We start from the raw sequence: 72,089 nt of genomic DNA, 5'->3' as shown, positions 1-72,089 counted from the left end.
AAATACCCTGCATAAGAAAATACCCTTGCATTCATTATACTGGCATACAATGACTTTTGTGAAAGCAGTTAAATATATTTCTGGGTTTTGGGCACTGATTTTTATTTTCAGAGTCATGTTTTAATTCTCAGTTTCCAGAGGACAGATATTTTCTTTACAATCAATGCTTACTGTTGAAGGCTACATAGGCTGTAGCACGCACAATACAAAGTTCATATGTTCTGTAACAGCCATTGAGGAAAAAAACCTAATCAAAAAAAACCCCATAAAAACTAGTTTTATATCAGAAGTCCTGAATTATAGGGCATCTTCTAATAAAAATCATTTTCAGTAAAAGACCTCTAAAAGTCAAAATGTGCTGAACAGCAGTGGAGGTTGGAGAAGGGAGATGAGAGCAAACCTATCAGTAAGGTAGCTCCCTATGTTATCTCACAGCTCATGAGAGCTTCCTGGACAAAGCAAAACTTACCTAAAACCACAAAAAAAAAACCAAAACAACAACAAACCCTTTTATTATTGTATGGGACAATGAAAGAAATTAACGATAGTGGCATATCTATCTGTTTCCTGTTTTCTTTCACTTTTGCTAACAATTTTCTGCTTTTTTCTATGAATAGTTTTTCACATTCTGTTACCTCTCATGACATTTGTCCACTATTTACAAGCCCTGGGCAAGAATCTATAAAAGAACCCAAACCACCTGGAAAGATAGGAGATAGCTGGCATGACACAAAACGTAAATCTAGCAATAAAGTCTGATAGCATGATGAGCAGTGGAATTCCACCCAGGGAGAAATATAGGTGTCAGTCTGCTTTTTGAATTAAATGTGGAGGTGAAACTTTCAGGTTCAACACCCAGCTGAAAGCTGGCACTAGAATTAAAATGCAAGAAAAGAATGAAATAAAGCAACATAAAATACAATGAAACTGCAATGACAATTCCCATCTGGGCTGGTTTTTTCAAACTCGCAGGATTAAAATGAATAACTGATGTACTCGGGAATCTCATGAAAAAGAGCTATGGAATTCATTAATCTAGGGAATTAAATTATATAGAATTGGTTCTCTAAGACATTGAAGTTATAGCTATATTCAATGATTAAAATGTCCTGATCCATTTACTAGTGCAAAATTCCCAAAGAATGTTTATGATATTTATAATATTTACCAATGCTATTTAGGAAAGTTGTAGTGCAGCAGGCCTGGTTTACGATTTTAATCTGCCCAATTGCTAAGTGTTGCATAAAGCAGAAGGTACAGGGAAGGAGGGCAAAATTAAGCAAACAGAAAAAGAAAACTGTTATTGTTCTCAGAGTTTGTGGTTGATCTCAAATCAATTCAAAACAAAAGATTTTCAGTTCTTGATCACGAAGATGAGAAGCAGGGAATTGTCTGAACTAAGCAAATATATAAATATTTTTTATTACTTAATTTTGTCACATCTATCTTGATACCACCAGCATAAGAGTTGACCATGCCACACTCTTATTTTAAGCCAACGGAAAGCAGTGCCCCTAAATGTGCCCAAGTCACAGAAGGCAAAAACAGGGGCTCTATGAATGAAGAACTGCCCACAGTAGAAGATCAGGTTTGAGACCTCTTAAGGAACATGAAGGTGCGTAAGTCCCTGGGACCTGACGAAATCCATCCACAGGTCCTGAGGGAGCTGGTGGATGAAGTTGCTAAGCCGCTTTCCATCATATTTGAGAAATCGTGGTAATATGGCGAAGTCCCTGATGACTGGAAAAAGGGGAACATAACCCTGATATTCAAAAAAGGGAAAAAAGAAGACCCAGGGAACTATAGGCCAGTCAGCCTCACCTCTGTGCCTGGCCAGATCATGGGGCAGATCCTCCTGGAATCTCTGCTAAGGCACATTCAAAATAAGGAGGTGATTGGAGACAGCCAACATGGCTTCACCAAGGGCAAATCTTGCCTGACAAATTTGGTGGCCTTTTACGATACTGCCACAGACTTGGTGGACAAGGGCAGAGCAACAGACGTCATCTACCTGGACTTATGCAAAGCGTTTGACACTGTCCTTCATGACATCCTGGTCTCCAAATTGGAAAGTCATGGGTTCGATGGATGGATCACTCAGTGGATAAGGAACTGGCTGAATGGCTGCACTCAAAGGTTTGTGGTCAATGGTTCAATGTCCAATTGGCGGCCAGTGACGAGTGGTGCTCCTCAGGGGTCGGTACAGGGATCAGTGCTGTTCAACATCTTTGTCGGAGACATGGACAGTGGGATAGAGTGCACCCTCAGCAAGTTTGCAGACGACACCAAGCTCGGTGCCATGGTCGAAGGGAAGGATGGAGGGAAGGGATGCCATCCAGAGGGACCTGGACAGGCTTGAGAGGTGGGCCCATGCAAACCTCATGAAGTTCAACCAGGCCAATGCAGGGTCCTGCACCTGGGACGTGGCAATCCCAGGCACAAATACAGGTTGGGCAGAGAATGGCTAGAGAGCAGCTCTGAGGAGAAGGACTTGTGAGTGTTGGTGGATGAGAAGCTCAACATGTGCCGGCAATATGCACTGGCAGCCCAGAAAGCCAACTGCATCCTGGGCTGCATCAAGAGAAGTGTGGCCAGCAGGTCGCGGGAGGTGATTCTACCCCTATACTCTGCGCTTGTGAGACCCCACCTGGAATACTGTGTCCAGCTTTGGAGTCCTCAACACAGGAAGGATATGGATCTGTTGGAATGGGTCCAGCAGAGGGCCACAAAGATGATCAGAGGGATGGAGCACCTCCCCTATGAAGACAGGCTGAGAGATCTGGGGTTGTTCAGCCTGGAGAAGAGAAGGCTCCGGGGAGACCCCATAGTAGCCTTCCAATATCTGAAGGGAACCTACAGGAGAGCCAGAGAGGGACTCTTTGTCAGGAAGTGTAGTGACAGGACAAGGGGTAATGGTTTTAAATTGGAAGAGGGGAGATTTAGATTAGATATTAAGAAGAAATGCTTTACTGTGAGGGTGGTGAAGCACTGGAACAGGTTGCCCAGGGAAGTTGTGGCTGCCCCATCCGTGGAAGTGTTCAAGGCCAGGCTGGATGGGGCTTTGAGCAACCTGCTCTAGTGGAGGTGTCCCTGCCCATGGCAGGGTGGTTGAAACTCGATGATCTTTAAGGTCCCTTCCAACTCTAACCATTCTATGATTCTAAATAAATCATGCTGCCCATGAGAAAACTGTGTTTCATAACACATTGTTCAAGAGACATCTCCTTCAGTCTTCTCTTCCACATCTTACTTGTGTGCTGAACAACATCGCTGCAAATTGTATCTGTGGACTGGGAACAGTAAAAATTGACTGCAGTCCCATTGGTTTTACTAGATTGCAAAATTCAAAGTGTGCTGTCCTCTGTTACTTTTAAGTCCACCCAGCTTTTACGGAATTTAACAACTTAGTTTGGGGAAATTTTTCAAAACAAACTCTTAATAAATAGATAACGTAACTTATATCTTTCTTATGGAAAGCACTACCACACCCTGGTTTCTTGTTCCTTTTCATTCCCCTTGACTTTTTGATTGTCTCACTATCCAACATGCAACTACCTTTGAGATATCATGGGGCAATCAAATACCATTTTTCACTTACTAAGGAACTGACACCTATTTATGAAATATATATATAATCCATTAACAGTGAACTTTATAGACCTAAATAATTTAAGACCATTACTATCTGCAGGATATGAGTTCTGGCTTATATAAACTAGTGAATTAAGTCTTTGTCCATTCAGTTACTATGGCAACTTTATGGACTTCCCAGTTTCAGTTGGCTTGCAATGAATTAAACAGTCAGAAACTGACAGACTCCTGAAAGAAAGGGAATTATGTGGATGAAACCAGCTTTAAAGAAGTGAGATATCCATAGAAACCTATTTTAGCAATTTCTTTTGTAAGAACTTATTTTGGTGGCAAATTTAAACAATCTGACTTAGTGAATTATGGCATCTTTTAGAGCTCATGCATATTCATATGTTTATATGCATTGAAGTTATCCACTCAGCTGCATAGGAGTCAGAGAATGCTCTCACGCCTGATGAAGGAAAGGAAATGTCTACAAAGCAGGCTTACTCATGGCCAGGTCCAAGACCAAGAAGTGGATTGAAAAGTATCCACTCTTTTCAATGGAACTTAAAGTGCTATTTCTTCACCAGAAATTTTCATTAGTCACTGTCAAGGGATGAAGTTTGAAAAAAGTACCCAGTCTTACACATCAGTGTCACAAAAAATATGCCTATCTCCATGAAGAGGTCTTCTATCTCCTATCGTGGGATTTTCTTAAAATGTTACTTCCTAGAGGAAACTCCCCCACTCTTCTCACAAATATAGTAATTAATGCAGTGGGAGATGGGAAATACAATCCGTACTTGTTTTTCCTGCTCTTCTCCGTGAGTTGCTAGCTGAATTTACAGAGACACATAAAAGTTACCAACATAAATAGTAATAAAATTTAATGAAATTATCATGACAGAAATAGTCCTGGTCATATTTTTCCAAATAAACACTCTAAGTCTCTAATTTTTATAGGTTAATTTACAAGGTGTCATAGTTTCACCCCAGCCGGCAACTAAGCACCACATAGCCACTTGCTCACTCCCCTACCCCAGTGAAATGGGGGAGAGGATCAGGAGGGTAAAAGTGAGAAAACTCGTGGATTGAGATAAAGACAGTTTAATAGGTAAAGCAAAAGCTGTGCACACAAGCAAAGCTAAACAAGGAATTCATTCACTACTTCCCATTGGCAGGCTGGTGTTCAGCCATCTCCAGGGAAGCAGGGCTCCATCACGTGTAACAGTTACTTGGGAAGACAAATGCCATTAGTCTGAATGTCCTGCCCCTTCCTTCTTCCTCCTCCAGTTTTATACACTGAGCATGATGTCATATGGTATGGAATATCCCTTTGGTCAGTTGGGGTCAGCTGTCCTTGCTGTGTCTCCTCCCAACTTTTCGTGCACCACCAGCCTACTCATTGCTGGGATGGTGTGAGAAGCAGAAAAGGCCTTGACTCTGTGTAAGCACTGCTTGTCAATAGCTAAAACATCCCTGTATTAGCAACACTATTTCCAGCACAAATCCAAAACATAGCCCCATACAGGCTATTATGAAGAAAATGAACTCTATCCCAGCCAAAATCAGCACACAAGGTCAAACACTGATTATTATATAGTTGCTTCTATTTAAGAAAATTAAAATGGGTAATGGTATGAAATTAGTTGTAGAAAGTAAATTTTACCCATAATATACTTTCAAGTTTCATTTAGTTTGGTGTTGGTTGGGTTTAGGTTTGGAATTTTTGTTTGTTTGTTTTAAACTTTACCTTGTTACTTTGTTTCTGAATAAATAAATAAAATTTGATAAATAAAAAATAAATAAAATTTATTCAGGAAATTAATATTTCACCATTACACATTCTTATTTAAAAGGAACACAGAAATCCTGGAACTGTTAGCTCTTCAAGCATTCATCATCTGTGCATAAGTTTGCTATTTGCAAAGGCCTCATGTTTCTTTCCTAGTTCAAATTCCAAGTTTTCTTTTTCCTGCTTTTCAACACAGTTCTTCATGGATGTTTGAATTCTTCTCAGAATACTTCTGTCTTCAATAAACTCAGTTCCTTTCTTGACTACAAAACTTCTTTTGGTAGCACGTGTTGTGCCACTTCATCATCAGGGTCTGATAGCACTAACTTCTATAATTTCCTTAAACCATTCTCCTTTGTTCTGGAGAAACTACTTTGACCATGCAATGCACCACACTCATGTCACAGCACCAACACCAGCCTTTGGTGTTTTTCATATTCTTTTGAAACAAATGGGAGAGTACTTAATACTTGACAGAGCGCTCCACTGCTGTCTACCAGACATGGTAGAAAGGAGTTGCTTGAATTTCTGCAACTCCTACACATTTCAATAGAAAGGACACAAAATCATACCAGAAGTAATATTTCTGAATAACTTCAATTGAGTTAAACTGGATGTATCTGCAGATTTTATCTAAGCCTGACTTTTAAAGCTGAGGAGAAAATTAAAACATGCAAACGACCTGCTTACTGTTTTCCACAGCCCTGCTCTACCGCAATGTGCACAGAACAGGAGGCAATTCAACCTGTGCATGTCTCCCATGGACTGAAAGGCCCCTGGCCCAGCACAGTTAGTGCTCCTTTCCAATGCAGGTCTGACTCCATGACTAGCTTCTTTCTTTCCTAATCACTGTGTGAAAACCAAGTCTTGCATTTTAAACACCAGGCTCTTCTAGTCTCTCACTTCTTGTCTCTGACCACTTACCATGATTCCTGTCTTGTTAAAGTCATTTTAGCCAGGATTTACTTTTAGTGTGATCTCCTCCTATTTCTGCCTCTATTCTCCACTTTTTTTCTTGGCTTAAGAAGCTTCTTTGAGTGAAAGAAAAAGTAGGTGACAAATTTTAAAAATGTTAAGTTTGATTGTGCATTTTAACACTCTAGTAATCCCTAAAGTACTGAGGATGCCTGCTCAGTTGGAGATGCAAGAGCTAAGGCTACAAAGTACATAAGCGCTCTTGAAATAGGCAAAATTACCCTCTGAATGTCTCACAGGGACTCTGGCTCAACAATATAATACAGCACAATTTATTTTTTACAATAGGTTTTTATGAAGTAAAATATCAAAAGAAATCTGTACTGAGAGGTCTGATTGAGAGATAACATTGAACAGAGAAGCAACAGAGGCTCACACAGGCAAAGACAGGATAATGACACACAAAGATTGAAGAAAAAAAACTTGGATAAAAATGAAATAAACTAACTGTTATTGTGAATGCGTTACAGTGATGGGGACAGAACTGATGGGTGAGTAGGTAATTCATCAATCTTAGGTGCAAATGGAGAAACAGTTTTTAAATGATGAATAGGAAAAAAGTGAGGAGGAACACTCATTGCCTCAGCTTCTCAGTGAGAAAGGAGAATTCAATGTAGGCTAAGAATCATATTGTAGAAAGATAAAAACTGTTTGGAAAATGAAAGAAATGAATGTAAAGTTATGAAAAACAGAACAGAAAATATGGAGAAATAATATTTTTTTTTGCCAGCTTCAAAGAGAACTGGGTGTCTGGCCTTCTTCTATCAAGAGTCCAAAAGATAAGTAATCTTATCAACTAACATCAACAATTAGCTGAAATAATATCAGCTGGGTTTACATTCAATTCTTTAGCCATATTGAATCTTTAATCCAATTTTCCAATGCTTTTACTGCCTTTTTTTTGTTTGTTTTTTTCCTCTAAAATAATGTAATACACTCAAAGACTGACCAGAATTTAAGGACCTGAGATAAAAGTGTGTTAAAAAGGCAGAATTTTACCAGAATTATGTGTGAGTGTTCAAGGAATCGAATAATATCTAGGAAATTTTCAAAGGCTATTTCCTAAATATATATAATACATTACAAAAACCACCCAACAAAACAGTATGACCTGAACAATAACTTTTAGAAAGACAAGTTTCAACACAAATTCTAGCAGGGTTCCTGACTTTCTGATTAATGGATTTTTAGTCAAAAGGGAATTTATAATTAATAAGAATGTCCCGAGTTATCTTAATTTGATTCAAGGTAAGGACTATGTAGAATAATAATGGAAGTATAAACAGGATTTTTCCCCCTTATTTTGCTGGAAGAAGTAGATAGATGATAGGAGAAAATGGAATTTTATTTATGGATAAGCATGAAAATAATGGACAAAATTTATGCTCTGAGATATCATAGGAAGAAAAGCCAACTTGATTATTAAGGGTGTCCTGAATACTATACAACATAGATTTTTTTTTTTTTTTTTTAACTGAAGCTATTATCTCATGTTATCTTAGAATATAAAAATATCAGAGGAATCCAAAGTAACTCATAGCCTTTAAAAAGAGCTTTAAAGAATTTTTGGAGGATGCACTACCAGAAGCTAGAACGGGCATTCTATTTTTAGGATTTTTTTTAAAGACTCTCATAAAATGTGACTCTTAAAAAAAAATTAAAATATGCACAGTTTGGAAATCTGATGGGGATTGTTGGACTATACCTAGAATAATTTATTCTACACCTGAAGAAACAGAACAGAAAATAAAATAAATCCTTTTTTTAAATCTTTGACATGAAATTGATAATAGAATACCCTTTATTTGGCCTGGATGATCTAATGCTATTCTGTTCTGAATACCTCAGTGCCCGGAAAGTGCTTACAAAGTTTAATGGAATCAAATGAGAACCACATTGGATTAATATATCTTTAGTATATGAGACAGATGAAAAGAAGTGAAAAAAAGGATATTAGCCTTAAAAGTGACTGATAAAATGAGTGAAGAAAGAGGATAAAGTGTGTTCCTGGTAGCAGAGCAGAACAGTGTAATATTAAAAAAAAAAAAAAAAAAAATAAGGGAGGGAAAAACCTCTGCTTATTGGGAGCTAAGAAGAACTGAAACTGATGTTACTACACTACAAGCGATAACGTAAGATTCATAAACTGAGAACTAGATTAAGGGAATAAAAAGACAAGAAAATATTATCTTTTTAACAAGTTTTTTCTGTCTCTAATTCTCACTATTCTGAAAACTAAAAATAGTCTTCAGTTTGTTGTCTCTATCAAAAAGCAGGCAAATTCTACCCTTTCCTGTCTGATATTTTTTCAGCCTTTCTAAGGGAGGTGCACTCTTTCAGCCTTTTTCCAACTGACTTCCACTGTAGTAGTGCAGAGTCCATGTACGTACGCATGCAAAAGACATTTTCTGTTCATGAATTTAAATTGTATCTTTCAACTATATTATGTGTCAGAGCAAATTGTTTAGCTTGTTATGAAAACTCTTAATACTGTTAAAATTAATTGTTCCCTGTTTTATTTACCTTAATGTGTTCTACTAATAAACAGAGAACAAAGTGAGTTAATGAAAATAAAAAAAAAATTATCTTTTTCTCTTTCCTTACTTTTTTTTATATGAAGGTATGTTTCTTTAACTGCTTTTAAAGGACTGTTTTTACAATTATATATTTATTTACAAATGAGTCCTAGTAGGTTTCCATAAATATAAGCATTTGAATTTTATTTCAATCCAGTTTCCCATTGACATAGACTGGATGATTTCATTTAAGGGTGTTTCTGGTTTATTTTGAATTTGATTTCATTCCAGTTTCCCATTGACATAGACTGGATGATTTCATTTAAGGGTGTTTCATTTAAGGGTGTTTCCTCATTTTATGTAGAAAATTGACTCTAAAGCCAAACCCACTGGTTTAACAATAAGTCGAATTATAGCAAAAAACATCCACTTAACTGAAAGGTTGAAGCTTCTTTTTTCCTTGGGCATTTCATGTTTGGAGCAATTAAATCTCCTCAAAAACCATGGGGAAGGTGAATTCATTGCACTATTAGTTTTAATGTATGCAAAGAATAATTATGAATGAAAGCAAAAAAAGGAACTTGAATCCTAAAGAGAGTTTTGGAGCATTTCATGAAGTGCCTTCCTGAAAATCATTTGGCAAACAAATTCAAGTGTGAATCACAGAATGTGGTCCTTTACATCGTAATTCTGACAAGTGGTTCTTCAGTACTGAGTGGTATCCTGCAGAGCCGAAAATGTTCCAGTAGGATTTGCCCAGTGAATCAAACATCTTGTAATTGGATTTGCTACTTCTCTACAATAAAAAGCAAATGCCAGGAGGCAAAAATTTCTGGTTTTACTGTGTACATGTGTTAGTCTTTTTAATCAGCAAAATATTTATGCTAAAAGACATGGGTTTAGTCATAATTTTCTATAGTGCAAGCTATCTTAAAAATAAGTAATAGTCACAGTTAAGGAAACCTACAATTAAAACTAAACATTTTCCTATTTTTAGTGTAGAGAGTGCAGTGTACCACAACTACTGGCATAACTGAATCTTTTAGCATCTTGGCATCTGTTTACTAAATTGATTTTTTCACCAGAATAAAATTGCTGAAGCTATTGAATGACTGCAGAAAATTAATATAATTTTTCATAAAGTTAAGTCCTAATGTAAGCATTTCAGTTTTTCTTTAGCTAGGAAGCATCTGGACTGAAGTAGAATGTAGTTGTACAGCAGAACAGTCTGTGAAAAAGAACTAAATATAATCATTAATTTACCCATGTTCAGACAAGAGACACAGACATTCTTTTATTTTTCTTCCTTACAAGAAAGTGAAGTAGGAATATCTGTGCCTCTTGTGTATGAAACAATTCACCAAATAACTTGTATTCTTCAGATAATAACATGTGGAAAAGCTATGCTTCCAAAAGAAGAGAAGATGCCACACCAACCTGGGAGAAATCCTAAAGGTTTAATTACCTCTGAGGATTCTGCTGTAGCCCTGTGTGTCTGTCAGTGTGACCTTCTTGGTGATATCTGCTGGTCTCTTTGGGGGATTTCAGTAGACTCCAAAAGAAACCTTTAATTTATCTTCTGATGTTCCAGATTTAATTTTGATATTATCTTTGTTCCAGCGGAAAAACAGTACCACAAGCTCTCACACAGAAAGCTTAAAGGAATATTGGATTACCTTTGGCTCCACCCATACACAGTGTTTACCTTAACCAGCACTCCCAAAGGTCACTGCTGCAGAACAAAAGCAGTGTGGCAGAGACCTGCCCACCAGAAATTTATCCTTCCCCACACACTATATTCTGTTGATGGGAATAGTGTGGGTGACTCTTAGTGGGGTGGGTCATGTTTACCAGGCTGTTTCTAAAGGAGCTCAAAGGAATTGCAAGGAGAGGACTTGGGTCTTCTGCCTCGGGCATAACTGAAGTGTTTGAGGCTGCACTTCCAGCTCTTTGTAATAAGATTGATAACAGTGAGTGAAATAATGATTTCAAGTTTCCAGAATCATTACAATCTTTGTCCACAGCATCACAGCATTGGTAGCAGTTACCTAAGAGAAGTAAAACAGAGGAATGCTGAACCAGACCCAGAAATATTGATCAGGACCTAGCTACATATATCTTCAGCAAACTACAGATCAGTTCTAAAAATGCTATTGGAACAGGGTTGAAATAGACAAGAGACTGGTTATCTCATCTTGTATGTTCACATCCATTAGGAAATTAGGAAAATGCAGCCAGTTTTATACGACAATATTTAAATGGAATAGAATAGCACCAATAGTCACTGGGCTTAATTAAAAAACAAAACAAAACAAACCATGTTGGTTTACTCATGTCTTTTGGTGACTAATATAACTCCACTAAGGGAGTGAGAATGACCAAAGATACTGTGGTGTGAGGTTGTAAACCATAGAATATGTCACTCCATCCTCTGCACTGTCTCCTTTGGCTTGTGGGCTGAACAAGGAACACCTCTACCACTTGTTTTGTTCAGTCAGTGCAGGAAATCTCATCCTTCACCTTTGAACCCTTTCCCCTCATTTAAAACAAAGGTCCTACTTCTCCCTACAGTTCTATAGGTTTTTAATGGGAGACATAGCATTTGAAGAAATAAATATCACAGTATGATACTGTAAAAGATGTTTTGAATCCATACAAGAGTATGGACAGAATTCTGGACACTGCTTTTCATACTTTGAAGACTCAGGGTTTTGTCATCTGAAATGGCAGCTGGGCTTTTTCTACAGTGTCACAGATATTCTACTAAAATATTGAGGTCAGATAATATGTGTTAATATACTACCTGGAAGGATAATCAGTAAACCATTATAAAACAATAGGAATGACAGGATTTCTAGTCCATCAGCTCTACACTGATTAAAATCCGCAGCCTTAAAGGCACTAATCAACTAACAAATTTATCTCTAAAGCTATTTTGTCCATGTATAACTGACAGATAATTACTGGCAGTTCTATATGATACTTTGAAGGCCTTCCCTAATGGTACAATAGCATATTTACAAAATGAAGAAAATAATGTACCAATCTGAATCAAGTGAAATTTGTATCACATTCATAACATCTTAGTAATTGCTCTCCATGTAAGTGAAGTGCTGGGTGACTAGTGGAGACACGTGCAGCTGTACTGTGTTACCAGTTGAAATAATTTGGTCAAATCTCACATCAAGGTGTGCGTTAAAGAAGACATTTCTCAAGGTTGAGTAGTAGCTTTTAAAATAGCTAGTCGTGCAATGGACTAGCAAGATTATTGTTGATATAGCTCTAATTAATTGACTGGAGACATTATTAGATTTTAGATATTAGTTCTGATAGCCAGAGTATATTTAAATTCAGCATACTTGTTAGATGTAGCAGTCAAATTTATTAAATAACAAAAAAAAAAAAGTGTGTGAAAGACCAGAAAGCCAAAAAAGGGTAAATTAAATATTTAGATTCAATACAAATAATAGCTAAAACTAAAAATAATATTAAATGTTAAACTGATCATAGAAAAAAGAAATCAGGCAGATAAACATAAGCTGAGAGGTAATATAGAAAAGGTGACTTGAGCTATAGCATGACTGTTATCAAATTTACCCATTCACAAAAATCAATCAATCAACGAATCAGTCACATACTATGTATGTGGCATACAACAACTGTGATATTCAGTAAAAAATGAAGTTCAAATAACAAAATACATTCTCAAATATTTTAGTCCTTTCTTCCCACCATTGCTTCTTATCAACTCAGTTAAACATTACTGTCACAGTAGTGATTTCTGTGCCAATCTGTGATGGTGGTTATCAACAGAACCAGAGAGCAAATACAGTATAGTTGGAGCTAAATATGCAATATTTATACCTTAGGTGTTTAGTATGCCTTTTTCTAGAGCCTCCAAATAAAATATTTGTTACATGAAGAATGGAAAAATTACATAACAAAATATCTTGGCACTGATTGCAAAAGATGAAATCACAGCTAAAAATCTATGAAAGTGGTAATGAAGAGTTTCTGACACACAAAACGTAAAAAATATCTGCCTCTGAAATTTAGCAATGGTAAGAAGCAGCAAGAATAGGATTAAGTCCAGTACTTTGCACAGTCCAGAATATTTTATCACTGTTCTATACAGCTTTAAAAAAAAAAAAAAAAAACACAGAAAACAAAACATGAAGCATACGCATTAGTTAAACTAGTTGGTACATATATTTGATTAATTCTTTGGGAATTCTAGAAGTAATATAGCCTAGGTGTCTACCATATTATGGGAAAACTAAACTGCTCAATGAAAATGAGTCCATATACAGTCTTTTCTGGAAGGAAAATAGAGCAGCTGCACCATAATGCACTAGGATTATCAGTAATCAGTCATATAAATGCAACTAGAACAAATAGCCAGTAGATATACCACAAATGAACAATAGTATAGTTGAAATTATGAAGGTTTCTATCCATTCAAGCCTTTTTTAACATACTAATCTGTGGGTGTTAGTTACAAATACCCTTTCTTCTTTATCCTATTAAGTGAAAATTATAGATAACATACAAGGCAGACAAATTTCACTATAATCATAATAACACTGATGCACAAAAGAGAACTTGCAACTGAAACAACATCATGTTAAGCCTCTCCCTGAGATAAGAAATGTGTTTCAGAAGCTGCATATTAATGAATTAGATTGGCTTACATGAATTTTTCCATTTTGTTGTTGTTATTTGCTTGGTGTTATTAAAACAAGCAAAGAAACCATCATATTCTACAAAAGGAATGTCTTTCAGTCTCGCATTTTTGGTTCTCCTCAGTACTTTCAAGGACAGAGAGATTTGTTTCTCTCAGGAGTCATTGTTTCAAAATCCTGCTGTAAAGTAATATCAAGTACACATATGAGATGGTCCAAATGGTCACTAATTAAGGAGTTAGTGTTTTGTAACCTCCTAATTAAAAGGCTTTACTTATATCAAATTATGCGGATTTTGTTGTAAAGTTAAGCTGTTCTTTCCTTATTTTTCTGCTAACAGAACTGGAACAGAATTTATCATCACCTTCACTGTAATCTGTTCTTTGGGAGGGGTTTAATGCTGTTAAGGCTGCTGTTTTGTCTGCCCTCAGTCTTATTTTTTCCAACAACAAACATAACTTCACTATATCCCAGAGGCTGTATTTTTTAAACCTCTTATTATTCTTGTTGTCATTCTTGCAATGCTAGGCAGTAGCAGGTATTATTTTGTAATGTAATGACATGATCATAGTTTAAAACAAATTACTATTATTAAAACAAAGGGAATTCAGAACCAAGTCAGACTACCAGCACACCTAAAACTAATATCCAGTTTCAGATGGTGGCAGGATGTCACTTGGTGATGGTTCTAGAACAAGCCCAAAACAAAGGACTCTGCAACTTTGTGCCAAGATGGTAAATCTGTTCCTAGTCTACAGGAAATCTGTGATTTTCTTTTGGTATAAAAGGAAGATACTACTTTAAAATCTTCAGCCTGCTTATTACAACTGCAATTGATATTTTCATTACTCTGTTCTAAGTATCAGTCTTTATTATTGCAATCCAGTGTGAGTGAGAGTGGAGATGTACTTTCTGATGAACAGGACAGGAGCAGAACAATGGTCCCCATTTCTCTTGTTCCCTTGGGAAATTATTAGTGATAGCTCATTTGCTCATCTCTGAAAATATATTTGTCTTTTTTTTTTAATGAGAGATTATTCTATTAAAAATTTATCTATTTGTGCATATTACTATAGCACCTAAAATATCTGTGCTTTTACTGATCCTCCTTTCTGCTACATATTATAATTATAGCACAGAGTACAAGGTCATTTCATTTACAAAGACCTTACAAATTAAGTGTAAAACAAGAGACAACTGACAGATAGGGAAAGACAGAGGAGTACAAGGGAATAATGAGACAATACTAGTCACTGTGATAGTCAGCAGTCTCAGCAAAGAATTACCTTAATCACTGTGAATACCTTTTTTCCTTCAAGTATGTAACACTGACATTTAGAATTTTTAAGGAAAGACTAGAAATAGAGGAGGGAATAGAAATTAGTTTCTGGATATTTTACAAGAGCTACTTTCTGTCTGTGGAACAGAAAGAAGGAGAGTGTTTCACAAGGGAACTGTTGGATTTATAAAGAATGGCAACATGTGCTGGCCAGAGGCTGGAGGCAGTGTCTCAATGCCAAATGAGTAGGAAGACATTGGAAGCAAATATGCTTTGAAAGGTCCTGAAAATAAAGGCAAATTGAGTATGTCTGATACAGCAGAGAAGAGAAAACCAGAAATTCATATAACTCTCAATTTCATTACATAGCTTTACAGATTTTTTACAATAATTTGCCTACCATCTGTATTTTCAAATGAAAGTCTTTTTATACACATAACAGTGCGCATGTCAAAATCTAAAAATGTTTATTCCCCCGAATTTGTCCAAGATGTGATGCTTGAATCCATGTATCATAGACTATTAACATAAATTAGTAAAGAGGAGACATTGAAATGGACCAAAATATTAATTATGCTCTTTAAGCTGTTCATTGCTGATGGCTAACTACTGAGTGCTTTGCTAAAATGTGGCCAACAGTAGACCAGCGTAGCCATATTCCGTACCCTCACTATGTTGATGTGTATACACTGTATCTGTCAGATGAGTTTGATAATGAGTGTCTGTTTGGCATTCACTCCGCTTGAAATACTGCCTCACAAGCCTGAAATACTTTGTTGAACAAGGTGGGCAGTGTCAGAACAAGCAGCCAAAACACCAGCTAATGGGTAGCCAGAAGCATTTGCTGTGGCCCAGACTGAACACCTGTCTCCACATTTAAATAGTGATTGAAATAATTTTCTTTATGATTCCTCGGAAACATCACTGACAATTCATCTTTCATTGTTTGAGTTGTCTGTTCTTTGCTATGTACTGAAATAAAATGAATGTTCATTTTCAAGATTAGTTTCTGTGTAAATTATTGCTTAGCTTAAATATACCTGTTGTATAGAGAGATTCTCCAAGGCTTTTAGGACTTTTAAGCCTCACTCAAGCTTTATTTGAGAGGAAAACTGACCTTCGTTGGCCTTGTCTTCTATGTCACAAATATTACTCTTGCAGCTTTAGGAAAATAAGCAGTTTTCCACAGAAAACTTAAATGAGAGAGTATGCAAGTCACACTCCTTCCATTCCAGTCTCGTCTTACGCTGTTACAGCTTTACAGGTAAAAAACAGAAAACGTTAAGGAATTGGAAATTGTACTTTAACACCTACAATTCTATATGGCTTAATATTAGAACTCCATTACCTTTTTCTCAGTAAATATATACGCACAGATTACATTTTAACAGAATAATGTTCAACGTCATGTAAAATTGCCAGAAGGAAAGAAATAGTTGTCTATATGACCTGTCTGTCATTTTAAGCAATTATGGCATTTCTCTTTGCATAAGAATGGGTATTTATAACATTATTATTTAAATCATGATCTTAAAATACATAAATTCATATTTTATGCTGGACAAGTAAAAGGCTCATGTATTTTTCAGGCCTAAAGTAAATACAGACAAATATTTTTTTCCAGTGTGTTGGAAACTGGCTGGCATGTGGTAAATTCATAAACCAGACTGCTCCTGCATAGGAAATGTTATTCTTCAAGGCTACCACCTTGAAAAATATGTCTAATGCCATCAGCAAGTAAGGTTTTAAAACTTGAAATGTGTGTGGTAAGGATTTTCAAAATTTTCCCTTTTGCATTGTAGAAGATTCCCATTCTTAACTGAACATTGCACATTATTTAAAATTCAGTTTCATTGATTGTACCAAAAATCACTGAAAAGTCAATAACAGCATATAGTTTGTGCAAAGCCATTTTCTGAATTAATACTTTATGCCAATGAAACTAGCTGCAGAAACCTACAGCTTCCAAGGTGCATTTGTCCTTTGTTTAATTGAAGACAAGAATGTCAGAGGTCATAAAATCAGTTAGACAATTTCTATTGACCAGGAAGGAGAAAGTTGCACATTTTTGCTGCCTTTTCACGGTACCCTACCACCTTCGGCATTTTTTTAGGCAATTTGCTGAGTTGGGAAAGAGGGAAAGAAAAGGTTAAAAAAATATCTGCACTCTTCTGTTTCAGCTATCAGTCATCAGGAGCGCTAAGGCTAGATGTTCACCCTTCAGGCAGTTCTGTGACTGCAGCTCAAAATGAGCTCTGTCTAAGCAGAAACATACAATTATTCCAATCAAATTATTCCTAGGCTACACAATACAATTACCCAGCTTAATTTGGAAGATGAATTAATTGAAGGATGATTTCCCTTTTTTGTATAGAGAGTCCCTGTGTAGGATATTCATAAAGGAGAGTTGAACACTTGACTTTCATGCCAGAGTCTCTAAGAGAATCTCCATTTTAATCAGAAACAGACTTTGTTTCAGCTCTTTACTTTTACAGAGGGAAGGGGGTTTTAACACTGCAAATCAGCTCTTATATTTGCACAGAATGAATATGTAAAAGTGGAAAGACAAAAGTGATGCTTTGTCAAAGTTTGTTGGGTTTTTTTTGTCCTCTCTCACAGATGAAAACCGATTGAAAGAAGGGTTCAGAATGAATTTCTCCGCATTGCTGTCTCTCACGCTGATGCTAGTGCAACTTTGGCCTTGCTCTCTGAGCACGCAGAACTGCAGTACTCAAAACACGGATCAGGCTTTCACAGCAGTTCGAAGAGTAAAACGCGGCTGGGTATGGGAACCACTTTTTGTAACTGAGGAACAGACTTCAATGTTGCCTGCGTATGTTGGACAGGTATGATAAGTAATGACTCAAAGACAGTACAAGGTTAGATTTAATGTGCTCATTAGCAGCTTACTACCTTGACTTGGAAGACCAAGCATCTCCAGTGAGCTGGAAATATCATGAAAGGTAGAAAGAGGAGCTCAGGGAGCTGTAATAAGGCAGCACAGCATCTCTCCTTTTCTGTGACCTGACTTAGGGTCAGAGAACTCCAAGAGCTGAAGGTCATGGCAGTACCAAGGACCTTCCTGCACCTAAGTCTGCTCTTAAGGAAACTTCACATTCTTTCTGTTACTAAAACTAGTTTCATACACAGCAGACAAAGGTATCAAGCTGAAAAGTTCCTTCCTGTCTTCTGAATGAAAGTTAAGAACTCATTTATCAACATCTGGCAATTTGCTTGTGCTATTTTTGGCACTGCATCAAAGCACCCATACAGAATGCAGTGTAGTTTACGAACAGTATTTAGCATGATTTTCTATTACACTAAGTAGCAGCTGATTTACCCCTCATTAATTTTTAATGAACCAGATTAATACTAAATCCTTTTACCACTGAGAAACTACAGGAATCTGCATGGTTCATTAGATTAACGTAGGTTTATCACAAAGAGCAATTATTTTTCACCCTCCTTAAAAAATGTAGTTTAAGATAATTGTCTTAATGAGACTTTATCTGCCCCTTTCTCTCTCTGCATATTATTATTATTTATTATTATTATTTGTTATTATTATTTATTATTACTATTTATTTTTGTATGCTAGAAATAATTGTAATCTTGATATCTAGTTTTCTTTTCTTTAAGGCACTTTCTAGATGAATGAACCAAAATAAGTTTAACTGCTAATTAAGTAGCACTAAAATTTAATTGGGCCCAAAGGGTGAAGTGCTCAAAATTCATTAATTACTTTTTCACAACCCCTTCAAAGGAACTACTATGGAAGTATATGATGTCTCACTTCTGAAAGAATAAGTGTAGACATACTAATTTTTTAATTATTATTACTTTTCCCATAGCTGGAAAACAGTGTCCTGTAAAAGCAACTTCATAAATGGCATGTATTTTCCTACAACTTTAGAAAAATTTCATAATCTTGCCTTTCTTTTTCTCATTGGTAAATTATGGGGAATTTTTATTGAAGAATATGGTTAATTTATTGTAGTCTAACCCTTGTCAATCAGATATATTTACTTGTGTCTTTTTATTGAGTAGAATATGCTCTGCTTTCAGTAAATGAAGACACAGTCTATGATCAACACACAAATTTTTAGTAAATAAGGCCCTGAATGAAACTGCATCAACAAAAATACAAAGGTATAAAGTCTTTGGTTTTAAGTCACAATTCCATATCAACTTCCTTTCTCAGTCAGATTCAGAGCTCAATCTTCAGGTTTTATTTAACATAGGCTCATGAATCCTTTTCCACTATCATGCTTAAGAAAAAGAAATGTGTCTATCAGCACTGCAATGGCAGATTAATATAAAGGCAAGTACATAAATTGTCAGTCATGGTTCTCATTTACAAGAGAAAGACTATTTATTCTTTTGTGTCTAGTTTAATAAAACAGGTAAGCTGAAAACCTTCGATGTGCTCGCTTTCTCAGCAAATACCACCTGTAAGATACCTCTCATTTAACACGGTCAAGCTCATGGAAATCTTTCAGGGATAAATGATTCTGAGTGAAGTGGTTTGACACTGGTTATGTCTAAACAGACAGTTCAAGGCATGCTTCCAGTCTCTAAGGATTTGATGCACTCTGTGATCACATCTGAACCTCATCTTAGGTTAAAGATCTAGATATTCATCACTTTTCCCACGGCCTTGGGTTCACGACAAGGAAACCAAGATTTATGGATGAGAAGAAATCTGTGCTGCCCCTTAGCCAGATGCCGAATTTGGACGGTGTTAAAATGAGATTGATCAGACCACTCATAAAGGGATGAACTTGCCCCATGTTTTACACACAGCTATTCATGCTGAAAACATTTGACTTTAAGTTGTTCATATTTTAAATGGCTCTAAGCTCTCTAGCCTTGAAAATTCTCTCTTTTGTACTGGCAAGGGGAGTTAACTCTTTATAATTTAGGGTTTAAATATTCTGATAGAATTCAGAGTAGGAACTCAAAACTGTTTCTTGCGTCTCAGAGTAGTGTCCCGGTCACATTCTGAATAAACTATCCATTTGATGCAGGCAGAAAAATATGCATTATGAAAATCTTCAAAAGGCATGGGTGTTGTTCCAAAGAAAAGCTAAAATGATTTTTGCAACTTCAGAAGCTATTACAAAATATGTTGAGTAGATCCAATAGGGAAATGGCCTCATATCCTACACCGAGCTGTAGGGACAATAAGCATGAAGCAAAACAGTGAGATTATTGAAGTCAACAGGTAGACAAATTATTTGCATTTAAAACCTGCTGCTTTATAGGCAAAGTAGATTGAATAAAACTATTATTTTTTTATGTTGGATTTTTCAAAGATTATCCAAGCTCTTAGAGATTTTGACATCTTTTGTTCTGAACTCAAGATATATAGAGAAAAAATTAGAGCATTAACGACACAATAGATATTACTGTTCCCATAAAATCAAACTGTGGTTGTTTGACGAATTAAGAAATTGAGTTATTGCTATTAAAAAAATACTGTTACATATTGTTAACATTAACAGAACTGTTTTGTTGGCATGAACAAATGCATCTGGACTGCAATGGTCTCCAGGGCTCAGCTTCATCAGAGGAATCATCATCATAGAGCTTATCTTAGCAAGACAACAAAGGATGCAGATCATCCTGGAAGGAAATGGAAAATATCTATCAATTTATTTTAGAATAAATAATATAGGCTTATACCACAGAATGGCTTTTAATGTCTTTAATATTTCAACAGAAGTAGAACACCACTGTCTCTCATATTTGAATTTAGTATTGCTGAGTATAAAAAATATATAAAACTTAAACAGTACACTTTGCATTTATGGTAATAAAAAGAAATAGATAAAGTTTAATGACCTTTGCATTGTTTTCAGCAGAAGTTTATGGGAGCTGATAAAGCAATGATCTAAAATAAGTACTTAGATTCATTTTCTTTACTTCAAAGTGGCTTCGAAGCACCTTTTTTTTTTTTTTTTTTTTTTTTTCCCCCAGGTTTACCATGCATTATGTCTGTTATATCAATATTTTAAAACTGAGCCATGACTGGCTGAAAATGTGACAGTACCCTCTTTTAAAGAAGGTTCAGTAGTGACAGGTTTCACTGTAAAATGAAAATAAACAATACCTAAAATGGATATTCCAAAACTTTATTCCTACCAAAACGAGGCTTATATTCTGTTTTATACTTGCAGCTGAAATCGGATTTAGACAAGCAGGATGGCAACCTCAAATACATTTTGACTGGGGAGGGAGCTGGAAGCACTTTTACCATTGATGAAAATAATGGCAAAATTTATGTGACACAAAAGCTGGATCGAGAAAAGAAATCCTTCTACACTCTAAGAGCACAAGCAATAAGCAGGAGCACTCAGCTTCCTGTTGAAACTGAATCAGAATTTATTATCAAGGTTCGAGATATCAATGATCATGAACCACAATTCTTGGATGGACCTTATGTGGCCACTGTTCCAGAGATGTCACCTGAAGGTATGACATGCTGTGAACTGAACTTTATTTCCTGATTATTTTTTAGATATCTATATTGATATAAAATTTTAATAGCATATTTTATAGACTACCTTTCAGTGAGAAGGAAGCTAACTATTTTACAAGCTAGGAAATTTGCAAAGGTATGTGCTTAAACTGAAGGTTGTGCATACCTCTACTTAACATCCTTGCCTTTAAATATTTGAGTACCTACATGTACATTTTATAGAATCTGGATACATGCTTGTATTGACTGTAGAGTTGTCTTTCCCATCAGTGATTCAGGCTTGAAATTGGTACTTGTTTAAAAATATAACAATACCATTTGAAATAGGTAGAGTACAAAATCCAGTTAACACTGCAAAGAAGATATGGGGCTGACAGATTTTGCTACTTTTTCAATCAGTATAGCACCCTAGTCTCTAGAAAATTGGCCCATGTATGATTATTGTTACAACCTGTCAGCTCTTCAGGCTTCTACCAACCTGAAAGAAAAGTAGCATACACAATTTCATCCCCAAGGATAAGGATAGTTTCCTTCCTATAAGTAGTAGGTTCAGAACAGGAATGGTATGAAGCTGATGTGGGGCTGATGTGATGAATACCCTCACCCATGTATGATGCCTACCTACTTACACTGCCAAAACCACTTTTCCATCAGTCAGCTTCTCTTTCTTTATGTTAGATGGTGTGCAGTGAAGGACTGACTTCTGATTTCCTAAGCACAGGAATTGTAATTTTCCTGTCAAGAGCAACAACTTAAGCCCTGTACCTCTTCTTCCCCACCTTCACACAGTCAAACAGATGTGTAATAGGATCTGTCATGTATCTAGAAACTTAATACAAATATCAAGCAAAGTTAACATCTGACAAATATAGGTGTATATGTACATACACATATACATACAAAATATGTATACACATACATTTAAATCCTTAAAAAAAAAAGAAGTATGAATGCAGCTGACATAAACAAGTGTGTTATAAATACTGCTCTCTCCAAATAAATATCTTCAAAATGAAAGGAATATTGCATTCTTTAAGTCTTACAGAAAGAATCCCAGTAATCTTTTAAACTCCTAACTCCATCGTTTTTGGTTATTTCTGTTGCAAATAATATTGAAAAGAAGTTCAAATATTGTGCTACTTAAAACTGTATTAATTAATTAGGTCATTAACTTAATAGTATCAGTGATCATAAAAGGTGATAAAAACTATGCATTCAGCATTACCTGTTATACTTTTAGAGCAGATTCAGTGAATCTTTTGCAGGGAGCTGTAAACTTCATACTCCTCTGCAAGCCTGGATAGCAGTTGCAAGAAAAGAATTTTCATGCCTGGGGTCTAATCAAAAGTGGGGTTAGTATCCTAATTTCTGCCAGGAAGCAATAGCTCACCATCATTACCAGCTATAGCTACAAAAGACATCAATTAAATCAACTAATTTCAGAGTCACTCTGCTTATACCATCTTCTACCAGGGGAATCAGTTTTGGGCATATGATTGTTTCCTCACTGCCACTTTCTCAAGACTTCTGCATTTGAGCTCTTGGTCAAATAATTTTTTCTAACAGAATTTCTTGCTTGTTCAGAGGGTATTTCTAGATTTCTAGCCTTTGCATCTTGCTCATTCCCTCAGGTTTGGAGACAAGCAGACAGGTATCTTGCCAACGAGCTCTGCGTCTGTTTTTTTTTGTGTGTGCTCACAGTAATAATGGTAATGGGCATAGTTCCTTTCTACAATTACACAGATTTAGGACTTTGACAATGCCCTTTTTTGATTTTCCTTTTTTTTTTTTTTTTTTCCTGTGGTAAAGCATTGTTTATGAGACACTTGGTCTCTTATAAAAATGCCTTTAAAAACAATTTAATATGTCTTGATTTATACTCATACAGACCTGTAACCATTCACAGAAGTATATAAAGAATTGACTTATGGATTCCTTCCATTTTTTTCCCTGTCTTAATGATAAGCTCCTGTCTTAATGATGGTTATATGGAAAAAAAAAAAAAACTTATGGACAAAAACAACAGTAATAATCTTTCCCCCTATACCTCTGTTTCTCACCTGAAAACATCAGCAAACAGCTGACAGATGAGAAGTTTCAATCTATATTGACTTGACTTGGCTATAAACTGACACCCTAAAAATGAGAAGCTCAGCAGTCTTTATCCAATCTACTGTGTCATCTATTATATATTTAAATTCCTAAAATACCATATCACTTCACTATAACATTAATTAAACTGCAAAGACTTAATTTATTTTGTGATATACCTGTAAGATTAAAAAGTTTCCAGTAAAATGTAGAAATATATTAAATTATTAAAAAAATCAGAAGTAACGCCACTTCCTGTTTGTCAGAATGGGTGAAAAATAAAACCAGATTCTTGTGTGCCTCGTCTCTTAGACTTTTCCTAGCTGAAGCAGTAAACTCACAGCTTTGCAATCATGCAGTGTAGGATATGGAAATCTAAGTCAGTCCTACAGGTATTGAAATATTTTTTACGTTTCTTCTTTTGTGTTTGACTTCTCTAGCACTAATACCATAGCTATTTCAGAGATCATTCTTTCACCTACTTCCCCCATGTAGACACTACTACACTAGAAGCACACTAATGTGTATGTCTGGCATATAAAATGTAGTGGAATAGTGTATAATAGTATATACCTTAACAGTAGTCAGCTCCAACATGTGAAACAGCTGAGCCACACACCATAAGGACGTCTCTGGGCTCACTTGCCCTGCTTCTCAAAGGGTAGGGACTGCACTTCTGAGGTGAAACCTGCTTCAGTGCGCATCCTAAAGCATCAATCCGTACAAGGAAATTTCTAACTTCTCAGTAGATAGAAACAGTAACCAACTAAAACAGCATTGGTACTGTAATGGCTCATTATATCAGTGTTTTTCTCCCAGTAAAATAGAACATCCTCTTGGATAATAAGGAATGTAGTCCAGAATTAGTTTAAATGATACTGTGCAATAGAGAGACTTGGCCTTAGCTCTGTTTCAGAGCTCTCTAGTAGCAGTTCATCTCACTGATGCTAGACCTGGGATCTCCTAGTAATTTCCTCACAGAAAACATGCTCAGGAAGCATAGTCAATACTTGGGAAAGCAGTTCACTGTTAGTGTACATTTTGTCTGGAAGTAAGAAAACAAGGAGAGAATAATTCACAGCTGGCCACTTGCCTCAGAGAATCGCAGAAAAACAGAAAATATGGACAGATAATTTTGCCTAAAGTTAGGTACAAATATCAATATATGCATATACTAATGTGCTAACAAATTAGAATAAATTTTACTTCTTTCTTAGCTCTTTTTTATTTTCAGTACTAAATTTTCTTAGGATTTTATATGCAAGTCTCACAGTAAATGAAAAGTGTGTCAGCAAATGGACTCTCTTCTGAGAACACAGGACTGTAGTTTTCCCTCAGGCATTTGGTATGATTTTACATTAAGTGTCTTCCATGTAGCTGTTAAACTTGTCCAAATGCAGTATATCTGATGGAATGGTTAAGAGTCAGATGCAATAATATATCACTACTTAACGTTTTTATAGATTTCAAGCTCTAGTTAGAAAAATTAATAACTATTTTCCATATGAGGGCCCTATAGTTTACCTACTAAGCTGTCACATATAAATGACACTACTTTGTTTTGCCCAAGAAGGGTAAAACCAAGGCTGTAGCAACAAAAAATACAGCAATTAGCAAAATACAGTGTGCCTTAAATAAAACTCATAAAAAGCAAAAAATGTATAAGCATGTTTACTATCCAGCTTAAGACATCTCTGTGTACATAAAATATATATTTGGAGTTAAATTGTATATCAACATCACACAGACTCCCACATACAAAAATGCATATTTGAAAGCCCACAAACATATTCATTCACTTTGTCTCTACCATGATACTCATTTTCACATAAATGTTGTGAAACTGTATCATAGTTTGATTGTCAATTATATCACATCATGGATGCAATGTCATGAGGTGGGGTTTGGGGTTTTTTGTTTGTTTGTTTGAGAGGGTTGTTCTATGTTAATTGATTTTTTAAAAAGATATTATTTGTATCTGCTCAATTATTCTCCCAATCATGGACTACAAAAAAAATGGCTTTTTGGAGTTTTTGAGTACATAATATTAACACTCTGATTTCTATCATTCAAATATAAATATCTAGGTAAACATGATTACATTCAGCACATGGCCTGCTTTTTTCTGCTGCAGGTTAAATTTATAAAGAAATACAAGCTTCATGTCAGTGAAAAATTAAAAACTGAAAAAGTATTCAAAACCCAGGATAACATTTTTCTTCTGCTTACTACATAGTACATATTTAATATAGAGGTTCATAGAGTGATTAAGAAATCTTGGTCCTAAAATAATGTGAGAAACCATAGTCCTCTTTTTACATGGTCTCCTGCCACCCCAGTTTAGAAAAAGGCTTCCTTCTGAGAGTACAGATCTGTTATTACTTCCCTTCAGGTTGGCTCCCTCTTTACCACATGCCCCTTGCTTGCTCACCTTTCCATTATATCCACCAGCTGCATCTTCCTGAACCCAGCTGGGCAAATTCCATGCTTCTGCCTTCTGCTGTACTCTGGAAGAGTCAACAGACAAGCAGAAAAGTCGGCTGGGGATAAGAGAAGCAGCAAATACTGGTTTTGATTCAATATTTCTTTCTAATGGTTAAAAACTGTGCAGAAGGAAAATCTACCTTTAAATGAGTGAGATACACAAAAGCTGAAATGATAACTTTTCAGTTCTATATATGTTGGATTTTATCCCTGATTTATTAAATGTGGTGCTGTAAACAAGTCCATTTCTAAACGTAGTTGTGGACACTTGCGTTTATTTAGTAGAAAATGGCTTTTATAACAGACTGTACCTATTGCATTATTCATAGGTTTTGATCCCTTCCTAACTAGCACTCTATTTTATTTTTATTCCAAAGTAACTACATTCTAGTTGTGCTAAATTGTCTTGGAGGATAAATTTCCTGTATTAGAACACTCTCCACAGACTGAAATTGATATGAAGTCAACAGTTGTGTAGCTGAATATTTCCTTTACTCTTTAGTCTTATTAAAACTATTGTTATTTCTGAAGCATATATGTGCCCTGATTAAATATTAATCTGGTTTTTTATCTTTAACATTTCTCAGAGCAATAGGGAGCAGTCTATATATGTATGCATCTATACATACACCTAATACATACCTAAATGTCAGAAGTTTGACATTGTACGTATGTTTTGAAAGGCATATCACTCCAAAAGTTGGAGACAATTAATATCATTTTAGTGTGCCTTCACTCTGAGAGAAGATAACATGCATTATGCAATCAGATTAAGTTCTGCTGAATAAACTGAAAGAAAATGCAAAAAAAAATCAAATTTAAATAATCAAAATATTTCATTCGTCATATCCTTATATGAGAAAGCCATCTTCATTTCTATGTAGAAATAAAACTATTAAGCTGCTAGAAAACTCAGAAATTAATATATTTGTTTAATAAGTATCAACTTAGAGTTTGTCATAAAAAAGGTGTTTCTGGTCTAACTCTTTGCACTCCATCGTTTCTTGTTCTCTTCTTCTCCAGCATAACTATACAGCTATATTGGTAAGTAGGTGCAACCATGTGAACGTATTCCAGAAAGTTTTAGAAAGTAGCTTGATTTCCTGCTGTTCCTCACAAGAAGTGATATTTCTATTCTTAAGCAGAACCTAGGTGAGGAAAAAAGACAAAAATAATTATTGCCTTACAAAATGATGCTACTGCAAATATTTTCTTTAAAGGAAAATCAGCACTAATTGTGCCATGAGATTGCTGTCAATCTTGTATCTAGGATATAACCAGCTTCAGCAAGAGGTGAAATCAAGCTCTGCAGACTGATTCTGCTGTGGTTTTGCACTGGGGAATATGCTGTCACTCTTGTACTGGGACAGGCTCATTAAAGACTCAAGAATAAAAAATGTTATCAGAGCCTTGTTATACTTCTTGGCTGCTTTGCTTGCTAACAATTAATTTCTTTATCACCAGTGGGCCTACTGGTGATAAAGTGGCTGTGTTTTCTTATTCGCATGGGAAACTTCCATAAAATACTTTGAACAATATAAAAGGGGAGGAGAAACAATTTGATTCACTCCATTCACATATCAGAAATTAGGGAAAAAGGTATGTGATGTGTAGTGTTTTAAGCAACATATACTGCTGAAAAGTCATTTATTTTTATTTTTATTCAAAAATTGAATGCAACACGAATAGTTGCCCGGGAATTATTTTCACTTTTTAATGATAAATTTTGCAAGGTGCCATTTTCTCTTGTAAATTTTCAGAACTGTTTGCTAATATAACTGGTATGTTAAAAGGTTTTAAAGAGTTTATGTTTTGTAATTATGAGATAATTTATACAAGAAGAAAATAAACATAATCTATTTTATTTTTTCCTTGAGGTACTTCAGTTATACAGGTAACAGCTACAGATGGTGATGATCCTTCTTATGGGAATAGCGCCCGTCTGCTTTACAGTCTCGTTCAGGGACAGCCTTATTTCTCTGTGGAGCCAAAGACAGGTACTACAAATGATCTTGTAACTTGAAAACATACATAAACTAACATAAAGCAGATGCAAGCAAAAATCCCTTTCTTCATTTCAACAAAAAGATCAACTGATACCACTGTACACTTGTACATCTTTGCGTAGTTCCTAGATTTTAAAAAAAAAAAACACAACTTTTTCTTTCCCATAAGAAGCTGAAATTCTTTCTCTCTAGAGAATCAACAATATATTTAGCAAATTATCTTGCTAAAGAAAAGAGTTGAATTCTCTCTACCCCACCCAACAAATAGACCTAGGAACAATTCTGGGTTAACAGCTCTATGACTCATTATGTGACGTTCCTATTTCTATGTTGGAGAAACCACCGATATGTAACATCCCTCCAAAATCCTGATTTCTGAGGAAGAAAGATAGTTATATATGGTAGAGGAGATATATGGTGTGTTCTCTCTCCAGAACTCTAAGTATGCAGAATGGATCTGTCTTACAGCGTAGATGTTGCCATGAGTACTAATTCCCAGTATTAGGACAGTTGCGCTGTGCATGGTCTAGAATGTAAATTCATAACTGTGTCCAATGATGCATTTTATGCCCTTATAATATAGTTAGATGTTAGGAAAAAAAGGGACTATTATATGTTATTATATAATGATTTTCATTTTTAGGGGTCATCAGAATGGCTTCCGAAATGGACAGAGAAACAAAAGATCAATATTTGGTCATCATCCAAGCCAAAGATATGGTTGGGCAAGCAGGGGCATTTTCAGCAACAGCTACTGTTACCATCAACCTCTCCGACATCAATGACAATCCACCTAAATTTCAACAGCGTAAGTATAAACTACTTACAGTAGTTGAAGTCTTGAAGAAATTTAGTTCCGCTGTAGCTCTGTTATGTTCGCTGGTGGGTCTTATCAGAACAGGTCTGTGACTCGGCTTCACTGTGCAGATTTAAATAAAAATAAAATTAAAAAAAAAATCCCACAGAAAAGCTCAAAAACAAAGAGGAAAAGAAAATCTATCATTCCAAAAGACCTCAGGCCTGCTGGTTTTATTGCTAGGCTTTGGAGAAAAATGGTTTACTAAACTGCTTTCCATATAGTTTGCTCTACCTAAGCCTAAAATCTGGGCAACAGACTAGTTAGTACCATTTTCACTCCCCTTACTTCTTTTTCTCCTCTCTTCATTCTTTGCTGACAGATACTGTAAACATTTTGGCAAATGGTGTGACCTACTCTGTCCAGGGAGTTTGTAGCAGACATCGGAGCTGATAGCAGGGCTGTCAGGAAAAAGTAGTGAAATGCTGCTGGGAAGTGCTGCTCCCACTGTTTTTTCACCCTGGTGGTTCTCCTTAGTTCTTTATTTACTGCTAAAGTGGGGATTAAAGAGGAGGACTCATGAGTGGAAAGGCTGTCATCCCCTGCCCCCGAGATCTATCCATTGCTGGATTAGATCTACTGCTCTAATAAAAGCTGGGGGCTTTCCCCAACTTTCTGAGACCCTCAGGCCATCATAAGTACAGCAGCTGTCAACCATGGCAGATCACTAAACTGTGCCAGTATTTGTTTCTTTAGGACTCTACCATATGAACGTCTCTGAAGAGGCTCCGGTGGGCACTACCGTAGGCAAAGTCTTCGCAGAAGACAGTGACATAGGGGAGAATGCAGCCATGAATTATTTCATTGAAGAAGATAGCACAGGTGTTTTTGACATCATTACTAACAATGAGACTCAAGAAGGAGTTATCTTATTAAAAAAGGTGAGATCTCAGAAACCTCTCAAAAAATCACAAAATACTGAAAAAAACCCTTCTCAAGCAAGCTGAATGTTAAAAAAAGGCCTATTGTTTTGGATTCTATTATTTTATTATTATATTATTTTTTCTTTCTTCAGGCTTTGTGATTTGATTGGGATATAGGGGGATAAAAAGAAAGGTGTTTTTCTTTCTGTTTACTTATTTTTTTTACTTATTCCTACCACTGCGAAATACAAGAGTGGCAGTCAAATTATCTCAATGTTATGTCTAGCTGTGCTTTCCATTGTGAGAAAATGTTGTCTCTCTTCTGTGCATCACTGTAAAATCTTTATCAATAAATTGTACACAATATTTCCTCACTTCCAACACCTCCTGTTAAACTTAGCCAGAATGTATTACAGTATTAGATAGACAGTGGAGTTTTTGTTATGACATAGCTTATACACTCAAAAAGATATCTTAATTCATAAACTGGTATTTAAGAGGCTTTGATGCTGTGTGATTTATTTTGGAATCATATAGGAAGACTTCTGGGTCATCTGTTCATCATCTGAAACGATGATAGAATTTGATAGTTCAGTGAAATCCATAAGCCTTAAGAACTGAATGCTATATATTTAGAATTTCTTTTTTTCATTACAGAAGATAATGACTATCTAAAATAGTAATGTAACTATGTGTTTATTAAACACTCTTTGTTGCTGTCTGGAATTTATTTGGTTTAGAGACTAAATGTTGACATACTCAGCTTAATGTCCACAGATTTACTGAGTCGCATTGTTTATGTACGACTGAAGAATAGTGTTCAGTAAGGTTACACTCATGTTGGAAATACAAGTACTAATAGAAGAAGCTGTTTTTCTTAGGGCTGATGTTCTACAGGAAGACTTCTTTTACAGTGTTGTTTAACTGTAACATTAAAGCCAGTTTACATGTGAAAGTAAACAATGGCACAGCACAGTTTAATTTTAAAGTGGTTTTAACATAAAAATGAAATCTTAGCAATAGCTACTTTTAAAACATTAGTGAAATAATGTTTTCACTATCTTGCCTTTAATCTCACACCACTTATTGAACTGTATTTAATTCAAATGTGAAGAAAGAAATATTCCACAGCTCGCTCTGTTTCTTTCTTAATAGAGAGTGGATTATGAGAGCAAGAGGAGATACAGTATTCGAGCAAAAGTTGTAAACAGGTACATCGATTACCGCTTTCTGAAAGAAGGACCGTTTGAAGACAAAACCGTTGTCAAAATCAATGTGCAAAATGCTGATGAACCTCCAGTTTTCACCTTGGAGAACTATGTGATGGAGATTGCTGAAGGGGCTATGAGTGGCTCACTGGTGGGCATTGTAACTGCTAGAGATCCAGATGATGATGACTGTCCAGTCAGGTACCTAACTTACAATGTGAACAGGGTTCAAATATAAAATGTAGTTGGGATTTCTGAAAGCTATTTCTGTTCCTTACCTTACAGTTAATTGTGCTTTCAGTAGGATAGCCTAGGTTATTCTAGGTGTCATGATTTAACCCCACAAGGCTGCTAAGGACCACACAGCCACTCACTCACTCCCCCACCCGTTGAGATGTGAGAGAGAATTGGAAGGGCAAAAGTGTGAAAACCCATGGGTTGGGACAAAGACAGTTTACTTAAAAAAAAAAAAAAGGAAGAAACAAAGAAAACAACCACAACCACAACAGAACCCCAAGAAAAACAAGTGATGCAAAACAAAAAACCCAAAACAATTGCTCACCACCAGCCAGCCAATATCCAGACAGTCCCCAAGCAACAGTAACCCTCCCCAGTTTTATTGCTGAGCATGATGTCATATGGTGTGGGAAATCTTTGGTCAACTGGAACGACCTGTCCCAGTTGTGTCCCCTCCCAACTTCCTGTGCACTCCCAGCCTACATGCTGACAGGACAGCGTGAGAAGAGAAAAGGCATTGACACTGTGTAAGCACTGCTCAGCAAAGACTAAAACATCTCTGTGCTATCAATACTGTTTTCATCACAAATCCAAACTATATCTTCATCTAAGCTACTATGAAGAAAAGTAACTCTGTCCCAGCCAAAACTATACAGTAGGTTAAAACCTGACCCCTAGCCCAAAATCTAAACAAATAAGTTTTGTTTGTGTATCTTTGTAATCCCCTTGAGATTGGGTGATGTTTTAAACAGTGGCCTGGAAGACGCTTTGAATAGCAGTAGAGCTAGGGTACCATAGCCAAACCTGTAATGCCTGGAGGTGTGTCACTCTGTTGCCAATAACTCCTGGAAATATGGAGAGAAGGACTCACTGCTGGGAGGGAGACACAGAACAGCTCCACTGGAATCTGCTCAGCTCAGCATGACCAAAAATTTACCAATTCCCTACATCTACCACAATTGCCCCACAGAAATATTATATAAAAGGAGCCCCCCCCCCCCTAGCTTTTAATTTTTGCAAAATAATTTTGCTGTCTCTTAAGCGAGAAAACAGGCAACTAATCTTTAATATGGGGTTTATAATAAAAATAGCATCTTCAGTTACTTGGTGTCATTGCGTACAGTGCAATTTGGACAATCTAGGGTACAGGGATGAGACACAATTTATGGTGTGTAGATTACTAATATCTGAAATATATATATGTATATATAGCTACCTGCAGTTACAACTTCATACATTTAATCAATTCAAGGCCATTTGTTATGTTTTCACATTAATTTACTGTTATTTAGTGAGCTAGTCAGGTTAAATTAAATAAAAATAAATAAAAATAGACATGTACTCCCCCCCCCCCCCAAAAAAAGGCTTTGTCTTGTGGTTTATTTAGATGACTGAAAAATCCCCTGTGAAACACTTAAATTTAATGCATATCCATGACTTCTTAGTTTGAAGTATTTTGGTGAAACTTGCTACAAAGTGAATATGTCTGCATAGTCCCAAAACAGTGACACATGTATTGCATCACTGAGTATCTTTAAAATAGAGCATGCCACTTCTAATGTAAAGATATGTTTATTGGGCTGTTCCATGCATATGAATCTAATTTTGAAAACGTTGTCATAAAGGACAGCAGTTGCTCATAATATAGAAAAACAGCTGTGTTACCTTGTGGACCCCAGTTTTCAAACAAACAAAGAGTAAAAAAAAGACATGTATCAAAACCTCACTACATCAATAATAAAAAATAACTAAAAATATCCAACATAGATTTTTCTGAAAATTATATATCAAGAATCAGGTTACCAAAAAAAACCCCAAACAAAGCAAAATACCGATGTCAGAAGCTCAAATGATAAGAACTTTCACTGTGTTATGTTCCTTGATTTGTCGATTTGTCCTCTTACTGATTTTCAAAACCAAAAAAAATGTAACTATAAATAACAAGTTAGAGAGTCATCCAACCACTGGCACATAATCTGAGCTGGAGTCCTAAGTGCCAACAGGATATAGAAAGACTTTGTTAAGAAGTATTACAGGTACAATCAAAGAGGGAATAGTTGCATGTGAGAATTCCAAACTGGAATGGTAAGAACCTTTCAACTCTTCAAACAGGTTTATTTCCATGAAATAGACTCTATTAGGAATTGACATATAAGGTCTCTTTCTATATGTGATCAAAAAAATTGGTAAATATCCTTTCCATTTGAACCAATACCTTCGGTATCTTTTTCAGTCCATCTCTGGCCTGTGACCAATCGTTAGACTTTAACAGTTTGAATGGTATGTATGTATGTATGTGCACATGCGCATGTCCATATACAGACATAGCATCCTGAGCCTTTTCTGTGAAGACTCAGGAACACTGGACTCATTTGCAATCATCTCTTGCATTAGGATTTTTTACCCTGCCTAGGTGTCACCTCATTACAGGTAGTTGTCTGTCTGTCTTTATAATGCCCGTTCCCTTGGCATCAGAGCATGTCAGCAACGATAAAACAGATTTGCCATTATACCTCCGCTTAGCTGTTAGTGTTATCCATTTCACAAGTGGCACTTTTGCTGTTTCTTTGCAATGAAGTCATTCACCTGCTGTGATCCTGACTTAGAAGTAAGAATGAATAATGTATTTCAGATTCAGTTCATATTAATAGAGATCTGAGACATATTTAGTTTTATAAAAAGATGAGCTTTGATCTTGGCAGCAGTGAATTTTAAATGTTTATAAGTGTACATTTTTCATGATTTCTGAGTTGCAGCACACATTTATATGTATATATGCACAGCTCTGTTTTCTCAACTGACAATAGCTTTCTATGTCCTTGCCTCTGATGGAACATTTCAGTATTAGGGAATCTCTTTACTTTTTTTGGTGCAGGTACTCTATTGTCCACGGCATGCATTTAAAGAGATTGTTCAGCATCAATGAACACAATGGAACAATCATTACAACTAAACCTCTGGACCGAGAGATAGCTTCTTGGCACAACATAACTGTTACAGCCACAGAAACAAGTGAGTAAGAAATTTAAGGAACGCCGTGTTTTATATACTGTGAACTGCAATTATCCTCTGAATACGCCTTCTTTTAAGTGGAGAATACATGCTTCTTTCTCATTATATTACTGTTGCTTGCTACATTAAGGAGCATTATTAAAATGATTAGTTAAATAGAAGTGGAAGGTATTTGAGCTCCAAGGTCCTGTGCTCTTTCATAAAAGATGACCTTATAAAAAAAGAAAGGAAATTGTAATAGGATCTAGACTGTAATGCTTTCAAGTTACACTGAAGCATATGAATTGCTCCTGCAGTGCAAGATCTTATGTTAAATTAGACCCTGGTTAATTTCACACCAGATTTTTGACTAGTGTGAAATTAGCCAGGGTCTAATTTAACACCAGTCAGAAACCTGTGGCTCAAATTAATTGTGAATGTAAGGCCTAAATCAGCTAGACTTCTCTTCATTGATAATTAAATCTGTGAAGCGTGCTTTATATAGATTTCACCTGTCAGTTATGTTTGAAAGTCAAATGCAAATTGCCTCTGTTTGTATTTTTGGTAATCTGGTTGCCCTAACTCTGGGACAATACCCTAGAAAATTGCCAGCTGCTGATTTTTAAGACAGTTTAGCAGGATTATTGGGACATTATTTAAAAACTAATCACATCCATTCTCAGGAAGGAGAAAACCCTTATGAAACAGCTTTTGCCAAATACTTTTAGCATGTTTGGTTTTTTTTTCTTTTAATCCTGAATCTCAGTTGCATGTTATTTATTACTAAGACTACTTTAAACATATTCATAAACTGCACTGTTCCCAAAAGGGAGCATTCCCTGTATATATGTAAAATATAACTGCTAGAAGTTTAATACAGGATAGGCAGTAGCCATTTTCAATGAGGTCTTTATTTTGTGCTTGGGAATTGATAGTATTATCATCCTTTTCAACTCCTCTGTGAGTTTTTAGGCATGAATGTATTTTACTTCTGATGTTGTTGAGCAGCTGGCAGGTGTTGGTAAAATTGATCTCTGGCATATTTTTGTCATGTCTTGAATAGCGCTATGGATACACAGCAGGATGGCTTTGGTCTGGACTTTTCTGTTTAGTTAAACAATAAAATAGGAAAGCACCAAATGTTACAAATGAATAAGTGTCTCCTGCAGCAAAAGAAAGTGAGTCTTTCACAGTAATGAAAGTTATTGTAGAGAAACCGAGCCCTCATTATCTTCATATCCTTATTCTTTATTTCTTTAATGATGATAAGGTCACTGTCTATAACACTATATTCAAAAGCATTGAAGTTAGGTCACCTTGGTCTGGGCATACCTGAAATGCTTTATATCATGAACTATTAGCAATTTATTCCTTGAAATATAGTCATAACGTACACTGTGTATATGAGACATTTTGTGGATGACATTGTGGCTCCACTGAAGCCTAATCAAAGTGCTGTTAGAGTTCATCCACACAAGATATTAATTGCAGCTGAGACAGGTATTGAAACTGCATTACAACAGCAACCTCCCTATGGGCCTATTGACATCTTGGCATTCGTACAGGACACACAATTTTTGCCTCAATTGCAATGACAGGGGTCAGAGGTTATTAAGAGGAGCTTGCCTCTGTTATTTCAGACTTGTGGTGTGGATAATCCTATCCTCATGCCATGGAGATAGCATGTTTTAATAGCAGTAGATCTAATTCATTGGACCTTAAACACAAGTAGTCAGAACCTGCAATCTGTTGAGTCTTATTGCACTTTATGCTTAATATGATTCTAGCTCAAGAGAAATCACATTTCCTTTGATTAGTTTTTACTTGGTTGTAGTCAACTTCCACCTAGTACAAGGCTGAAGCATCAACAACATTCTAACCATACATGAGAGCAAGAAATCCTTAAGTCATCAGCTTTACTTAACCCTGATTTACTGAGACAGATGATGATTGACTGACAATTAACTTAGAAGAAGAATATCTGTTTCAGTTTTTCCTCTATTGAACTATAGATGACCAACAAAAATTACCAATGATAGCAACTGACTTGATCTTACTCATTTCTCTATACACTTACTGGGAAAGTCTATTACCAAGCATAAGCAAACTTACTCGCAAGAGACAATAGTCATTTTCCCATTGGGTATTGCAGATGTCCTTTCATAGTGGGTTCCAGACCTACTACATGACTACAGAACTTATAGGTCTTTGAAGGTTTCAGTCATGGATCATATCATTAATTCAATATTTAATTGTCACCTCACTTTCATCATATTTATTTTTGTTGACAGACTTCTAATATTTTTAGATCAGTTCTTCTAAAAAAAAGAATTGTGTCAACTTCCTTTAGGAAAGAAATAAATTTGCTTTAGCCTAAATTATAAAAACAACTATTATGATTATGATTATGATTAGTAGTATTACTACTACTGCTACTACTACTACAAGTTTCCTTTTATTGGCTAATGACAATGCCAAGCTAAGCTTTCTTTAATCTATTGCAAGTATTGAGTTCTACTTTGTCTCTAGATATTGTCACTGCCTTTTTTTTCACACAGCTCCAAAATAAGCAAGTTACTAATTTTAGTCCCTAGTAATTAATCCATTTTCACACTGATCCAGCCTATTACACTTGATATCCTGATTTCTCAGACCTTGTTTTTCAAGTTCTGGTCTCTCTCATGGAGATTATGACAAAGACATAATCTGCTCATTGAAATACCTTTAGCCTAAGGTATGATATGAGAACAATAGCTGTATTCAAATTCTGACAACTATTTTCCTGTGTAAGGGATAAAAGAAAAAATAGGTGTTGCCTACCATCTTCCAAACAAAGGAGTCACTCTGCTTCACCCAACATCTTCATTAAATATTTACCAAAAACTGATTCCAAGAGTGGCTTTATAATGTGTTGCTCCCTACCAAAACAAACCACCTGTGATTTCAGAAAAATTAAAAACTTCCATACTATCATCTTCCCACAACATGAGAAATGCTTTTCCTTGTCATTTAACCGTAAGCTGAGGAAAAAACCCAACAAAATAACTACAACACAACAATGCAAATATAGTAAGGGAAGTAGAAACAAGACTATTACCAAAATCAATAAAAAAAGAAGGATTATTTGGTGAAAGAAAACAGACGTGAATGGCAGCTCTAGGCTGAAAGGTACTATCTAAATGTTTGTGCAAGCAAAGGGTAGGCTTTAAAGCAAATATAGCACCCATGAATCTTATGAACGAGCAAGTAAGGAATAGGCTAAGGGGTAGATGGGTAAATGGGTCCTTCCCATGCCCCTCTGTATACAACTGAAGTGACCAAAGGTATTCTCTGCCTGCTAATAAATGTTACAAAGTTTTCCTTTCCGTGTCAATCCAGCCAAATCTCTGCCTTATGCATCCAATTCTGACGTAAGTAAAAGAGGTTAAGTTCTACACTCTTCTAAAAGGGATGTGTGCTACTTTTTATGTTTATTTAAAAAATAAGCTGAGCACTGTTTCATTGTCTATTGTATTATTATGGATGTTGGGATTGAACAAGAGAAATGTCATCCACAAAGAAGTATTTTTGAGGTGACTCTGACAGATCCTAAGCTTTATTAAATTAGCATGGCTCTAATGATTTCACAAGAGGAATAGCAATGTGAAACTGCTGAGTATCTAGCCCTTTATCTCTGTGGTGGTTGCTTTTGCTACCATTTCCTTTGGCAAAAGACTCAAAGCTATGAGCACAGATTCCATAACATCCAAGAAAACAAATGTTTGCTCCAAGCAACTAGTGAATTATACATTAAAAAAGCAATGTAAGAACCAACTAAACCCGTACAGGTTGAAGTGAAGTAGAAAGGGGTATGTTTTGTTTTTCTCTTAAAGTTCCATTTGACTAATTTAAGAAAATGCCTTAAGGACTTCTGAACAGGTCAAAAGTAGTGATACTAGTGCCTCTCATGAGACACACTTTAACTACAATGAGTATTGTCGTTGACATACTTTTCATTTACATAGAGCAGACTGAAATACTGATAAATATTTAGGTTAATAGATATTTAGTATTTTTGGAATTTCTTAAGATTATTTTATTCACTAGAAAAATGTCTTCATTATGGTCCTTACCCAACAACACGTCGAAGTTAATGTGAACATTACTGTTGCAGTGAAACTTCTTGCCTACCAGAGTAACAAATTACATTGTGGTGAAGGCAGACATTTCTCAGAGCTATGCCATGTAAACAGAGATTTGGTGTGCTGATAGATGAAGGACTTCTGAGAGGTATTGAGTGTAGAATTATAGAATTATTTAGGTTGGAAAAGACCTCTGAGATCATTGAGTCCATCTGAAAACCTAACACTGACAAAAACCATCACTAAACCATATTGCTAAGTTCCACATGTACAGATGTTTAAAATCCCTCTGGGGATGGCGACTCAACCACTTCCCTGGGAAGCATGTTCCAATGTTTGATAATGCTTTTGGTGAAGAAATATTTCCTAAGATCCAATCTAAACCTCTCCTGGTGCAACTTGAGGCCATTTACTGTTGTCCTATTGGTTGTTACTTGGAAGAAGAGACTGATAACCACCTCCCTACAGCCTCCTTTCAGGCAGTTGTAAAGAACAATAAGGTCTCCCCTCAGCCTCCTTTTCTCCAGACTAAACAACTTCAATTCCCTCAGCCGCTCCTCATAAGACTTGTGCTCTAGACCCTTCACCAGCTTCATTGCCCTTCTCTGAACACACTCCACCAGCTCAATGTCTTCCTTGTAGTGATGGGCCCAAAACTGAATGCAGTATTAGAGGTGGGGCCTCACCAATGCTGCATACAGGGGAATGATCACTTCCCTGGTCCTGCTGGCTACGTTATTTCTATTACAAGCCAGGATGATATTGGCCTTCTTGGCCACCTGGGAGCATTAATGGCTCATATTCAGCCAGATGTCAACCAACACCCCCAGGTCCTTTTCTGCCAGACAGCTTTCCAGGCACTCTTCCCCAAACCTGTAGCATTGCATGGGGTTGTTGTGATCAAGTGCATGACTCAGCGATCAGCCTTGTTGAATCTCATACCATTGGCCTTGGCCCATTGATCCAGCCTGTCCAGATCCCTCTGTAGAGACATCCTATTCTCAAGCAGATAACACTCCCACCCAACTTGCTGTCATCTGAAAACTTAGTGAGAGTGCACTTGATCCCCTCATCCAGATCATTGAAAAAAATATTAAACGGAACTGGGCCCAGTACTGAGCCCTGGGGAACACCACTTGTGACTGGATGTCAACTAGATTTAACTCCATTTACCAGAACACTTTGGTCTCAGTCATCCAGCCAGTTTTTTATCCAAGTATGCTTGTCCAAATCATGAGCAGCCAGTTTCTCCAGGAAAATGCTGAACCTGCAGATCTTCCTTCCCTTGGTTTCAGGTGACATATTTATAAACATTTTTATTACATAAACAAATAGTTTTTTCACCCTTGCCTACACACAGCTTTTGTAACATGAAACTAGTATAGCTAGGTCTGGCTTTTCTGTGTCTGAAATAGTTACAGCAATTTAACCTCATGTAAATTTGGTAAATGGAAGAAAAAATGCCTTATATTAGCAGAGTTTATTTCCCTTTTCACATAGGAATAAGCCATACTGACACGGCTTTTATTTCTAAAGCCACAGTAATAAAGTACCCTTGTATGACAGAAGCAGTACAGCTTCTGTGAGTATAAAATACCTAAGAATTAAACCTCTTGTGCAAATAATACTTGGAACAAAACTATAAACTCAGTCTATGAAGTCTGTCAGCAGTAATGCTTTGGACATACCTGGGCAGAATCAGACTTCTTTGTAAATATGTGTTTGGAGACCAGTGGATAGAATAGCTCTGTTGTTTCACATTCAGAGTCTCAGCTTTCTGCCTTCACAAGGTTTGGGCATCAGTGTCTGCTGCAATTATTCCATGTCTAGCAGCGGCAGAATTATTTTTAAGCATATGAATTTTGGTGAAATTTTCTCCCAAAGCTTCAAAATTTCAAAATACTAAAGAATAGGAAGAGTAACAGAATTTCTTAAACGATTGTGACCAATCATTGTGGTATCCGTGGTGTTAAGTGATGTTAAATAAGAAAGTGCAGCTGTCTTCTCCAGCTGTTCTGCCCCAGGACCCTCCTGCCTGGCTGCTGGACCCTAGTCCAGTGCCCAGCCACCTGAGGCCTCTGCCCAGGCTCAGGGATGCAGCTGACGTGTTTCTGTTTGCAGGCTCAACCAGCAGCAAAGCTGAGCAGATGTCCTGGAGACACACACACACAGATGCAGAGGACACTGACATGGCTGGTCATGCAGACTGTCACAGACAAGGTGCTACTGAAGGCAGCATACAGGTCATACATACAGGACTCAAGTAAACCACAAGTACAGCCAGCCAATACCCCTTCTCGTCCTCAGCTGGAGAAGCAGAAGGTCGCTGGTGCAGGCACACAAACACACACGCACACACACACAACATTCTCCAGGTTCACAAGCACACACTCATGGATCCCTTCAGTACCTGCATGGACCTCTGCCTTCCCAGCACCCCTGCCTGGATTCCAGGTCCTGTTATCCACTTCATGGGTACCCAACAGACCAGCTAGTACATGCTAGATGATCTCTGGCAAACCTACAGTATTCACACTCTCACCCCTCATGTACCCCACATTCACAAATCCGCTCTGAGCATACCAGCATGGACCCCCCTGAGCACCTGGCCTGAACCCAAGGAACCCCTACTCACTGTTGACTCCAGCTTAAAGTTTGCTAGCTAAAACACACGAACACCCCAAGCACACTGAATTTGGGGAAGATACAGACATTTGTCCCCTGTGCTCCCCACTCACTCCAGTAGCTGGTACCACAGGCCACGGGCACCCACCCCACCATCTGACTGTCTGACTCCAATAGGTGGCACAAATTTTCACTCACACATATGCAGGTCTCACCAGTAGCCGGCACTTAGTCCCTGAAGCACACATACACATGCAATGATAGAGAGTGAAATTATGCAGAGCGATAGCTAAGAAAAGATATAATAAAATGATATAAGATGATAGGACTGACTGGTCATCTGGCGCAGGGCTCAGCCAGATAAGCATACTGACTGGCCCCATTTTACATGCAACCAGCCCCTTTTATACCCCTTCCTGTCTGCCCCATTTTACATGCAACCAGCCCCTTTTATACCCCTTCCTGTCTGCCCCATCTTTGTTCCTCCCTGCATGTCCTCCATGGGTCTGTAGAGCTCCACTGATTCCCATGCCCCTCCACATCCGAGGTCCCTCTGGTTTAGTCTTATCAGTTGCAAAGGTCAGGTTGATCTGCCTGGAATTGTTGCTCTGTGGTTTCTATATAGGCCATCAGTTATCATGAGGTTTTTTTCTTGTCAGTGTATCCAAGTTAGTTTTGTTAGGTCTGTGTCTTGGTATATCTTGTTTCCGTTTTCCCCTTTTTCTCCCTCAGCTTCCCAATGGACAAGGCTCCCAATCTGATAACCTCGCAGGAATAAACATTCTCACACTCTCATGTGCCCCCATCATTTAGTGTGTCTGACCAGCTTTGGTTCTCATCACACCGTCCCTTATCATTTGTCCCTGAGGTTTGTGTCCCTATATGTTCTTGTTTCTGGCTTCTTCTTTTTCTTATTAACTCTTGTTGCATAGAATAAGCTTCTTGACCAGATACCCTTAGAGGAGCAGACAGTCTCCTTCCACCTAATCTTACAAATTACTAATACAGTAAATTGTTCTGCATGAACAAAACCTCACTTAATTTCTCCATACCAGACCTTTTTTTTTTTTTTTTTTAATTTAAATCACTTTCTGACTTGGTAAATGAAACAGTGAACAAACACAAAATTTTGCATGAAATATCCTTATATACTTCAAGATATACTATTATAACTTAATGTGATGTGTTGATGAAAAAAAAAAAGTAAAAAACCAAAAGCAAAACCCTACCACCTTTTGTAAACAGAACCCCAGCAAAGAAAGACAATGCCCTTTTTTATATGTATAGGATATATTTGAACTCATTAAAAAGGATTAGTATAAAATGTGTCTGTAGGTCTCAGTGACTATTTTCTTCTCCGCTGAGTATACGTAAAATTTTTTAATGTTTACTTTACTTTAAAATACATAGTAGATTATTTATAATTTTTGATTTCTGTATTTTTTTAACCATTAGGAAATCCTGAAAAAATTTCAGAAGCAAATGTGTATATCCAAGTTCTCGATATTAATGATCATGCACCAGAATTCCCTAAATATTATGAAACATTTGTTTGTGAAAATGCGGTTTCTGGCCAGGTAAGCATGAAGGAGTTAGCCATCGGTTTTCTCATAAAACTTAAGATTTGGTCTGAGATGTTACTATTCCCTTTAGTATTGATTATTTCAGTACTGTGAGTACACGCTGTATTTTGTCTATTTCCAAAATTAGTTCTGTTGATATATGTATAGTTTGAAATTTAAATTTCAGAAGACTAACGTATTTTTTCCCCTTTAAAACAAAATCAATACATCTTGTTTGTCTGCAAAAACAGGAAACAGAGAAGCACAGACAGAAAATTCTGAAAAACACACAAGGCACAGATTTCCTTCATGTTAGTGTCACAGATGTAAAACCTAGTCCTGGTATTTGCAGAAACAGCATAACATAGTCTGGAAGAACCAGACTTAGACCAGATTCAAACCATTCATCGTGTTCTGTGGTTAGAAACCATTTATTGTGAACTGAATTCAAACCTTGTCTAGTTCAGTGGAAGTCTGAGGATGTTTAAGTCACAGCCCTTGCAACACCTTCCTTAGCTAGCACCTAAAGGAACTGTTGCATTAAGCATCCTTTCCTGGAGGTTTTTTCCCATTTCCTACTCATTCCCCAGGTGAATGGGCTAACATCATTCAGCTGCCCTAACACCCCAGGTACACTGCTGACTCTCCATTTTCCTCCTGCAAAAAAAAAAACCAGGATATTCAAAATTTTGGGGCTTTTGTGGTTTTGTGGGTTTTTTTGTGTTTTGTTTGGTTTGGTTGGTTTTTTTTGTTTTGGTTTGGTTTGGTTTGGTTTTTTGGTTTGTTTTTTGTTTTTTGTTTTTTTTAAATGTAGAAAATGAGCAACAAAAAAAGCAACAACAGAAAGCTATGGACAGAAAAATGCATGTTTTTTCACCACTCTAAAGCATTATTTGGACCTTTGGGATATCTGTGATGGTTCCATTCAAACATTTTGCGATGTTTTGATTTCTGAATCACAGAGACTCTCTTCTTATACCAGCTTGGGCTACTTTGACCTTGAATTGTCTGCAGTTAAGTAAAGCTTTCCATGTTGCTGAAGTAGTTTCTTTATAACTTTTTTCATCCATTTATATGTTTTTCTATCAGCAGTTGGGTTTTTTTGTTGTTGTTCTGCATTTGTTAATTTTTCACTCTGCAAAGGCTATTTCTGGGTCAGAGGTACTTGGAGGAAGGCAATTTCTTTTGGTCTTCAGGCAACTCATTCAACTCATTGACAGAGCAAAGTACAGGCATTAAAGCAAATGCTACTTCATGTTCCTTGTCTTCAAGACACCATGAATTAAATATGAAATAAAATATAAAATGGATATTTGCAATCTATGTTTTGGACTTACCTATAGTATAAAAACCCATAAAAACGCATTTTTATTATTCTATAGTTACTTACTGGTAACATCTGTATACTAAGAAATTAATGGCTACTTTTCAATAACAGTTAAAAATACATATTATTTTGAAAATCACTGGAAATGATTGCACTTTCAAGACTACTAGTAGTAACAATAATAATAAACTCTTTGAGTACAAGATACAGAATTATTCCTGTTTAACTTTGTGATATCTGAATGATGGATGAGCATGATGATTTTCCCATTTTACAGACAGGCAATATGTTACTTTAAATATTTTTTTTTTCCTTTTTTCATTGCTATAGCTTTCTGAGAGTCACAGGCATCTTTAGTTTGGCCTTTGGAGACCATGACAGCAATGTTAAACAATTTTCTTATTAACAAATGATCTTAGAAAGAACAATAGGAAATCACTACTGAAGTGCATAATTATCATAGTCTGAGTTTATGATATGATTTATGATTTTATTCAATGTTTATGATTTAAAACAATATTCTTAGCTGATATATTTCCTTCAGTGCTATTATTCTTTTTTTTTAATACTTTTTACTCATAGAAAAAAGGTTCTTTATTTTCATCAGCAAGAAGCCAAAAGGTTCAAAAGTGATTTTATAAATAGTGTGACTGTCCACTGAATAACACAATTTACATTTCAGAAGAATAAGTTTAAGCAGCTGAAGGGATTAATCAGGACATCACATACCTTTTTATCTTAGCCATATTTCTGCAATCAATTTGAAACAGCTTAGGAATGTGGTTACATGTTATGAGTTGAGATCAAAGCTTGTATACATACTCTATCACACTTCAATTTCTAAAGTAGCCATCTCTATCCATTTATCTGGAAATGATATGCTGAGAGATGTTCTCAGAGATGTTCTGCACTTCCGGAATTTACTTCCTTCTCTGATCTCAGCTGGGTCGTGTCTACTTTCATGGGATACACCAAAATATACCTGCAACCTCTAGTTTAGAGTGTTTGGGGGGAAAGGAAGGAAAGGCACCACAGAGGGAAAGATACTATAAAAAAATGAGTTGTTTTATTCATATGACTTTTTCTTGATGTCTGCCTTGTTTACAATAAAAGCAAAGTATAATCACATGGCAAACGTTATTTTTACATAGCCTTAGAGTATACTAGGTTATGATAAAGAATGTGAAACGCATTGTGAATACAACTAATTGTTGTCCTAATTATCCAGACTCAGAGGCAGTTAACGGTAGCTTCAGTCTAGAGAATCATAGACCAGGTTACTCAAAGCCCCATCCAGCCCGATATTGAATGCTTCCAGGGATGGGGTATCCACAACTTCTCTGGGCAACTTGTTCCAGTGCCTCACCACCCTCACAGTAAAAAATTTCTTTCTAGTATCTAATCTAAATCTCCCCTCTTCCGATTTAAAAGCATTACCCCTTGTCCTATCACTACATTCCCTGATAAAGGGTCCCTTCCTATCTCTCCTGTAGGCCCCCTTCAGGTACTGGAAGGCCGTTATAAGGACTCCCCAGTCTTCTCTTCTCCAGGCTGAACAACCCCAGATCTCTCAGCCTGTCTTCATAGGGGAGGTGCTCCATCCCTCTGATGATCTTCATGGCCCTCCGCTAGACCGGTTCCAACAGGTCCATGTCCTTCCTGTTTTGAGGACTCCAAAGCTGGACACAGTACTCCAGCTGAGACAGTACTCCAGTACTCATGAGAGCAGAGTAGAGGGGTAGAATCACCTCTCTCGACCTGCTGGCCAGGCTTCTTTTGATGCAGCCCAGGATGCAGTTGGCTTTCTGGGCTGCCAGCGCGCGTTGCCAGCTCATGCAGAGCTTCTCATCCATGAGCACTCCCAAGTCCTTCTCAGGGCTGCTCTCCAGCCATTCTCTACCCAACATGTGCCTGGGATTGCCATGTCCCAGGTGCAGGACCTTGAACTTGGCTTGATTGAACTTCATGATGTTTTCACAGGCCCACCTTTCAACGCTGTCCAGGTGCCTCTAGAAGGCATCTCTTCCTCCCAGTGTGTCAACTGCGCCACATAGCTTGGCGTCATCAGGAAACTTGCTGAGGGTATCATCTATCCCACTGTCCATGTCTCCAGCAAAGATGTTAAAGAGCACTGATCCCAGTACATGTTTAACTCTAGCCTCTGAAAGACATTTAAACAAAAGGATAACATTTCAGTCTGTGGGACTATAATCTAAAATTTGACAATAAGAATATATGTAAAGAAGATAGATAAGTGTGTTTTGGCATCATTCTAAATCCATTCATTACATTTATTCAACATTTTGTATAGATTTTTCACTATCCATTTCATGTTATATTTCTGTACTGTCCTATAATCCAGAACTTAGCTATGTACTAACCACAACTATAGTATTCTTTTGCACATTGAAAAAACACTTTCACTGCACTACCAGTATTAAATACGTTATTGTATCCTACTACAGCTATAGCTAGTATCAGATCAAATAGAACAAACCCAGGTTTCCCTTTTGATCAGACCTTTTTAACTTATAACTGTATGCAGACATGGTAAATGATTACCACAATGGGGTATTAATTCTTTATAGTTACCCTTTATGTGTGCGTATGGTAACTACAAACTGTTGAATTCTAGAGGAAATATTCTATAAAATTAGTCAGAAGACAAAGTGGACCAAATCTCTCCCAAAGTTAACACTAAATACATCTCAGAAAGAATAGATTTGACCCAGAAAGCTTGATTTCCAAGACACTAATAAATTAACTCAGGCTGAAACTGCAGGTTGAAAGTTTGACATTAGTTAATATCAAATGTCTTACCATATGTGTAAGCAAGGTGACCATCCAGAATGTACTTATTTGTATGCAAGGTAATTTCAGCTGTTTTGTGGATATTAGTCTTTCTTCATATCATGCAGGAAAGAGATTTCAGCTGAAGACAAGCTACACTGAATGCACCTACATTCTGAATTAATGTTGTCTTCTCTAATGCATATTTATTTTGGCAATTCTGAGTTCCTGTAATTTGGAGATCACGTATGAAGTGACTTTAATGTTGCAGGTTGCTTAGTAATTTTTATTAGATCCAAAGAAGTGATTATGTATGCAGAGCCCTATGAGTTAGAGATAAGAAAAAAACCCCAAATTTATTTACTAAGTACTTAGCATGTAGTAAAATAATCATCAGTTACAGTGAAAGTGAAGAGTATTTATTTGATACTACTTCTCTACATAATGAAATGTTGACAGAAGAAAAGAATGGAAATCTTTAATCGAATTCTAGATGTATACAATTAATGTTAAAAAAATGAGCAGTTTGCTAAAACAGATCCTTTCTAAAAAGTCATGATGGAAAATGATTTTTGATAGCAGAGAAGTGAAAGTGATAGGTTAGTAAGCCAGTGTATATTATTTCACCTTGTAATGTTCTCTTCATCATTTACAAAAAGGATCTGAGCAGTAATGATAAGAAAATATAAAGTTAACAAGAAAAAAAGAAATTAGGGCATTCTTTTAAAGTCTAATAACATGGTGAAGCTGTGAAATCATCATATATTCTGGCAGGCCCTTATTCTAAACTACACCTACAGATGCACTGAGTGTAACTTGTGACATTTTGAAACAGTAGTCACAGTGGCCCATGGAAAATTCCTTTTTCTCTTTTGTACACACCATAATTCAACAACATTATCTTATAGCAGAATAGAACAGGCAGGAAGAGTTCATCAGCATATACAAATGAAAATTAGAAGGCACCTAAGTGTCACAGCAGGAGCTTTGTAAGGTCTGAGGTCTACACCATTTTATTTATCGCTGAGCAGAAGCACCTTACAGTAGACAGACAGAAATCAGACAAATATTGTGCCATTTTTCTTTTCAAAAAAGAAATAGAAGCACTCAAAAGGAGAACTTTGGTCTTGAGGTAGAAGGTCTACCTCGAAAATGCTGTGTTGACTACAAATTTGTTATTTGCAAGACAAACAACACAGCTAGACATTCAGTGCAGAAGGGTTTACAGAAAATCCCTTCTATACAAAATAATTAATCAATGAGAGATCAGAGCTGCTACTGGTATCTTAGACACTCTCACTGATGCTATTTATTAGTTGAAAGTGCCCACTAATCAGATGGATGGGGAAGTTGAGTATAGCAGGCCACATCTTTTTGTGACCTTTGATCAAAGGAGCCCCTGCTGTTCCCAGCGGTGATCTCAGCGTGTTTGGAGAGAAACAGTAAATGAGGCCCACCCACCATGAACTTAAGTCAGCTTTTCAAGAAAAATGGATTTAATTAATCTGAGTTTTAAAGAAATGTACATTTTCAAATGGACTGCTGGATTATTACAGCTTCTAGATTAGTGAGACTTGAAATAAGAAATTTTACAGCAATTAAATTTCAGCCTAGTCAATACAACAACTGATATAACCTTGCAGAAGCAACACATCATTCACCCAATTTTCTTTGTTTTCACACTAAAAAGAAGGGGGTTTTTAAACCTTGACTCACAAACAAAAAGTGCAGTTTTTTTAGTCTGTGATGTGAGTTTTCCTAGTGAAAGGCTAGAATCTCCTATGTTAGAAATAGAAAAGCCTAGAAAACCAGAAAAAAAGAAAGTTTTCTTCTCTCTGGGTGATTTTTCCCTTAGAGTCAGCAAAATCAGAGCTGCCTATTGCTCTCTGAATATTTTATAGACTCATCTGGGTTTTGCTGAATCTTAGTGGAAGAGATACAGTAAGAAGTAAACAATAAGGGTTTGCCCTGTCCTTATGTTCCAAATATTCCCCTTCTTCTAAGGTAAATCCTTAAAGGCATGTGAATATGTCTGGAATAACCACAGAAGTCTTAGGTTTGTGTAGAACAGCACAGTAAAAATCAAAACAAGGGAAGGTGTGGGTTATTTTCAGCTAGCCGTATACTCCTCAGAATTTTAGTGACATACAGAAAAAATTTATGGGGGAAATACATTCTGTATATAAACTAATGGAAGTTAATAATGAAATAGCAAAACAGTATCTAATTTGCACCTGTAATAATTTAATGATTTTCAAACATGACAGATTCCTAAAAATATACTTTTCAAAGACATTGCTAATACTTTGTTGAATAACTATTAATAAGAATGAAAACTGGAAGTAGGAAAACCACATCTGTAATTAATGTTTGGTTTTTTTCCCTTGGTAGGTGGGTGATTCTTCTCTACCGGGTAACCAAAATAAAAACAAAACAAAACAAAACAGAAAAAATTATATGTGGCTAAGATATCTTTGTAGATTCCTATATTACTCGGCATATTCAGTCTAGCTTGATAGACCCTGAAATGTACAGACAGACATGTATACATACAAAGCTTTTTCTCAGCTGCAGCAATATCTGCAAATCATCAGAAAAGGCCAGCATAGTTTTTTTTTTTCATTTGTTGATGTATATGGCAGAATATTACGATGAAAACATGCCTTTGTGTTTTAGACTGGTTATGAAGTTTTGTTCTCTATTGCTATTCATATTGAGCATATTCTGGAAACCGTATTCCTTTATAAAAATGAAACCTGTGGTTTTTTGTCAAAGCAATGGTAGTGATCAGTTATTGCTCTTCAGTGATTTCTTGACCTGCATGACCTGTATTTTCATCACCTTAGCTATTTTGTTTGCTTTGAGGAAAGGGAAAAAATTCCCTTGAGAAGTTTAATCCTTTGTACACTGTCAGCAGGTACATCACTGAACAATCACTCCTCTCATTAGTGGCAATAAAAAACCCTCAAGGTTCCTTATTTTTCCATAGAGTGAAAATACAGATTTGAAATAAATTTCACATATAAAAAGGGCAGAGTGCTAAGAATACAAAACTTTTGGGGTGTGAGCCACATTTTGCACTCTGCTGTGATGATTTGATCAAATTTAGCTTGCTTGCAAAGAAAAAGAATGTGTGCTGAAGTCTTAGATCTTTGACTGAAAAATGGTTTAATCAGGAAAGAGTATTCAAAGACACAGATGGAAGGCTGTAGTCACTTCCATTTACTTACTGCTTTGCTTTTAAGGCACCACTTGTAGCGTTCGGGTGCTTTCTGAAAGGTTTGAGAAAAGTTGAGGCTTCAGATCTCTTGGGTACAAATATCTACAAGGTATGAGATGACTGATAAAACAGAACCCAAGTTCAAACTGGACACTGTCTTTTCTGAAAGTTGATGGGCTTGCATCAGTTCACTTTCCTCCTGATTGGTGAGGATACTCACTTACTAACATATGCTGATTCTCGGGTGATTAAATATTTACTGATAAAATTAACAAATATAAGCTCTTTTTAAACAGAAATATTGCTGATTTTGTTAACTGTAGCGTGGTTGTTTATTTAAAGAGATGAAAGATATTCTTTTGAATGATAACTGTTATTTTTTATTTTATCTTCCAATGACTATCTGGTTTGACATATTTGTAAATGAAGGCTATTTTGCTTTCTTGAGTAAAAGCAGGGAAGAAGTTCCATAATCAATCTGTTGTAATATCCAGAATCAACAATTCAGCACATGAACTTGTCACCATATTTCACTTACTGGAGCTACAATATATCAGCTGAATGATGTCAATGTGTTTGTGGGCTGGAAGGAAATGGATTTTGTATAGAGGGATCTGTTCAAATGTAGAATGATGTATTTTTCACCTTGAAAAAAAAAAGGACAAACACTATATATATGATTACTTTTTTCATTTATGGAAACTTCATTTACCTCTGATATTTTGAACCAGAATTTTTTTTATATTTCTCAAGATTTTAATGCCTGCCTCTCTCAAATCAATGAAAAATCAAAGCAGTGAATTTGCAGAATATGAGTCTCAATAAACCTGTTCAGATATAGAAGAAGGTGTATATTTGTGAGTGCATAACATGCACTCAATACGTCATCACAGAACGCATCTCTAGCATCAGCAGTTTAACATGCCTGATGTGTCCTTTTATCATTTTAAAGAACTAAATAATTTTATTCTTAAAGCAATTCTGTTTATCTGTTTCCAGCTAATTCAAAGCATCAGTGCCGTGGATCAAGATGACTCAGCAGAAGGTCATCATTTTTACTTCTCATTGGCTCAGGAGGCCACAAACAACTCACGTTTTACTCTTAAAGATAATCAAGGTAGTGTCATTCATGTAGCTCTTTAACACCATCCTAATGAAAGATGCATGCTTTGTGTGGTCGTCACATCACTAATTTTATAAAAATTTACACTTAAATAGAAATTGTCATTCTGAGATCTGAACATTTAATGAGGTGCGTTTCAAAACAATAATCCAATAATACCAAACAGTTTATTTTCCTTTTTCAGCTGAGTAACATAAACAGCAAAAGATAGTTCTATTTCAAGGGGAAAAAAATATGCTGACATGAAAAATGTACTGGTATTCCTTAAAATATCTTTTCTTAATGTAGGATATGGTGGTAAATACCAACTATCTCTTGTTAAAATTATCTACTTGTCTAAAAAACAAGATTACCAGAAAAAGAAGATTTCTTTTAATGTCTGTTACTTTAGCACTTAAGCGAGAACAGAATTATGAACATAGATAAATAGGAATGTAATCTTTTTTCCTAGTATATTTTAAACCATTAATGTCATCATACAGATGTCTCCTATATGTATTTTAATGTTATTAAGAACTAATATTGATTGAGACTTTTATTAAAAGAGTGATATAGAGAGATATCAAGCAAAACCAGTCTGCAGTGAAAACGTAAGTGCAATATTTGATGGAATTTCAGGGAAGATGACCCTTTAGAGTCAGTCTGCTGAGACTACAGAGAAGAGTTTCTTCAAACTCAGCTAAAGTACACATTGTTCTTATTGACTTTGCTAATTATTTGAATGTTCTGGCTAGGTGAATAAATCAATGGAAATAAGTTTTGGAAAGTTCAGACTATGTTCAACGGCAAACCACTTCTCTCAATATCTCCAAAGTTAAAGTCAATGTATTAATATGTATTTCAATTCCCAACTACATTATCCTCTCCCTCAGTGCCAGGAAGAGGTAAGTTGTTACATTAAAGTCAAGTTTTGTACAAGCCGTGAGCCTTTCCCACCTTTGTCCTTTCTGCACAAAGCCCAGGCAGAGCCACACACACGGCAATATGTCTATTTCCTTTTGGTAGCTATTGATGGGGAAAAAACCCAGTCTTTTAAAATATGGTAGGATCAGCCCTCAGTCTCTCCCTTTCTGCTGCACTTCATACAAATGGCTATGTGAATTGGGACAGTCTTAGGCAAAACCAAAAGTGACTGTACAGATCTGGAGCATTTTATCTCTGCAGTTGTAACTCTCTCTGGAGTAACTTTCTGCACTATGACAGAAACCTTGAAAAATTTAAATGTGAGGGAGTTAACTTTGGCAGACTGTTTGGATAGACATACTACACAGATACTGTTAGAAATACTTCTTTAATTCTATGTACATATATGCACACATGCAGTAATTCACTCTGCCATGATAAAAAATTCTGACATAAATATTTATAGATTTTTCTTCTTTTCATTATACACAGATTTAGACGGGTAATTTGTTTTGCAGGAAGCTAAGTTTCAGATTTGAAGGAGTTGATATGCAGCAGGAGCTGAATTTAAGCTGCTTACTGTGTTTTGTATAGAACTGATTTCTAAACACTAATAGTTAAATACAAATCAAGGTGAGAGCGTCTAGCAAATTTTCTCTAATTTAGATAGTAAAAGCTGAACAGGCTCTAGTTTTTGAGGGAAAGAAATAAAAAACTATTTTAGTGGACTTTCTTCTAGCTTTCTCTTCTTTCCCTCGACACCTGCTTTCTCTGTGTGCTGCCAGACACTTGTGAAGCCTTTTGATTGGTAAACTGTCTATATTTCAACTGTGAACTGCTGGATTGGCGGCAGACGGTTACACGGTACCATTTTAAAAAACAAATAATTAGCCTGAGCAGGTGTCAGGTACTGAACACGGTGAGATTTTTTTTAGCTCTGAATATTAAAAATGGAGCTCCGAGGTCAAATTTTGTTATTGCCCCTGGAATATCTATGTCAGAAAACCTGCAATTTATTCTCAATTGACACAAAAACCCCACCACATGTCAGTGTCTGGTTTTACTTCTTAACTTTCTTAATATGTAGCTTTGCACAATACCATTGTTTTTAAATAGCTCAGATGCCACTGGAGTTTTACTGTTGTTGTTAAAACATGATAAATGTGTATCTTGCATAAAAATTTATCTTCTAGATAACACAGCCGGAATTTTCACAGCAAAAAGTGGCTTCAGGAGGCAAGAGCAGTTTTATTTCTACTTGCCAATCTTAATTCTGGATAATGGAACCCCAGCGCTGACGAGCACAAATACTCTCACTATCACTGTCTGTGACTGTGACACCGAAGTTAACACCTTCTACTGTCGATACGGAGCTTTCATGTATGCTATGGGTCTCAGCACAGAAGCTTTAGTTGCTGTTCTGGCTTGCATACTAATAGTCCTAGGTAAGTATAAGTAAGATAAATGTCTGTTTCCTTTTACAATAGGCTTGATTAAGTGACAAAGATGTTCCTTTGACTGGAAGCTTGGAAGTACTGTGCTAGTGAGAAAACATGCAATAAGGCAAAGGTTTCATTTCTTTTCTGTTTTCTTATCTATAACTCCTCCTCCCTAGTTTTCAGTAAAATTTGAATTCTAACACACCGTCCTAAAAGTTGGCTTTAGTTGAGTCATAGTCCTACTTGTCTGTGTTGGTCCGAAGTCTGTATTGAACCCAGGTAAAGCTGAAGACAGCATTACAAAAGGATGGCTAGTATGAGAATATATTAGAAGGAGCACTACCATACTTAATGTACCTTAGGTATGCCAAATAGAGATCTAAGATCAATACAAAGTAATAAAAGAAAAAGAGAATTCCATACTCTCAGAAAGCAATTCCAGAAACAAACTGGACGTCTCTCTGTCAAATAATAATGTTGCATCTCCAGACAGCCTTTTCTCCAAATGTTGGGCGTCTTTTTAACTCTCATGGGACACCAAACACTAACCTCCACTACATTCAGGAACTTGTGGATGCAAAAAGTGGGTTTGAGGTTGTTTTAAATGCACAGGAGTTGTGCTTGTTCCTCTGCAAAGGGTCATGCATGACACTCAAGCTGAGACCAACCATCCAAGGCTGGCTGTTCCTGCAGTGCATGGGGCTATGGTTGCTTCAAGACATATTGGAGCGACAGCACTCAGGGAAACAACTTCTTCCCCTGCTGAAGTATGCAACTATCACTGCCAAAAAACATTTCCTTTTTTTTTTTTCAGCAAAAGGATATTCCTGCAATATTCGATGAGTGATTTGATGACACTAACACCTTATAATAGAAGGCACACTGTATTAAACATTCCCCAAAGACTAAATATCCATCCCGAAACTCTGTACTTGTCTGAGTTAGTGAGGTTAAGGTACGATAGCTTCTGAGACCAGGAAAGAAAGAGAAGTGGCAGAGCTGGGTAGGTTTGTTTTCCAAGGCAAAATGGCTGACCTGAGAGCTTGGTCACTGATGGTGGTCATGGGCCTCAAGGCCAAATTCAAGCTGATGTCAACAAAGCAACAGGGGAAAGACTTACAAATCCCTGTTGCCTGTGTAATAATATGGCGTATCCATATTATGACGCATAGCAGTATATATAGCAGTTTCATAAAACCTCATCTCTAGAAATACCACAAAACAACACATGAATTATGTTAGTAAAACTATTTTTCCACTAATGAAACTACAAATAACTCTGAAGAAAATAAAGACAGAAGCAGGATTTCACGAAGCAGTGTAATATCAAATGATCATTATAAAATGTGCAAACATACCATAAATTATTTTTCAACAAAGTTCTGAAAAAAAATATAAGGAAAAATATAATCAGAATCAAAAGAAGAAAACTTTAGCATAATATCAAGCTACACATATAATATCTGGAAAGAAATAAGTAATAACAACAAATTACATTGCCTTAAGAAAAAAACATACACTGGAAATTATTGTCTCGGCGTATTTGTTAATGAGAGCAAATAAAATAGTAGTATGTTTAAACTCCTATATCATTGAAAGAAATACAAAACAATTTTAAGTAAATTTTTTTTTTTTCCCATATGAAGGATAAGTAGGTAAGGAAGATGCTTTTTCTACCCTCATTATACAATATGACCTCTACAAGTTTATAAATAACAGCATACAACGCTCATACAACTCATATCATCATTAACTACAAGGAAGCTGAGACTCAAATATGAAGGCTCACACCTCTATTCTGATTCTATATTTTGATCTGCCGTAGTAGCAACAGAAGACAAGAAACACAAGCCCACTAAAGCTAATGGAATTATTTTTAATTTATTGCAGTGAAAAAAGAAATTTAACAAGTTAAAATTCACCCATATTCTGCATTCTGTCCACAAGGTTATGGATTATTTTCCTTAACAAAAGGAATAGAAACTGGCTATAATTATTTCCTGTTGTACTTTTGACCTTCTGACTGAATCTCTTATTGAGAACTCATTGAAATTTCTCCTCAAATGGAATCCTATAATTTAGTCCCACAGTTAAATGAGTTGCCCAGAAGCAGCGCTCCTACCTGTTAATTATGAGTCTGCATCTTCATATGGTTTTGGGCTCTCAAAATTAGGTGACATGCAGAAAACTGCAGAAACAGAAGAGTCTACAAAAAACCCCATGTGTTTTTATTTATATATGTGAATATAATATATAGGCAAGGTAAGGATTAAATCAATGGAAGGGAACCTCATAACTGTTGTCTAGATTCATAGATTCATAGATTCATAGATTCATAGATTGGTCCAGGCCGGAAGGGACCTCCAAAGGTCATCTAGTCCGACCTCCCCGCAGTCAGCAGGGACACCCCCAACTAGACCAGGTTGCCCAGGGCCTCGTCGAGCTTCACCTTGAATATCTCAAGGGAAGGGGCCTCAACCACCTCCCTGGGCAACCTGTTCCAGTGTTCCACCACCCTCATGGTAAAGAATTTTTTCCTAATATCCAATGTAAATCTCCCCTTCTCCAGCTTAAAACCATTGCCCCTCGTCCTGTCGCTGCAGGCCTTTGTAAACAGACCCTCCCCAGCCTTCCTGTAGGCCCCCCTCAGGTACTGGAAGGCCGCTATGAGGTCTCCCCGGAGCCTCCTTTTCTCCAAGCTAAACAACCCCAGCTCCCTCAGTCTGTCCTCATAGCAGAGGTGCTCCAGCCCCCTGATCATTTTGGTGGCCCTCCTCTGGACCCGCTCCATCAGGTCCATGTCCTTTCTATATTGAGGGCTCCAGACCTGCACACAGTACTCCAGGTGAGGTCTTACCAGAGCAGAGTAAAGTGGCAGAATCACCTCTCTGGATCTGCTGGCAACACTTCTTTTGATGCAGCCCAGGATGTGATTGGCCTTTTGGGCTGCGAGAGCACATTGCCTGCTCATGTCCAGCTTCTCGTCAATCAGCACCCCCAAGTCCCTTTCCTCAGGGCTGCTTTCTAATACCTCATCCCCCAGTCTGTATTTATACTGAGGATTGTTTCTTCCCAGGTGCAGAATCCTGCACTTGCTTTTGTTGAACCTTATAAGGTTCATCTGGGCCCACCTCTCCAGCCTGTCCAGGTCCCTCTGAATGACATCCCGTCCCTCTGGTGTATCGACAACACCACACAGCTTGGTGTCATCTGCAAACTTGCTGATGGTGCTCTCAATCCCTCTGTCTATGTCTTTGATAAAAATGTTAAATAGTACTGGTCCCAGGACGGACCCTTGAGGGACACCACTAGTCACTGCTCTCCATCTGGACTTAAAGCCATTGAGTACCACCTTCTGGGTGCGACCATTCAGCCAATTCCTTATCCACCGAACCGTCCACCCATCAAATCCGTATCCCTCCAATTTGGCAAGTAGAATATTGTGAGGAACTGTGTCAAAGGCCTTACAGAAGTCCAGATAGATTACATCCATAGGTCGCCCCTTGTCTACTGACCTAGTCACTTTATCATAGAAGGCCACTAGGTTAGTCAGGCAGGAGATGCCCCTAGTAAAGCCATGTTGGCTGTCCTGAATCATCCCCCTGTCCTCCATGTGCCCAAGCATGGCATCCAGAAGGATCTGCTCCATGATCTTCCCAGGCACAGAGGTGAGGCTGACAGGTCGGTAGTTCCCAGGGTCCTCCTTTCTTCCCTTTTTAAAAATGGGTGTGATGTTTCCTTTCTTCCAGTCTGCAGGGACTTCACCTGACTGCCATGACTTTTCGAATATCATGGAAAGTGGTTTTGCAACTTCATCAGCCAGTTCCTTCAGGACTCTGGGATGGATTTCATCAGGTCCCATGGACTTGTATGTCTTTAGATTCCTTAGGTGATCACGTACCATGCCTTCAGTTATAGTGGGATGGACTTTGTCACCTGGATCCTCAACTTGTGGGCCATCAATACAAGAGCTAGGAGGAGAGGGGTTGCCAGTGAAGACTGAGGCAAAAAAATTATTGAGAACTTCTTATTGAGAACTTCTTATTGAGAATTATTGAGAACTAGATGGTAGTACTCTTGCTCAGACACTAGCCATTTCTTAACTCCATAGCAAAGTCCAGGGATGCACTAGTTCCCTTACTTCCATTTTCTGGTTTCCAACAGAAAAAAATATGAACATATGATTGAATTAATGGTTTCTAGACTTGCCTGCACTCTCAGAGTCACTTTATTTAAAACTGAGCTTTCCTTGTCCCAGGCAATCTTCAGTAGTGGCACTGGAAAGCAGCCTTAGAACTGGCAGCCAGTGTGAGCTTACTGGAAGGCGAGCATGAATTTCAAGTTTTCTTTGATTGTTGCAGCATATTTGCACCTGATCGCTTTGTGTTATACACTTAAGGGACTGAGGATCAGGCAAACTATATCACTTTATTATCTAGGCTCTCAGTGGAATCATTCACCAAGGCCCTCTCTCCAGATGGAATAAACCCTTGGTGTCTACTGGCCTATGCATAGCACAGTCAAAGCAGGGATATAGCCAAATATATTAATCAGAAAAAAAAAAAGAAACACATCTGCCACACTCTTTACAGACACATATATTTTAAATGCATTAAATCTTCAAATGTATTTTTTGTGATTATTTAAAATGAAATGATAAAAGGTTTTATAAATAATAGGTTTGCCACATATCCGAAACCCGAAGTTTCATTTTTTTTCCCATTTTCCTTTATCATCATGTGTACCATTAAAAGAGTTAACCATGCAAAGGGTTTGGAGAGTTGAAAGTATCTGTGCTTTGTAAATGTATAATAACGTTGCAGAAATTCTTGTTTCCAATGCTTTCAAGTTTATGTCGGTTTCTCCCAAACAAATGAAATAGTATACAGTAAATATGTAGAAATAAATAACTACTTCAGGTCCCCCATATCCGTAAGTGAGGTAAAATCATATTGTTGTTGTTAGTTGTATCATGTTATGTCCTGAGTAAAAAATATAGTCCACAAAATACTTACTTATTAAATAAAACTGCAGTAAGATTTAGTTAAAAACTGAAATCATTAATCTCTGTGAAAGTAATAGACTGTTTCAAAGGGATCATTCATTAATGAATGAAATTAAGTAGGATTAAAAAATAATGATTTAAAATAAAATTTAAAAATCTCTCGTATGTGAGAGAAACAAGATGCTCTGATTCATAGGCCTTTGTGGTACATACTGCTACAACATCATGTAAAATTTAGTTATAGTTTTCAAATTTCCAAACCAGCGTAACAGAAATAATTGAACCACATCCTGCATAGGCTATGGAATTGAATGATTCAACCAGCTGAGGAGGATATCTTACTCATTCCCTCATTTTTCATTTGATCTTCCTGGGGCTTTGATCTGAGAGAGAATGAGAGATTAAGAATTTAAATTCTCAATGTGAAATGGATATATTATGTGATAAACCAAAGAAGTTTCAAAAAGCACAACCTGTGTTTCCATCAAACTCCTGTCTACCAAAAAGAACTGCTCCATTTCATTCACCTATTTTATAAGTTCCTTTGTAGCCATTTCCCCACCACATACTATGCTCATCTCAAAACCATTGCAGCTCCATAAATATGTTGATAGCTTCACGTTGCAATAACATTGATGTTAAGAAATATTACCATTTTTTCGAGTCTTTCCAAACACATTCAAAGTCTCTGGTTTCATTTATATTTTCCCCTGGTTGATTTTTTTTTTTTTCTTTTCATGTCTGTTTTTTTTGGTCAGTGTTCTTTTTGGCAATTGTAGCAATAAGGCAGCAGAGGAAGAAGTCTCACTTTTCAGAGAAAATGGAAGAATTCAGAGAGAACATTGTCAGGTATGACGATGAAGGAGGTGGAGAGGAAGACACAGAAGCCTTTGATATATCAGCACTGAGGACCCGCACTGTCATGCGAACGCACAAACCTCGAAAGAAGGTCACCACAGAAATCCACAGTTTCTACAGACAGTCTCTGCAGGTTGGCCCTGACAGTGCAATCTTCAGGCAATTCATTTCAGAAAAGCTTGAAGAAGCAAATACGGATCCTACTGCTCCTCCATATGATTCACTTCAGACCTATGCATTTGAGGGCACCGGCTCTTTGGCAGGATCCCTCAGCTCTTTAGGTTCAAACATGTCAGATGCGGATCAAAGTTATGACTACCTTGCAGACTGGGGACCTCACTTTAAACAGCTTGCAAACATGTACACCTCCCATAGAAGTGTGAGGAATTAGCTACTCTTTGGTTTGTTGTTTTGTTTTCCTAAATCTCAGTAACCAAAACCAACTGTGGATTTTGAAAAAGATTATTCCACATTTAAGCATGAAAAATAAAAGCCCAAGTTTTTTGTTTGTTTTTTTTTTTTGTCTGGAAAGTCTTGGATATAGAGATCTTTTCAAAAGTCACACCAGGTGTGTCATGAGGTGAGGAGACTCTTGTTTGAAACTCTTGTGACTATTTAAGTACCTAAATGTAAACTGTGCTGCTTTTGATATCTAGTCCCCCTTCTGGATAACGAAAAACAGGATCCTGCAAGTACAAAAGGAGGAGTAGAAGCCATAAATGGATATTGCAAATATTCCGTCATCCATAAGCTTTAAACTGTTTCCAAAATTGACAGATTTTTGTTGTTGCAGTTGAATATATTCATTAACCAAAGTTAAACATGCATATTTGTATAATGCTTCCTTAGATAAATATATTTGTGTGAAAAAAAAGACTCTAGATACTCTAATGCAATTGTCAGAAGTAGTCACAGAATAATCTGTTTATTGTTCTTAGCATGATAAAACTAAAACAAATGACTTTTTCTATCAGTGTAAAAACAAAGACCTATTAGAACATCAGCAAGTATTTGCCACCATTTTAGTTTATAATGGAGCTATTGGGAAATTTATAAACCAATACTTATTTTAGCAAATAAGATAGAAAAAAAAAAAATCAGTTCAAGTTAGAATCAATATTCAACAAAAATACTGCAATCAGCAACATTATATATTACTGTACTTAGGACATAATGTTATCCAAATACAGGCATTTTTCCTTTTATTAAGAGTTCAAAGGATGACTGATTTACCAGCACAGATTTATTTTTTTATTATGAAATATAAAATTATCTGCAGTAGTCAGTTTTATTATAACAGTATTAAGAATATTTAAAATGCTAAGCTGATGGTTATAAAACTTTACGTATAACATTAGATAATAAGATAATAAAATGTTTTAATGTTAATCCACTTCTTACAATGATCCTGAACCATACTGCAAGACTCAAGCCAGACTTCAAATCTAATTCCCCACTGTATTTTTTCTAAATATTCCATAGTGAATATAAAGCTGTCTCAAAATATTTCTTCACTCTTACTTATACCATAGCAATTTTCAGTCTGAGGGTCATCAAATATGTTCAAAATGATCTGTCTGGAAAAAAAAAATATGCCTGTTTTTTATTCACCTCTCTTCTGTCAGGTACTTGTTTTACAGAAATTACATCATGTAATCAACTGATACATTTCCACAGCTAAAAACTGTAATCAAGATAACAAAAATTATGCATTTCTTTCCTCCCTCCCTTTTTTTTTTTTTTTATTAAATAAGATATTAGGTGAGCTCTGCTGAATTACAGAGAGCCAGCCAAAGCTCATGCAGGGAAGAAAACAAACAAACAAAAACAAACCCAAAATGAAAAGAAGGTATGTAACATAAAAGCTCTGCAATGTTTGCTACAATTGCTGTTCACTGAAGAAAACCAAGGCATGTAGGCTTAGTGGAAAGGTGCCAATGAAGTGTTTAAATTCCTGTCAGTTAAAAACAAAACATGTGGAGGAGTTTGAAAATCAGAAGACATTTCCAATGTGAGGTCTGGTAAGGGCAGAAATATTATTCATGATATTCATAGCTGGAAAAATACAGGGCGGGGGAGTTCATCTAACCAGGAGGAGATGAAGCAGCATCTGGTTCATAAGGAAAAGCTGGTTCTTGCCAGTCTCATGCTAGGACACCAGTATGAATGAACAGCTACAAAACAGCTTTAAAAAGATACAACCATAAAAACATTGTACTAATGACTCTAACATTTGTGTTCAGTGGCTCTCCAACAGATGTGGCAGAGTAAATTTTGTTTGAGATAATGTACATATTAGTAGTTTGCTCCATGGAGAGTAATAGAGAAAGAACAACTCTACATGCATTGTTTGTTGGAGGTGGTGAAAAATATATTTTTAGGATTAGGTTATATGCAGGTTATACCCTAAACAAATCCTTATTTCACAGATGGTCCCAGTGGCATTAATAGAACTCCTTGTGCTTTCAGGGTGCATTTAGTACAAAAAGGATAACGTCTGATCCTTTCTCAATCCAGAGATTTTGTCCATTTATGTGGGAAATAGCCTTGAACACTCAACCATATTTACACTTATATTATAATTTCCTCTCTTCACTGTAAGGAATTTTAACAATAAATATTTTTTTAACCAGTGCATACCACTGTCACATAATTTTTGTAACCAATCTATGCCATTGTCAGTAACTTCTCTATTAAAGAGAATAATGATCTACAATGGATCTTAAATGGTCTTTACATGAAAAGGCAGAAGACCATGTTTGCATAGCAGAGAAAGGGAGTGTTTTGCTCTAAATTAAGAAGTTATTCCCAGTTTAGGTTCTTATTAGGTTCCTGGTATTTAGTCTAAATCAAACCTGTCAATTTATTTCCACATATGAGAAAATAATCACTAAACTGACCTAGTAACGTCACGCTTCTTTTAATATACTGTACTTAATTTAGCTGAAGAATGTCTGCAAAAAGGTTTTGTAGAAGTATCTGCTTATTTGAAGGAAGTAAACATTCTGAGGGAGCTCAAATTAAACACATAAGAGATATCACAATAATTAATAGAATTAAATTAATAAAGGATAAGTTATAAATCAGAGTTCCTGATGATGATAACTATTAAACTGTGGAATGGTTTTCCCAAAAGAATCCTCCGTTGCTTTTATCTTTTAAAATTCGTTAGTAGCTATGCTATTGGCTGAAGTGAAGAGTGTAAGTATGGTACCAGATGATAAATACATATTCAGCTGTTCATGACCTACCCGAGGGAATATAAGAAAGACTTATTGACTGTCAAAGCAAGTAGGATCATATGCACTGCTTTCCTGTATGAATGCTTTGAAGAGATGTTCCTTATATATTTCTTTTTCTGTAACATGGTAATGAGACAGGTTAAGAAGTGGAGAAGTATCTGACAAAAGATTGGCTTCATGTTTCAGTCCTCGCTCATGGGGATTCAGAGTGTTGTGTTATTGGTTTTATTATTTAAAAGGCAAGAAAATAAAGACTATGCATATACTAATAAATGTTTAACATTCAAATGTTTGAATTTAAAAAACAAAAGAACAAAATCACTTGAAAGCACAATGCAGCTTCAGACTCTTTGTTGTGACTGGAAAAGGGTTTATAATTTTGTATATCACAATGTAGGGTTTTTATTACCATAACACTGAGAAGCAATCCTGCTTGCCGCTGAGGATAATCTTAGTCTTTAATTCACATAATTATCCTACTGCATATTATCACAGATACTGTCATTACACTCCTAGCTTTCCTTTCAAAATTTGCATTGGAAATGTGGTTAACACTCATTTTAACTGCTCGGAGTAACCCTGTCAGATGAGAGTAAAATATTTTTGAAAAGACAGTGTGCATTTTACGCTTCAAAGTCAGATCTAATATATACTCTCTGAGGAGTAAAAGTTGAAGGAGATTATGTGATTTTACATTTTGGCAAGTAATACATTTTACCCTTGATCCAGAATATGAACAAATAGAATAGGAGTTATATGAAAAAAATCAGTAGCTATTAGTAAAGTCTGTAAGATTTCTCTACCAGAAAATTTGTAAACTTATATTTTATAGAGAAAAATAGAGTGGATTAATGTTCATAAAAAAGTTGACACATTTTACAACGGTAATTTGAATGCTCTCATATTTATTGAGAAAAAAAAATTTCTTCATATATGGGTCTGTATCATCCTTATGATACAGAGTCCAAGGAACAGTAAGACTTAACTATAGTGCATAAAAGGATAAAACATACACACGAACAGACTGCTCAGCCAACTGTGAAACACTTTGCCCACAGCAAATAGTCACAAATATGCATAAGAAGCAAGAACATATCTGCCAGCAAAGGTAGTTAGATACATGGTTCTTGGGACATCAGAGAAGTTTTCCATCATCTTGTTCTCTTAGTATGGCATGTTATAGATATTTTGCTGCAGCTCATAAGATACATACTGTGCTGGGAACCATTTTGTAAACCTTACTAGGGAATTGATAATGGGAAAGATGTTTCTAAGGTAGATTTAATCAGGATGGTTACATACAGATGATCTGATCTCGTATTCCTGTTGGGGTTTACTATTTGTATTTTAAATAATTTGGCAGTGGTAGTCTGACAGTTAAAAATGTTTAAGAATGGATATTCCTTGTCTACAGGAATTGTTTAAGGAAAAGATAATCAAATCTTTATGCCATTTTATACAGAAAAAAAAAAAAAAGACAGAAGTCCCATTGGTTCTTATAGTGGACTTCAACAACCCCAACAACTGCTTGGCGAACAATACAGTATGGAAGCTATCCAGGAATTTCTGGCATGCCAGGTGGCAACTTTTTGATGTTTGAAGCAGATGGGCCACTTAAAGGACTAATCCCATGGGCTTCCTAGGAAGTATTCTCACTAGAGTAGAAAAAGTTCAGTATGTTTGGATGGGTGGACTACAATATGAGTGAGAAACTGTCTAGGCCACTGGGCTCAATGGCTTGTGGCCTACGCTTCATCAGCATCCAGTCTAGTGGTGTTCCTTAGAGATTGTTACCAAACTTAATACTGCTTATCATCTTGAACAATTCCCAAAGCAGTGGTAGGGAGTGCACCTTCAGCAAGTTCATGGACAACACCAAACTAGGAGGAACATTCAGTATACTGAAGGGTAAGGATGCCATCAAAAGGTACCTGATGAAGCTAGAGCCACGGGCAGCAATATGCTGAAATGGTAGGATAACATCATTCTATGACTTCATAAGCATCCTGCTCTGACGAGGGCCACTTACTTGTAGGAATCACAGAATCTTCATGGTTGGAAGGGACCTTTGAGATCATCGAGTTCAACCACAAAAAAAAAAACAAACAAAAAACAAACAAACAAAAAAAAAAACCAACAAAAAACACCACACACCACACCCACCCACAAGCAGACACAGCCCAACAATCTCGGGCACTAGAGCATGCCCTGAAGTGCCATGTCTACACATTTCTTAAATACCTCCAGGGATGGTGACTCCACCACCTCCCCAGTTCCAGAGAAGGAGCCTGAGAAACGGCTACCACATCCAAGCAAGGCAGCAGGGGTGCAAATTACCCACTCCCGACCTGGGGAGGTAGTGGCGAAAAATAACAATACAGGACTCTTTTGAGGCCCTGTAATTGGAATGAACGCACTTTAAATCCTCGAGCCAGGATCCATTGGAGGGCAAGTCTGGTGCCAGCAGCCGTGGTAATTCCAGCTCCAATAACGTATCTTAAAGTTGCTTCAGTTAAAAAGCTTGTAGTTGAATGATAGAATGAATTTGTTAAGTTTTACTTAAACACCACCAACAATGAAAACAAGAGGTGTCCAAATACCACTAGTAAACTGGAAGATGTAGCAACTGTTTGAGCATGGAGTTTCACATGTTAATATGACACTCACTGTCACCTCTTTTGCTTAGCTAACTCCAAAGGAGAAGCAATTTGTTAGCTAATTTAACTTTAGGGATAATTTTCACCAAATATAATAGTTACATTCAGAAATATTCTAGCAGGGAGAAAGGAAAAGTACAGAATAAGTGGGATAACCACCTGCTTATCTAAAAAGCTGTTAGTACATAGATGAGCTCAAAGTATAGGCTTTCTGTTTGCTTTTTTGATGATTTAGGAGATGCAAACAACTTTTTGCCGACACTGTAATATGCATATGTAGGTAGAGAAAGCATACAAACTCTGTTTTCTTAGATAAATAACATTGCCCTAAACCCAACAATTCTTGCTTATTTCTTTCTTTGATCACAGTTAGAAGCAATAAAACATATAAGAATTGCCTGACTTCCTGGGAATTTAATATTCCCTGCTATTTTACAGGAATTGGCATACTCTAAAAAAAAAAAAAAAAAAAGTGAGATTGAATCCTGGCATAAATGAAGGACTTTTTATATTCCTACCTTCTTACTACCATCTCTCATAATAGCTGCTGAAACTAACTCCTACAGCCTGTACCTTAGAGAAGAGTGTGGGAGGACAAAAAAGAAAACAAAAGCCATGCAACTCAAAATAAAAATTAGAAATTAAGTCACAAGTCATCTTTGATAACAAAAATTTAAAGCAAAGAAACAGACAGAAATATCTTTACAGAACTTGAAAAACCATTAAAAGGTAAGCTTTAGAGATGAATCTGAGATACAAACATCAAATTTATTTTTTCCATGATTGTTTTAAAATGACACTATACCTCTGATCCACCCTCTGAACTTTCAAAAGTATATATGTGGTAACAGTGTAAATATAGGAAAACATCATTTTCTGATAGAACAACTATTTTCTTCAATGTTATCTACACTTCAGGTTTTAAGTTAATCTTCGAGTACGTTCCAGGCAATGGTCCAACTCAATCTGACATTATAGCCTTAAAAAACTTCCTTCTTCTGGTCTCAAATCCCCTTTTTAATGCCCTTTTTTTTTTTTTGCTGTGCATGCTTCCTTATAAAAAAGCTAATTATCCAATTTACAACACGTGTTCTAAATCCCTGCGACCTGAAACTGATATGCTAAAGCCCCAGTGCATACTTAACCCTATCCTATGCAAAACAAGTAGAAAAGAAAAAAGTGCCAACTAATTTTCTGAGAAGATATTTTTCTTTTTCCTGAGACAGGATTCTCAGCTTGGAGCAATCTATCATCTATACAGTGAGAAACCGTATTAGACAAGTCCTTAAAATAATGTTATTGTAGGGATATTTATGGTGATTTTTTTTAAAGTGTGGAGCTATTTTCTGGTGGTAATGTTTCATGTAGTTTTGTTTAGCCTAATGGGTGGGGAAAAAAATCACTGAATATTTACATTGCTGGAAATTCAAAGTGTCTGTAGAAGCACATGGGTTCATTAAGACTATAATAATATGTTTTAACACTGAGCAGTTTTATAGACTGTTATACTATTGTGAAAATATTTGTCTACCATTTTTATACTAGTATTATTCTGCTTGCTGAACTACCCTAAAAAAAATTATTAAGAACTTCATCAGTTGTCTATTATGTTTCTGGACCTTATTGCAAAACATCAGAGTAAAGCGGTGGGACTAAGCTCTGGGGTTTTGAACCACTGCTCTAATATGTCTTCATTGTTACAGTATGGTATTTGCAGTGTTGAAAACTCTCATCAACTGAACTTATTTTGCAAAGTTGTTGAAACAATCCTAATGAACGATAGCTACGTCTGCTGGCTTTATTTATTTATTTATTTTTCTGCTGATTGCAGAAAATAGCTTTTCATCTATTTAAGTAGTGACTTTTTATTGCTTTACAAGAAACCTGAAGAGCCAGTGCTTACTAAGAATTACTGCACAAGCAGCTTCCACTAAGTAGATGATTATATACATCCTTTCATGCTCCTATATTAACTTAAATGCTGATTATTGTGGTTCTTTTTCATTTTCTTTCTTTCCTTTTCCTTTTTTTTTTTATTTTTTTTTACTTAAGATACTTCATATGGGTTCAAGCCTTACCATGTAAAGCATAGATGTGTTACTGTAGGGTCTACTTTATATACCACAGAGCTTATTGGTGGAAAATCCTGATATCCAGGATTAGCTTCACGCTGTGATTAACTTTTCAGTGGCAGCAGGATGGGATTTTTAATTCTAGGTTTTAATAAGTTTATGTCAGTTATCAGTTGAACACTTCAGTTAGAAATACGCTATTCTCATATGAAATGTCTTTATTCTACATCCTCTTTTTTTTACAGCTTCTCATAAACCAATTCTGCAAATAATTCTTATTCTTTCTTACAGGATTCATTTCAAAATAGACTCACATAAGGCTTTCAAGCTTTAATATTTCAGTTATTTTCCTTTCCAAATGATTTTTCTGTTGAATCCCACATAACTGTTAATGCAGCACCCACTGTTAAACAAATCAGACTTGTTTGTGGCTTACCTATATGGGTTCAACTGGGGGAGGAGAGGAGAAAAATGGTAAATAATGAGGGCCTAAAAGTTACTGAAGGTCTTGTCACAGTTTTGGGAAATTATTGGCTTAAAGCCTGTTATTGACTTTGGGACAATAGAGGAATAAGAACGATCATGCTCAGAAAATGTCCGCCTATACAGTTCTAAGGGGTGACTTCTGAACTGCAAGCTGACCAGCCATCACCCAAGAGCAGCATGGGGCATTGAGTCTGTAAATGTGACTGCTCTCTGCTTATGAGATACTGATTTTGTTTTTATTTTTATTACTGTTCTGTATGTGATAGGCTAAAGTATTTGATGCTTTACAGTGATGCTCTTCTTGAAACAGGAATGGATCCATTGTAGAGCTCTTAAGGCCTATATAATCCAAGGTCATTCCACATAGCTGTGTTATTTTGTCTCAGAAACACCCATCAATTCAGTTTGATTATAGGACATTCAAACTCACATCCTCTTTTTTTTTCCTCCATCTATCTCATGGAAAGTGCAACATCTATCTTCCTCATGAGCTGCTCTTTACCTCCAGTTACTAAAAGTATAGTCACAGTAAATCTAACTATAAAAACAAATTGTTAGTCTGGATATTGATCCACACCTTTCAACAACTGAAAATTATTTACTTTACTGCATACATACACAATAAGGAGTTCTGTGTAAGGGACCAGAAAGGCTTGATGAGTTCACCAAAAATTCTGTGCAAAGTGGTACACAATGCAGCATAAAGAGTCGTGTAGTATGCTCTGCTGTAGGAGACACTACTAGGAAGGTGGCAACAGAAATGTGGTCCAGGTAGGTGTCTGCACAGGAGACGTTCCACACCTGTTGCCCCGGTTCATGTGTATGTATGTACAAACAGATAGGAGCAGAGTATCCTGTGAATATTCCCACTGTCCCCTGAGCTGTCCAGATGCCATCCAGCTGTAGATTTAGAAACCGTATTATCATTCAAGCACAGAAATAAACCCTTATTAGAAAGAAAGTATGCTAACTTGGTGTACACCCATCTCCAGTATGCAGTTCCAGAATCATAACTGGCTTACATGTGGCTGCTTACACCTGCCTCTAATAGTAGCCTAGCCCTGACTTGTTCTGTGAGGATTATTATACTATTAGAGGTCAAATTCAAAAGAGTAGCTTCTCATGGGAACAGGCGTTATTATTTTGTGAGTTAACTATTCTAACAGCATCCGATAACACTGCAAATTGCAGAAGTGGACCTTCCATTACAAATCACTTGTTTCTTCAAGTGGTGCTCTGTTTTCTAATTAATTGGTCATATAAGTCTCATAGAAACTCAGGGCCAGAAATTACTGAAAATTATTGGAGAGGAGTTGAACACTTCAAACCAGCCACGAAAGAACAAAGGTTAAATTCTGCCTTTAAGCAGTACTCATGTTGGGTAGACTATAGCCTGAAAACATTGACTTTATAAAATAAACTTCAGCTATTTTTACTCTGCACAGAGCATGGAAAGTCACATAATTTACTGCAGTCTAGCAGATGCTTGTTTTGTTTTGTCATTATTATTGTTATAAAAAAAAAAAAACTAATGAAGAATAAGCGATCCCAGCCAATGGAGAAATGTTATTGCTATAAATGAAGAGCTTTGAAATACTGTGAAAATTGAGAAATCAAACAAAGAAAGAATATTACTTAAAGAGATGTCTAAGAAAAAGAATAGAGGAAAGATTCTTATAATAAAAAAAAAAAAAAAAAAGAAAGAATAAAAGGGGTTATGGACAGAGCTTTCTTTGTTTCCCCACCGTGGTGGTGTCCCGCTGTTCAGGGGTTGCAATGCTTTCTGTAGGAGAGCCAGAGGCCAAAGAAAGGGAACTGCAAATGAAATAACCAGCTTCCCTTTAAAGGAGGCAGAGCTGAGGAGTGGCAGGAAGAACCCTTCTCATCCCCCTCGTTGGTAATGAGGTCAGAGCTTTCGCCTGCTCTGAGCAGCGAGGTCCATAGGCACTTTCCTACAGCACCAGGGGGCACACAGTGGCAACCTGTTACCAGACTCATCCTATAAAGTGATAGACTTCATAAATTAGGGATACCTGTTTGAGGGGAGGGCAAAGGAGGCGAAACCCACTTTCTTCATAATGGGGATAAGTTTCTACATCTGTGTTCTATATGAAAAACCTTGCTTGTATTTTCTAGTGCTGCAGGAACAGGGTTTGGAGTATTTCTCAAATACAAAGGATGAGATTTGTTCTCTTTGCATATAGTGGTTTGCTCATTAGGAAAGACTAGAGAACAAAATCAGAGATTATTTAGCGTAGTGACACTGGGCTGTCTGAAGACTACATGGTTTTCTAAATAAACCTCACTGCCTACATGGGGGTTTTCCTGGCTCACAGTAAGTTAGTCTTGATTATTGATCTAAAAAATCCAAACTTACTGCTCAAAAAGTTAAACTTTGTAGCCAGAAGGAACACAGTTCCAGACTGAACTGCCCTAAAGCATGATAAGCTTTGCCTGTACTGTCTGTGTAAGGGGAATAAAAAAATTCCCAAATATTCCAAAATGCCACGTAAAACAATTCTGGTAGAGGCTCACATGCACTGGCATCCTTTCCCCTTAACCTGTTTTACAAAATTGTACATGAAGGGTCCATAGAGTCCATCAGGTTGCTTGGCTGATATCCCAGGGTAGATAGTTGGCACCAAGTAGGAATGACAAATTCTAGTTGTTCAGTATATGACAGGATTTTTATCACCAGCTATAACAGCTGATGGCACTCTCTCATTTAGCTTCACTGAAAAGACTCTTCTTTTTATTCACGTTGTTCTTAGTAGAGGTTTCTGGGGTGAGATGTTTTACAGCTATTATATCAGCTCCATATATATATGCCATTTGCATATATCTTCCTAATGAAAATTTGAGACAATGACATGACATTCATTTGAGTTTGTCAGGTATGATGGGATTACAGCATGAACCCAGAGAAGAGCAAGCCAGTCTTAGTCTATATTAATGGTTGTTTTGGTGTGTTTCTCTTCTACTCATTCTAAGCTTTCAAGTGTCGGTTTCAATATTAACTTCCTTCTTGATTGCTGTCTTATCATTTCAATTGTTATTGCTTTTAAAAGACATTAATACTTTTTTTCCTGTTATATATTAATCTGTAAAAAGCAGCTCTCTTTTTTCTTTATGAAAAGAGATTAAATACTTAGATTTCAAAAGCAAAAGTTGTTTTAAGGACAAACAATTGAAAACTCAAACATTTCAAAATTTTAAACTACATAATTGAATATTTTTTATTTCTGATAAAAAAAACCCCAGTAACAAGATCACTAGAAATTAAAAAGTCCTACAGGAAATTATTAGTTTAAAAGACAAAAAGCATTTTTTTCTTTCTAGTTATGTGTGAAGTCCTCACATATATTTATACTTTATTCTTTTCTCTCTAAAACTTTTATTTCAGTTCAGTAGTAGTTTCTCTGACTTTGAGATTTTGCAACATTTGTTTTTACATTTCACTTATAATTTTTTTACTTTTCTACTATTTCTTTGAATTAATTTTTTCAGAAGAGTGATTACTATGTAGAGAACTCCTTATGAGATTTGTATTATTTAGCCATTGACCTTCACCACTATATCTAGTGTTGGTAGGGGGGAAATCTTCTAGGTTCCCCTCCCAACTCTTCACAAGCCACCTTTAAAGATCTGCACGAAATGCTGAAAACAGTCATTCTGTTTCACAAAACAGATATTTCAAAATGATTGTCATACAGTGCTATACTTCTACAGAATCCCAGAATGATTGCAGTAAGAAGTGACCTCTGGAGGTTATCTGGTCCAACCTCCATGTTCAATCAGGGACACCTGGAGCTGGTTGCCCAGGACCATGTCTGGATGGTTTTTGAATATTTCCACAACTTTCCTGGGCAACCTGGGCCAGTGCTCAGTCACCGTCACAAGAAAAAACTGTTTCCTGATGTTCAGAGGGAACCTCCTGTGTTTCAGGTAGTGCCCATTGCCTCTGGTCCTGTCACTGGGCACCTGAAATAGCCTGGCTCTGTCTTCTCTACACCCTCCCTTCAGTATTTGTACACATCGGTAAGATTCTCTCCCTGAGCCTTCTCTTCTCCAGAAAAACCAGTCCCAACTCTCTCAGCCTTTCCTCATAGGAGAGATGCTCCAGTACCTTCATCACCTTTGTGTCTCTTTGTTGGACTCTTTCCCATGTGCTCATGTCTCTCTGGGGAGAGACAGAACTGAACATCGCACTGTATGTGTGGGCTCACCAGTGCTGAGCAGAGGAGAAGGACCACCGCCATCCACCTGCTGGCAATACTTTGCCTTATGTAGCCCAGAATACCATCAGGGCTTTTTTTCCACCAGGGCAGACTGCTGTTTCATCTCCAACTTGGTGACTACCAGAAGCTCCAGGTTCTTTTCTACAAAGCTGCCTTCCAGCTGGTTGGCCTTCAGAATACACTGGTGCTGCCAACACCATTTCCCAACATATACTGGAGAGGTTGCTCCTCCCCAGGTGAAGACCTTTGTACTTCCCTGTGCTGAACTCTGTGAGATTCCTGTCAGCTCTTTTCTCCAGAATGTTGAGGTCCCTCTGGATGGCAGCACAAACCTTTGGCATATCAGCCACTCCTCCTAGTTTTGTGTCATCCACAAACTTGCTG

General features: G+C 36.6%; 1 protein-coding gene across 1 annotated transcript; it reads left to right on the top strand.

The window, feature by feature from the left end:
- The first annotated feature begins 17,445 nt into the window (after window positions 1–17,445).
- Window positions 17,446–60,084, top strand: LOC141464012 (cadherin-19-like). The gene is made up of 11 exons (XM_074146732.1): window positions 17,446–17,666; window positions 21,000–21,294; window positions 27,754–27,873; window positions 28,526–28,690; window positions 29,435–29,619; window positions 30,757–31,010; window positions 33,922–34,058; window positions 42,239–42,360; window positions 50,682–50,799; window positions 52,902–53,153; window positions 58,911–60,084. The coding sequence occupies exons 1-11, from the start codon at window positions 17,469–17,471 to the stop codon at window positions 59,399–59,401; spliced, it is 2,337 nt and encodes a 778-aa protein (XP_074002833.1). The 5' UTR covers window positions 17,446–17,468; the 3' UTR covers window positions 59,402–60,084.
- The last annotated feature ends 12,005 nt before the right edge of the window (window positions 60,085–72,089 follow it).

This window comes from Numenius arquata, chromosome 4 (assembly GCF_964106895.1).
Source record: "Numenius arquata chromosome 4, bNumArq3.hap1.1, whole genome shotgun sequence".
In the NCBI taxonomy this organism is placed as follows: domain Eukaryota; kingdom Metazoa; phylum Chordata; class Aves; order Charadriiformes; family Scolopacidae; genus Numenius; species Numenius arquata.
The sequence above is the reverse complement of the archived record's forward strand: the minus strand, read 5'-3'. Positions and strand labels throughout refer to the sequence as shown.

What these genes read in the sequence shown, in the direction of transcription:
- LOC141464012 (XM_074146732.1), top strand. Translation starts at nt 17,469, where the DNA reads ATGAATTTCTCCGCATTGCTGTCTCTCACGCTGATGCTAGTGCAACTT. An exon ending in TGCCTGCGTATGTTGGACAG is followed by an intron (nt 17,667 to 20,999) that starts GTATGATAAGTA and finishes TTATACTTGCAG; the next exon opens with CTGAAATCGGATTTAGACAA. An exon ending in GAGTTATCTTATTAAAAAAG is followed by an intron (nt 29,620 to 30,756) that starts GTGAGATCTCAG and finishes CTTTCTTAATAG; the next exon opens with AGAGTGGATTATGAGAGCAA.